The 57,938-nt window shown below is 42.3% G+C and overlaps 4 protein-coding genes and 2 long non-coding RNA genes across 7 annotated transcripts in view; 5 read left to right on the top strand and 1 right to left on the bottom strand.

Annotated features, from left to right (window-relative positions):
- Positions 1-13,514, bottom strand: part of LOC147200950 (tubby-related protein 3-like) — a 17,140-nt gene extending 3,626 nt beyond the window's left edge. Inside the window, exons 1-9 of one of the 2 annotated variants that reach the window (XM_086118356.1) lie at positions 13,426-13,514; positions 9,963-10,011; positions 5,192-5,321; positions 4,981-5,094; positions 4,786-4,911; positions 3,054-3,170; positions 2,745-2,890; positions 2,595-2,672; positions 449-613 (exon numbers count right to left, since the gene is read on the bottom strand). In XM_086118356.1, coding sequence (XP_085974482.1) covers positions 449-613; positions 2,595-2,672; positions 2,745-2,890; positions 3,054-3,170; positions 4,786-4,911; positions 4,981-5,094; positions 5,192-5,321; positions 9,963-10,011; positions 13,426-13,514 — 1,014 coding nt within the window. Of the gene's footprint in view, positions 1-448; positions 614-2,594; positions 2,673-2,744; positions 2,891-3,053; positions 3,171-4,785; positions 4,912-4,980; positions 5,095-5,191; positions 5,322-8,629; positions 8,762-9,962; positions 10,012-13,425 lie in introns of those variants that run through there. The other variant, XM_086118357.1, reaches the window with a different exon arrangement.
- Positions 13,515-22,821: 9,307 nt separating this feature from the next.
- Positions 22,822-32,589, top strand: LOC147200949 (uncharacterized). Its single transcript, XR_015101613.1, has 4 exons — positions 22,822-23,061; positions 23,189-23,412; positions 30,180-30,383; positions 31,587-32,589. It is a non-coding gene; the product is annotated as an uncharacterized LOC147200949 (long non-coding RNA).
- Positions 32,590-34,677: 2,088 nt separating this feature from the next.
- On the top strand, positions 34,678-39,339 carry adora3a.2 (adenosine A3 receptor a.2). Its single transcript, XM_086117910.1, has 2 exons — positions 34,678-35,081; positions 38,562-39,339. The coding sequence occupies exons 1-2, from the start codon at positions 34,702-34,704 to the stop codon at positions 39,220-39,222; spliced, it is 1,041 nt and encodes a 346-aa protein (XP_085974036.1). The 5' UTR covers positions 34,678-34,701; the 3' UTR covers positions 39,223-39,339.
- Positions 39,340-41,660: 2,321 nt separating this feature from the next.
- Positions 41,661-46,006, top strand: LOC147200947 (adenosine receptor A1). The gene is made up of 2 exons (XM_086118257.1): positions 41,661-42,016; positions 45,334-46,006. Exons 1-2 carry the CDS (start codon positions 41,661-41,663, stop codon positions 46,004-46,006), a joined length of 1,029 nt encoding a protein of 342 aa, XP_085974383.1.
- A 2,373-nt stretch (positions 46,007-48,379) lies between these two features.
- Positions 48,380-49,122, top strand: LOC147200946 (uncharacterized). The gene is made up of 2 exons (XR_015101656.1): positions 48,380-48,505; positions 48,578-49,122. It is a non-coding gene; the product is annotated as an uncharacterized LOC147200946 (long non-coding RNA).
- A 2,667-nt stretch (positions 49,123-51,789) lies between these two features.
- On the top strand, positions 51,790-54,434 carry rplp2a (ribosomal protein, large P2a). The gene is made up of 5 exons (XM_086118258.1): positions 51,790-51,900; positions 53,486-53,609; positions 53,974-54,022; positions 54,127-54,222; positions 54,313-54,434. The coding sequence occupies exons 2-5, from the start codon at positions 53,487-53,489 to the stop codon at positions 54,387-54,389; spliced, it is 345 nt and encodes a 114-aa protein (XP_085974384.1). The 5' UTR covers positions 51,790-51,900; position 53,486; the 3' UTR covers positions 54,390-54,434.
- Positions 54,435-57,938: the final 3,504 nt, after the last annotated feature.

The raw sequence follows: 57,938 nt of genomic DNA, 5'->3' as shown, positions 1-57,938 counted from the left end.
AAACATTCATGTGTTTACCATTTCAAAAACATCCATACCATTTTCAAACGTTTTAGGTCCAGAGACCCCTTACAGAAGAGACATTCCTTCAACGACCCCCCTCATAATTTAAACATTTCAATGATGTGTAGTGCAAAAGGCATAAAAATAAGTTATTTAAGAGAAAAAAGGCAAAATGTTACACATTCTAATCATTATTAATATTATTTTTTTTGCAAATAAATAGTCATACTAAGAAACGTGTATGTTGAAGTGAGTTGAAGAAGTCAGTGATTTGTCGTCATCTTGTGGCATCTATTTTTAGAGCATGGTATAGGGGTGTTAAGAGCCGTGGATACCATTCAGGTGGACGCCCAGGGCCGTGTTGACCCCGACTTTGTACGCCACTGGTGGTGGTAGACATGTTCTCTCATATCGTTTTAAGAAAGGAATCAAAACTCCAACAGACCTTCTTCTCGTTGTCAAGATGAAGGAAGTAAAGAGGATACATGCTCTTATCCATCCCTCGCTGGTCTCGAGTCACTCTGCATTTGACGGTCGCGCCTTGAGGCGCCGGCTCCATCACAAACTTTTCCAAGTTGTCAAATTCGATCTCAGGTGATGGTGCTCTCTCCTGCCCACAAAGGATTCATTATTGTGGGCTACAGGCCGAAGGGAAAAAAAACATTCAAGGCTCCCTGAGGATGTGTTCACACTTGTCACGAGTGCTTCCACGACACGAAATTTGGAGGGCATGTCTATTATCACAAGACGAGTGAAAAAGTGTCAAAGATCCATGCCAAAAATTAACCAGACAGTCATTCATTTGGGTTTCAGGTGGTTATTTGGGGTAAATCCTCTCAGCTGTGCCCCACAGAAAGTTAGATTAGTTTTTTTCCACTAATCTACTCATATTGGGTAGACGTGTCTATTATAACATGGAGGCGTGACAAATTCTTGAGGACCCATGCCCGCAATTGAATTGAAGGATTGGAAGCGGGTCTCGTGGTCATTTGGATGTCAAAGTGCTAACCAGGAAATTCATCCTAAGTGGCTACTTCCAACCAAAATGCCTGACCTCCAATCCTTCAATTCAATTGCGGGCATGGGTCCTCAAGAATTTGTCAAGCCTCCATGTTATAATAGACACGTCTACCCAATATGAGCAAAAGGCAGAGCTTTTTTGCTAAGCGTGATGTCAAAGAATGCTGATAATTTGGAGGGTTCACTATTCAAAAGGAGATCTGTCCATCACCGCTAACTGCTTTATATTTGATGATATTGAACTTATTTGAAAATCTTGGTATTTGAGTGCAGACCTCAGATTTATAGAAATGTTTTCTTTATAACGCAGCCTTTGGCTCAATAACAAAAATGTTATATGATAAAGCCGGACCCAACAGTGCAAACTGGCTGAGTCATTTTTCTTTCAGTGTCAAATTAAAGTCTCGTCACGCATCATTAGAAACGAGGAACGACTGTTAGCTCCTGGCTGATTGAAAGACCGTCAGATGAATTTCCGGCTTGTCAGAAATGTGATCCCATTCAGTTTAAGATGAGTTACCGCAAGGACTTTTTCTATCTTGCGACAGTGGGCGAAAACCCTGCAATGAGGGGAGTTTCTTTTGAGTTTTTGGAGCAGAGAAAAACATTGTTTTAATCTTGGCATCCTGAGCCAACAGAAGGCAGAAAGATTTTCTTTTGCTCAGTTTGTTTTGACAGTTGGAAACAGTTTGACAACACAAGTGACATGCCACTCTAGTGGAAAGACAACAATACAGTCTCCCTTTATAATTGGGTCCCAACCAGAATATCAAACCCCAAGTCTGAACACAATCGTAAGTGGAAAACACTCAGACAAAATGTGATTTTTTTTTCCCCTCCTTCCCTTCGACTGTCACACGCCTTGAAAAGATTATCCTGTGCAGTGTGGTGTCTTAAGTATCTTTCCTCTCGAATCTGCTCAGGGCTGATGATCGTAAATGTTAAACATGTTAACACAGTGGTTCTTAACCTTGTTGGAGGTACCGAACTCAACCAGTTCATATGCACATTCACCAAACCCTTCATTAGTGAAACATAAAAATCTGATTCAAGAAGCGTTCCTTCAGTTTTGCCGGTGCGAGACTAGAGTTGCTAAACTTGGCAAAACAAATCATGCAGATATGACGCTGAGTCCAATCACGTTCCGTGATGCATGTGAATCCATGTTGTACATATTCGTCTGAAAACTTTCTTTTTTTCTTTTTTTTTTGCTAGACATAGTTAGCATGTATTAAAAAAAAAATCACATGACGTACTATCACGACAGTCACACGGGGACGACTGAGCGAACTAAATTTCCCGCAGCACTGACTGGACAAGTGATGTAATATGATCATCTGCAGCGGGCGGGTCACAACTCATTGACATGTTGAGTCGGGTGTGTCTTAACCTCCAAGGCAGAGGCTCCGTCGAACCCCTGAGACCGATTCACCGAACCCCTAGGGTTTGATCGAACCCAGGTTAAGAACCACTGGGTTAAAATGATTCCATAATTGTGACATTAAAAAAAAAAATCAATAAACAGCTGAAAATCTGCATGTGTGGAGCCCACTTTAGCATCTTGTTGATACCTTCTTCTTTTTTCCTTTGCCCTTCTTCTTTTTGGATTTTTCTTCTTTTTCTGACTCTGAATCATCGCTCTCTTCTGCCTTTGCTGAAACAAAAAACACATTTTTGAATTAGTGCTGGTATTTGAAAAGGTGGAGCACGCAAGAGGTAACCTTGCCTTTCTTCTTTGTCTTCTTTTCTTTGTCTTTGTCTCCTGACGTTTGGAACAAAGACGACGTGGAGCTTGCGGCAGACTTCTTTTTGGACTTTGTCGACTTGGCCTCCTCCTCGCTGTCGTCACTTTCCGATTTGGCGGCTGCTTTGGTGGGGTGTAATTAAGAACAGAAATTAGGGTAATTGACTCCTTAATGCGTGTTGACTTCACCTCTATTCCAGCAAACTGAACAGCTGCGATGATGAAAGTTGAGCTGTCAGTCGCAGGAAAACACCGGGCGTGTTTTTGAAATCACTCTTTTAATCACCTTTCTTCTTGCTCTTAGAATCTTTGTCGTTTATCTGGAACAGGGACGCTGCTTCCTTCTTTTTGTCTTTCTCTTTAGACTTTGACTTCTTCTCCTTTCCATCGGAATCCTTGTCCTCTGAGGAAACAAAGAAAAAGAATGATCAGGAGATGTTTTCATTAACCAGTGTGACCAAATTGCTCATGTACATTTTTTTTTCTTCAAGCTTTTATTTTGACTTGGCATGAATGAAAAAAAAAACAATAGACAAATAATTCCTTCTCTCATGACAATTATTTCTCTTCAAGTCACACTGGGCTCTAAATCACATTGTGACACAATCCAAGAATTTTTATTCTAAAGGCACGCTTGCTGATTTACTTTAAAATTCATTTTTTCCCAAAATGTAGAAAATGGTAAGAATAGATGTAGTTGGTTGTAAAAAGGCAGTGTTGATATAAATGTACCGTTTCAACCGATTTATGCTTTATTCTGATGTCTGTTTGGTTTTTTTTAGGGGCGTTCTAAATGCTGACATAGGGTTTTCAAATCCTATATGATTCTTAACAGTATCGGTTAAAAAAGATGAGGACAAATTTGGAGCACGAATAACAGTCGAGCATGTGATCCTGCTTTCTTTCCAGGTGTTTTTCTTCTTTTTTTTTTGTAAGAGCGTTTCAGCAGTCGTCAAACACATCTGTCAAACGAGTTAACGTCCTTCCCATCTCCAGCTAAAACGTTTAAGAGGCCAAGGCAGAAAAAAAAAAAGCTGACGAAGTGCTTTGTCAACATCTGAGATGACTTGCAGATATTCGCTGGCGGCGAGCAGATGTTCACAGAGTAAAGCAGCATGACACGTTTCACTTTTTGGACTCGTGAATGAACGCCACCGTGAGGTATGAGCACAAGATGGGGGGAAAAGTGTTGACAGAGGAATGCAGCAAGATGTAATTACCATGATGGTCTACAGACAAAAAAATATTCTAACTTGCTTGCTATTCTGTTTTCAGAGGCAAGGCTACACCTTCGTCCTACACAAATGAAAGATGCGATGTAAAAACATATCTTAGTAGTAAACCTGTATTGCAGTGAACATGGCCAACAAATCCAATTACAAACTGTTACTTGGTCAATTGTCAAAAGCCAAAATTTTGGGTGCAAGATTAAGAAATGACATTGCGCAAGTGTAGAGGAAAAACTGGAGAAACTAAAGAAAGTAGTGCAATGCCCTTGCTTGTGGACAAGGAAAGACACAGTCACGATGCACTTTCCAGCCATTTATTGAATGCTGGGGGAACAGCAAACACATAAACATATTGAACACGCACATAGAAGCTGCTGTCAGCCACTGCTGACGCCCAGGCACTCACACACTTTTTGTGTGCAAATATGTTTTAAAAATGTGCTTTAAAAAGTTTCAATATGTTTAAAGTTGGTTGCCAAATTCTAATGTGTGCAGATTTTGTTTTTAATTGGATGTGGACCAGCATCCCAGACTAAAATATTGCAAAGTCTCTATGGTGATTTTCAGCTGTAGATTTTCTACAGAATTACACAGATTCCTATCGTGACTTGTCTGTAAAAATATTTTCAAACCATTCTCCACAGCCGGGCCATGTCAGCGTGGTATTCGTGTTTCCTCGTCAGTGACTTCCCATCTTATACACGCCGTTACACAATCAAATCGTGCACGGCAATCCTCTCAACAACATGTTAGCTGTGAAATCACGTGAAAAAGTCTTTCCATGGGTACCTTTTGATTTGGATTTCTTTTCTTTGGTGACACTGGGGTACGGCGAGCTGTCTTTGGTTGTCTTCTTCTTGGTTTTCTTTTTAGCAGTGTCTTCCTCTTCTTCGTCGTCGTCTGTAACTGACTCTGCTGATTTTGATCAGAGAAATAATCAGTTTGTTGAGCTGCAAAGCACATTCAAAGCTACGACTACCTCACCTTTCTTCTTTTTGGGAACACTTTTCGTTTTCTTTTTTGTCTCTTTGTCTTTTTCCTTTTCTTTGCCCAGTTCCTTCGTCTTGTCCAGTTTCTTTTTCTTCACCTTTTTGTCATCTGCAATGATATCAGAAATGACAAGATTCAGACTGATTAAAAGGTGTCACCGTTGCACCCACCACGCCTGCCACACCAAAAAAGATTGTTCCTTTACTTTGCAAGACAGGACTCTCCTCAGAAGCTTCCTCATTCTTTTTGATTTTGATTTTTTTTATCTTGGTCTCGCTGCCATTCAGCTTGGACTCGCTTGTGCTGTTAGCCTCCTCCTTCTTCTTCTTGGGCTTCTTTTTATTGGATTTGTCTGTCAGACATTTACAAAACAATACAGTCAAACAAAAGAGATCCTAGATAACAAGGCCACCCCGAAAAAAAATCTCCCCATACAAAACAATTAGTAAAAATAGGAACTTGTAAAAAGTAATAATGAAAAACTATAAAAATTAGAAACAAACAAAAAAATCAATCTAAATAAATCCACACATATTGTATATACTACAGTACTGCAACTAATGACAGAGTGTTAATTGTATTTCCCTTCTAGGATTAAAATGTGTATAGTAAAATAAATAAATACAACTAAAATTCCTTTATTATAAATAATTGCACAAAAAAACAAGCATAAACAAACATTAGTTTCTGAGCAAAATAATGTGACTGATATGAGCAAATAGTACTACTACTACTATGACAACGACTACTACCACTACTACTACTACAACAACAACAACAACAACTAATAATAATAATAATAATAATAATAATACAATACAATACATGCTGATTTGTATAGCGCTTTCACAACAGCAGCAGCTGTAACAAAGCGCTTAACAAAACAGTTAACATAAAGTAAAATAATAAACACAACACATAATAATAAAAATAACACATAAAGTTAAATGCTTCTTCTGGGATTAAAATGTCCATAACATTTAATTAAAGGGAAGAACATTTTCTTTACAACAGTGTTTTCTATGAGCCCCCACTAACCACGGTATTCCGATTAATGGTGGAGTTGTCAAACATATAATATTATATATTATATATTTATAATATTATACAGTATATAATATTATAAACATATAATAATAACATATACCTATTATATAACTATAATATTATCATTATTAGTAATAATATTAACAATTCATTATATTTAATTGAATTGACAATGTGCATAGTAAATTATTTTTTAAATGCATACACAAAATAATAACCGTTCTAATGATGAAAAATAAACAAAAGTAGCACATATCCATCCGTCTGTGTGACATTAACTCACCAATAAAACAACCAGATAGTGAATGCAAGAGGAAAAAAAAACAAAGTTACATTATCAGCATCCCAAGTCATATGATTGTGATAATACAGTCAAACACCAAATGGCGGGAGAAGCAGTGTTTATATCCTTACGCTGTTCTCAAATATAACCGTGGAAAGGGAATCATGCAGTCATGATTTAAATTAGTTTTACGCTCAATCACAATGCCAGGAAATCATTGGCCGCTTCACCCGGTACACACGGCACTACATTGTGTGAGTTTGTCCCAAATGTGAAGGAATGAAAACGATGAGGCGCGGATCTTCACAGTGAAAAACGACGTGTCGCGAGAAAGGAGGTCAGTGGAGACAGAGGACGTAATCCTGTTAGATTATCAGACATCCTGCATAGACACGCCAGATTTATGCAAGGCCTCGCGCGCTCCAACACTATTATGACAGAGGAGCTGACCAGGTGTCACGATGTGTTTTTTTTTTTCTTGATGTAACAACACTGAAAGGTAAAAACGCCAGTTCCTTCATCACTAAATGAAAACATCATGGAAAACTGACTGTATTTTCATTAGTGCGATTCAAAGCGTATAAAAAGGGTTCAAATGCCAGGCTTTTATGCGGGCAGTAAGTAAAAATAAACAACTGAGATTGTGGTTGCACAAGTATGCACCCCCCATCTTATGACTGGGGATGTGGCTGTGTTCAGAATCAACCAGTCACATTCAAATTCAAGTTAAATGGGAGGTAGTACACCTGCCACACATTGGAGTGCCTCTGATTAACCTCAAATAAAGTTATGCTGTACATGTTACTTGTCATGACATTTTCTTTTTTGTTTTACTTCCTGCCAGATGCCTGAATAATTTGTGCCGACACTGACTGCCACTTGTAACTACAGTATTCTGAATTCCCCTCCACTTTGACAAAGTTGTTTATTTTCCTTCCTTTCTCGAGAAGTTTTCATTTTTTTTCCCAATTGGTTTATACAGGTCAGTCACATTAATGCTGGGATAAGTTTTAAAATGATTTATTTTGGTCTCATTTCTCAAAAACCTGGCCTTTGACCGGCAGTCATTCATCCATCCATCCATCCCCCATCCCAGCCGTCTTCGGGCAGTAGGCGGGGGACACCCTGAACTGGTTGCCAGCCAATCGCAGGGCACACAGAGACAAACAACCATCCACGCTCACAGTCACACCTGGGAACAATTTTGAGTGTTCCATTAGCCTGCCATGCACGTTTTTGGAATGTGGGAGGCAACCGGAGTACCCAGAGAAACCCCACGCAGGGACGGGGAGAACATGCAAACTCAACACAGGAAGGCCGGAGCCGGAATTGAATCCTGCACCTCTGCCCTGTGAGGCGGACGTGCTAACCAGTCGACAACCGTGCCGCCGCCAGCGGGGTTTTGACTTTTTATTCAATATACTAGGTGCCCATAAAGTCACCGGACTACATCAAAACAAGTATTACAAAAGCAAATAATGTATGTTAATCAGATTTGTTCTATGTACTCAGTGGTTACTGATGTTTTTAATCACGTTGCATAAGTGAATATTTCAGTTAGCCTGTTTACGAAATTGATTCTGTTTATGTTAGATTGCAGTCAGTGTGTCAACTCAGACCTCATGGCATTCTTGCATTATGAAGACTCACAATGCAGATATTTCATGTTTCTTTTTTTCAACATACTGTAATTTTGATTTTCACAGCTTACAGTACACGAAAGCCAATGAAAACTCTCACATCACAGCCAATTAGAATAATACACGAGAAGTTGTATTCTAATTTTTAAATTAGGTAGCGATTGGCCTAGAAGTATTTTCCTTCGTTTAATGAATCCGTATCACATGACTTTAACTTTTTGAATTGAGCTTATAATAAACTTTCTACCATATCTTAATTTACTGAGGTCAAAGCACTTTTAATAGTTGCCACTTTTGAAATACATATTTAAATCACATCAAGTGGTGAAGTCACAATGTGCTCCACAGCCGTATTCAGCCTTATTTTTTGAAAAGTTCTAATCTCCTGAATAGAAGGTTGTCAAGGCTTGGAAATGAATTATTCAGGAATTATTCTGTTTTTGAACAATTTCTGATTGAAAAGCACTCCAAATCCATGAAAAGGGAAACATAAAAATACACACAAATATGATCTTAGCTATACTGTAGCCGGACACCAAATCCAGTCCAATGGAGTACTTCCCATCTAGGTACCTCACATGTATGTAGGGAGGTTAGCGTTGTTAATCATAATCTCAATTTTCTATGGATGGAAACAGAAACTGTTGATTTGCAATCTTAAACACGCCTTTACCTTTTCTGCAGACATGTTGTGATGACGTCTTGGTAGATGTTAGAAAATAATGCAAAACAGGCTCCTCAGACGAGACAATGAAAGAGCGAGAAAGCGCTGTGTGTTCAGCGCGTCTCCATAGGCAGAAAGTTGTTAATAGGATTTATGTGTAAAGCCATCTGCTGTGTAGAAACACGTCAACGGGTAAGACCAAGCAGTGGGGAGGATGGTGAGATGGAGGGGACCGATTTGTTTATCGCTAGGGGAATGGTGACCTAGAGGTTGGTATGTCTACAATACACAGTTCAGAGATTTTGGCTTCCGATCTGAGTTCTACGGCTTCCACCCACACTCCAAAAAAACACGCATGACGACTCAGAATCGTCCATATGTTTAAATATGACAGTTTGAATTAATCACTACGGTGGCCAACATGTCATTGAAGGGGGTGGCTGTAAACGCATGCACGCACACATACATTCGCTTGGTAGTAACCTCCTCTGTAACTGAGAAGCCGCTGTTTGTCATAACGTCCACAGTCAGGGTTTCATGAAATAAAATGCACACATATCCAGAATCCTGCTCAACACGCTCATAACACAAGCAGTATCAGGACAAATTTAAAAAAGCAACATTTTGCTGATCCTAATCTACTCGACAATGCCATTTTCTTTGTCGTTGCTTTGTTTTTATCTAACATCTCATAGACTACTTCAAATTCATGTACTGATTTGCTAGCTGGCGGCCCGGTAGTCCAGTGGTTAGCACGTCGGCTTCACAGTGCAGAGGTACCCGGTTCAATTCCAGCTCCGGCCTCCCTGTGTGGAGTTTGCATGTTCTCCCCGGGCCTGCGTGGGTTTTCTCCGGGTGCTCCGGTTTCCTCCCACATTCCAAAAACATGCATGGCAGGCTGATTGGACGCTCTAAATTGTCCCTAGGTGTGAGTGTGGGCGTGAATGGTTGTTCGTCTCTGTGTGCCCTGCGATTGGCTGGCAACTGTTTCAGGGTGTCCCCGCCTACTGCCCGAAGACGGCTGGGATAGGCTCCAGCACCCCCCGCGACCCTAGTGAGGATCAAGCGGTTCGGAAAATGGATGGATGGATTTGCTAGCTAACAGGCTACAGCCAATTAGTCACCAACATCCTATTGCATTTTATAATCTGCGATCAATTACTTTTATTCAAATCCTCTCTGAAAAGCACGAAAAACAACTAATATTGATCACAATTGGCAACATTGTTTTTTTTTTTTTTAAACGGATGGACGTGTGGTTGTTTGTCTATACATGTGCAATGATTGGCTGGTGAACGACTCAGTAACGCGCAGTGAAAATTTTGCGAAAATTGATATTTACCTTCGTAGACACTTGTGGGGATGACACACAATTTTCCTCCTCCAGATCGCTGTTGTGTGGATGGATTACAAAAAGGTTAGTGAAAAAAACAAGGGGTCTGTCTTCTTTTTATCAATTAAAACCCTGCAGAACCCACGGGGGCAAATTTGACCCCTATAAATTCTGCTACTCAAATGCTACCCTTAAATCCCAAAGGGTCAAATTTGGCCCCAATCCTAAATTAGGATTAAAGCATTAAATATTTGAAAAATCATATATTTTGGTGTTCAGTGAACATATAGCAGGCATTTAATGTAAAATTCATCATTTTCCAAAGAAGAAAACGGTTCTTGGGTTCTCCAGGGTTAATCCAACTAAAAAAGAATGTTACATAAATCATTTATTACATTTCCCATTACTGTAGTTAAATTGTGAAATACAATCTTGCATAATTATATTGGGACTTTATATATATACTGTATATTATTTTTTTTACAGCTGAGTTTATGTATTTAATTTTTTTGACATCTGTCTATTTAATAGCCTTTTCATCAATTATTATAGAAATTGTGAAACATAACCTTAAATAATGATTTATTAAACTTATTTAGTACGTAGATTCTTACTATGACCGCTTGACATGCATATTTCATGAAATTTTTAATTGTCTTGTTTGATTTTTGGTTATCTAATGACATGATTTCCAATTAAATTGCATTTTTAACTATTCAGTGACAGAGTTATTTATCAAATTACAGTGGACCCAAGCATACTCACGGTTTGGCTTCCACATATTTGCTTATTTGGATTTATTATTATTTTTAAATGATTTGTTTTCTTCCGTTCATTTCCCCCATTTTTTATGGAAAACACACATTGAATATTTGAATATTTTATTTGCGTTTTTGTCAAACTTTTGGGCCACTTTATCCTCACAAGGGTCCATCAACCTGCCATGCATGTTTTTGGAACGTGGGAGGAAACCCACAGGAGAGCCGGAGCCCGGAAGCGAACCTTGGACCTCTGTACGTGCTAATCAGTTGTTCACTGTGCCGCCAAAAAGCAAATCAATTATATGAATATTTTTTGCCATTCGCGAGCTAGACCAGGCGAATAGTGTGGCTTTTATTTGATGACAATGCAGTGAAAAGCGACACTGCAGTGAAAAGTGACGTGAAAACAGCTGTGAAAATGAAAATATCAAATGAATCTGTCTATTTCACTTGTCAAGAAGGTAAAGTAATCAATAAGTTTTGGCTTGGCCCCTGCACCAACTAGCTGTCTCCGACTATTTCCTCTTTCACTATAGGGGTGTTCACACGGCACACATTTGCTCCGGCGCAGCACCGATGTATTTTGTTGCGATATATTTTGCACCGCAGCAAATTGTGTGGAGCGTTCACACGTACAAAGCCGCTGAGCGTGTCTGCACCGGCACAGCGTCGGTGCAGCCCCACTTGCGTTCACACGGCAGTTTCTGCAGCGTAGCAAAACGACAGAAAACAAATGAGCTGTCGTGTTGGTTCTTTTTAAAACGTATACACAACTCAAGCGACTACTGGACAGGCACGTCCTTCTCGGTCTCCGTGCCTTCTGCTCGAGAGTGACCGCCCCCGAAAACGTAAATCAACGATGACTTCAATGACACTCAGAAAAGCAAAAACGTAATGCGCCAAACAGAAAATCAAGAGAGGAAATCACAAAATAAATTATATGGGGGGGGGGGGGGGGGGGGGTTGTGGACACACAACAAAGGAACAAACTACACAAACAACTCTGAGACAGTCCAGTCTTCTACAAAAGGAAAGATGTTACCAGCCAAGTCTTGTGTCGTTATTAAACAAACACATGACGGAAGTCCGACAGAGCGCGAAAGCAACGCATTCTCGCCGTACGTAAACTCTTCACAAGCATTTGCTCTGGAGCAAATTTAACCCAGTTGCGTTCACACGTGCAAATTTACATCGGTGCTGCTTCGCTAACAAGCATTTGCTCTGGAGCAAATTTTTAAACCACCTCCCTGAGGTGGATCAAATTTGGTCCGGTGTAAGCTGTTTTCCGGGGCTACGCCGGAGCTAATTTGCACGTGTGAACGCTCTACTGGGGCAGCCCCGGCGTAGCACCGGACCAAATCTTGCCGTGTGAACACCCCTTATGTCAAGATAGTCTGTCTTCTGCTCTGAAGTCAGTGGGGATAGGCTCCAGCAACTCCCCGCGACCCTGTTCAGGATAAGCGGTGTTGAAAATGGATAGATTAGATTTTTTTAAGATCATTTTCGACACAAAAGTGTCTCGTGGTCTGTGGCCTCCCAATGACCAGGTCAGCGTGTGAAACTGGAGCAGGTTCTGTAAATCGGTTTGCGTGGCAACGACAGGAAGAGATTTGCCTCTGGTGTTTATTGGTTTAACACCACTTGGCGAGTTATTTTGGAAAGTGGTATGGTATCGTTAACATTGAGTGGGAATTTTCCAAAAAGCAGCATGCAGTGAGTTTGGCTGGACTCATAAATAAATGTACAATGTGGGAAATAATTATTTGATCCCATGCTGAAAATGCAACTTGGCAGTTCTTCTCTTCAGCCTGCTTCAGCCAGAGACCAACTGATGGTCGTTTTGTGTGGCTTCCACTTTGGAATACTGCCGCTAATAGTTTCAATTTCCCTCAAATTGTGTAGAGCACAGGTGTCCAAATTCGGTCCTCGGGGCCCGCTGTCCTGCCTGTTTTTCATCTCTTCTGGCTGCAACACACCTCGTGCTGCTTCAGAGTTGGCTGTGAGCTGATCATTTGAATCAGGTGTGTTGCAGCAAGAAGAAATGGAAAACAGGCAGGACAGAAGCTTTTGAGGACCGCAGTTGGGCATGCTGGTGTAGAGGTGGCTGATGGCGTAGTGGTACACTCGCCGGACTTGTGTTTGGGCAGCGTGAGATTGGGTCCCACTCAGTAGTGGTGTGCATGTGGGTGTGAATGGTTGTTTGTCTCTATATGTGCCCTGCGACGGACCGGCGACCAGTTTGGAGTGTAGTCTGCCTTCCGCTCGAAGTCAGCTGGGATAGGCCCCAGCGATTCCCTGCCACCCTGTTCAGGAAAACCGATCTTGAAAATTAATGGATGAATGTGCAGAGGTTGCAAAGTAGAAATTGATCCCGAAAAGAGGTGGGCTTAAATGCAAGTTGAGATCAAAACTATTGGTAATTGATTGTTGTGCATCATTGTGTGACACATGGGCACCAGCCAATCTGTGGGAGTCGAGGTGTAAGATACCAATGATTTCACTCAGTAAAATGCAGGAAATTAAGTAATTGTGTTTTTTAGGTCTGGATATTCTGTTTACATTCAATAAACGAAAATTGAAGACTTTTTATTTATTTGAGAGTGAAGAAACTTATAATCGTCAATTACAACAAATCATCAGGGGATCGGAAAACATTTCACCAACTGTCTACAAAGATATATGAGTACGGCTGTTATTTCATGTGAACATACCTGTCATGGGTCCAGGCCTCTCTCACAGTGTGACGCTGGACCGACATGGCCGATGTGCAAGGAGCCAAAATAGGTGCCACCGTAAACATTCACAGAGGGAGTCACATGACCTGGCCTTTAAGAGCATCATCTTCTGCCCTGCCTCCCACCCGCCATTTGATCCCCCCCAGCTCCTCAGTCTGGATTACGTTAATCAGCCACTCGCCATTTGAGAGCATTAGTAGTGTTTGCTAAATGGGAGGAGAACAAAATAAAATTGTCCTTCTTGAGAAGAGTTTGAGAGGCATGTAGTGGAGAGCAGTGGAGACAACAGGGAGCACTGTTGACACACTTAAACTTGGCACTGCCGCCCAATTATGAAAGAACGCGAGTAATTGATACCACAAATTATGATGCAAAAACTGTGTAATTATCTACTTAAACTTGTTTTACAAGAATACTTTTGCATATGGCTAAGGTGATTTGAGTTTGAAAAATCGCACCGGTAGGGTTCACGTGTACATGTACATATGGCGTAAAATCTCTGGAACAACCCAGGCTAAATTTGACCCTCCACCACAAAGTTTGTCTCTCATTCAATTTCAGTCACTGCAAGATACCAGCAAGATTTATTGTAATACTTTCCTATTTAGACAAGGCTTCACCAGTTGGCATTTTGGTAGGTTTTGAACAATATACATCCAACCATCCATTTTCCGAACCGCTTAATCCTCACTAGGGTCGCGGGGGGTGCTGGAGCCTATCCCAGCTGTCTTCGGGCAGTAGGCGGGGGACACCCTGAATCGGTTGCCAGCCAATCGCAGACAATATACAATATCATCTCTAATTTATTAAGATGAGTCTTTATGTACTGCATATATGCTGTATATATATATATATATATATATATACTGTATATATATATATATATATACTGTATATATTAGAGCTGTCAGTTTCGCACGTTATTATCGGCATTAATTTAAATGAATTTTAAATGGGATTAATATTTTTCTCGCGAGATTAACGTGGCACACGTCACAGCGGATGTTAAATTGCTCTCCAAGTAAACCAGAAACAAAAACAACAAGCGAGCTGCACAGTTCCACGCACGTTTGTTTTGCCAGCCACGGCAGTGCGAGACACCGAAAACGGATACTTAAAGAGTTTATGAATGGAAAGTTTACTTTTAAAAAGTTGCCAGATAGTTCCATTGACAACACCAAAGTTACCTGGATGTTTTGCAGTTGTAAACTGAGCACATCGAGTCTGAAATGCCACTTAATGGCCAAGCACACAGCTGATCTGAGTACTCCGCCCCCTCGTCTAAGACAGACAGCTATAGACCATTTCAAAGCGAAGAAAATAGATAACACGACGAAGAACAAATTTGCTGAAGCCATAGCTAAATGTATGGCTACTGCATGCAAGCCTGTCAACATTGTCCACAGCCAGACTCAAGCTGAAATCATTCACATTGCATCTAACGACTCCACTACAGATTGCCAGCGAGAGCCTCCATTACAAGCTGTGTACAGAGATTGTGCGTAGCGGAGAAGACACTGTTTCGGGAGAGAAATAAGAGACTAGGTTGATGAGCCTCTGGTGAATAAAGAGCAGGTAGCCTGTCGAATACGATGTATGCCACTGACGCGATTGTTACTTGTTTGGAACTATTTTGTGTGGAAGGTTACAGTGTTCCGTGGCCAAATAAATAAAGCGGGTGGAGCTTCTCTGTGTTCGTCTGACAGCGACGGTGCGCCGCTGAGGCACATCAAGAGTTCAGCAGTGCAGTGGTTTATTTTCAGCGACCAAGCTGAAAATAAAACGTCTCCAGTGTTGTCATCTAACCAAGTGTAGTCATCCGAAATGATGTCTACACAAAACCGTAGAGAGACTTCCGAGCAAGAAGGACCAATAATCAACATAGCCTGACTGCTGTGTTCAAAGCAAACTTGAGCAAAACGAAATATGCAACCATGGCTTAAATACACTATAAACTGAGTACTCGTTTACCTTAGATGTGCACTTTATAATGCAAGTAATCACAATTAATTTTTTTGTTCATTTGAGTTAATTATGACAGTTGCGTTTTTAATTAGATTAAATATTTTAATCGTTTGACAGCTCTAATATACATACATACACACACACACACGCACACACACACACACACACACACACACACACACACACACACACACACACACTTATTTGTGGAAGCATGTAAGCTCTGAATAAGCCCCAAGCGAGCTGGAAATAAAATAAACCTGAAAACGTACTGCATCTTTTCTCTTAAAGCGTAAAACAAACATGCCACTACTCTGATTTAGAGGGGGGGGAAAGTGTAATTGACGCTTTTGTCCCCTAGATGTTGCTGTAGCCCGCGAGCCAAGATTTTGAAACAAGAAGAAAAACAAGACAAAAAGTAGCGAAGACAAAATGAGGGTTTCATACAGGTACAATGCTGCTATTTCATGTTCTTACAGATTCAGTCATTTTTTTGGTGTAGAAATGGCTAGTTATCTGATGTGAACATATGTTACATATACCGTTTGTCACTATTTTATATATACTGTATATCCACCCATCCATTTTCTGATCCACTTTATCCTCACAAGGGTCGCGGGGCATGCTGGTGACTGTGAGCGCAGATGGTTATTTGTATCTGCGTGTCCTGCGATTGGCTGGCAACCGGTTCATGGTGTCCCCCGCCTATTGCCCAAAGACGGCTGGGATAGGCTCCAGTACCCCCGCGACCCTAGTGAGGATGAAGCCTTTCAAAAAATGGATGTATATGTATATATATATTTATATATACACACACCTCGTGTGGTGTCCGTCCCCCATTCAGCTTGGGTCCTCTACCAGAGGCCAGGAAGCTTGCTGCGCAGTATCCTTGCTGTTCCCAGCACTGCGCTTTTCTGGACTGAGATGTCTGATGTTGTTCCCGGGATCTGTTGCAACCATTTATCCAGTTTGGGGGTCACTCTCCCGAATGCTCCGACCACCACAGGCAGGACTGTAACGGTAGGGATCGCCCGCACTGCTGCATTCACAATCCATTCACATTCCATGAGACTTTCAGGTGGTACTTCACATAGCCGTTGTCATCGGTTTTGCCTTTGAGGTTGCCTAGCCAGCATTCATGCCAGGATCTTAGCTTTCAGGTCAGTTGCCACCTTGCTCAGCATTTCATTCATTGGGGCTAGCCTCCCAATCTCTGGTATGACCTCCTCCTCTGATCTGGCAGCTTGGGGCCCTTCACCATGGAACCTGCGTTGTACCTCATCAATCTCAAGTTGTGACAGCAGTTGCCATTTGTGGATGTTGGAACACTGAGCTACTAGTTGTTTCGTGGTCAACCATGACTGTGGGATTCAAAGTCACCATTCAGCCCACATTCTCTGCATGTAACCCCTCTGACTAGGCTTGCTTGAGTAGGAGCATTCTAACAGAGCCATGTTATCGCATCTCACCCATCTCGGCTTCGTTCCAGTAGCCCATTTTTCATCAAGGTGCTTTGGTCGGCCAGCACCTGACACAGACCTTGTTTGGCTGTGTGATGCCTGAGCCGGCATGTCATTCATTTTATTGTCTCTCCTCATGGTATGAGGTAGGTCTGTGTGTGTGTGTGTGTGTGTGTGTGTGTCATCATGTTATGAGGTAGGTGTGTGTGTGTGTGTGTATGTATGTGTATATATATATCCATCCATTTTCCAAACCGCTTGATCCTCACTAGGGTCGCGGGGGGGTGCTGGAGCCTATCCCAGCCGTCTGCGGGCAGTAGGCGGGGGACACCCTGAATCGGTTGCCAGCCAATCGCAGGGCACACAGAGACGAACAACCATCCACGCTCACATTCACACCTAGGGACAATTTAGAGCGTTCAATCAGCCTGCCATGCATGTTTTTGGAACGTGGGAGGAAACCCGAGTACCCGGAGAAAACCCACGCAGGCCCGGGGAGAACATGCAAACTCCACACAGGGAGGCCGGAGCTGGAATTGAACCCGGTACCTCTGCACTGTGAAGTCGACGTGCTAACCACTGGACTACCGGGCCGCCCATGTATATATATATATATATATATATATATATATATATATATATATATATATATATATATATATATATATATATATATATATACACAGGTATATCTGTGGGTGTGTTTGGTTTTGGGTTTGTGTCGAAACAAATCCAATATGGTTTGGCTGGCAATTGTACAAAAAACTAAACAAAAAACAAAACATACTTGACGGCAACCAAGAAGGCCAGGCCAGGCCCCCTAGATATAAGGGTCTGGTACCAGACATCAGCTGTGTTTTAGTCAGACATGAGCCCAGACGGCAGCGAAAAGGACTTAATTAGGTCACATAGTCAATCCTGTTGTGATATGAAGAGCGGCCCACCGGTACAAAGAATCACATTGGTGAGCGCACTTCCTGGCAAGCACTCTACTTTTGCAGTGAATCATCAACCCGCAGACAGTGAAGATAAACAATAAACATGCAAAAGGAAGTATCCATGTTTGCCGAACCTACAGTGTAGCCAAAGAAGAGGCTTGTTTGAATAGGAAACGTGCCCGGGCAGCAGGGAGGTGCGAGACAAGACTGGACAAGAAAATGCAACGTCTCCTGGCTGTGAAATGCCAGATAATATACTGTAATATATAATATATACTGTACAATATATTACAAACTTGCACGGCCCTAACAAAAGAATATCGGTATGATACATATTGTATTGTAGCATCTTTTCAATGAAGACAACAAACAATTAGTGTTGGCGGGACAAAACTAATTCCGCTCAAACAAACTTCTGATGAAAGGCAGTAAGTTGTTTTGTGTCTTGGTAGAAGTTCTGTCGATACACGCTCACTTGCTCCCCTCCCTACCCTCAACACGCCCATCCAATCACAAATGTAACAGTCATGTTGGATTTATGATGCTGTGGCTCCTTTGGCTCACAATAGCTTTGCCAAATTAGGGCTAAGCATGGCATCAAAGCCAGAGGAATCCAGATCAACAGCTCAGTGGAACAACTGATCTACGAGTGCCAGTTTGTGTTGGAACTGCATCGATCCAGCAGTTTAGAATGACAAAAAGGCCTAAAACAATGAAAAGAGACAGCAGAGTGCACATTGAATTGCCCATTGATGGATTATAATCAGAATACATTCTTCCTTTTTCCTCATTAGGGTTGCGGCTGGCTTTTGACAAGAGGAGGTCAGGTCACCAACCAATCATAGGGCATATATAGATAAGAAAGAAATCATTCACATTTAAACATACAATACAATACATCTATTTTCTGATTCGATTATCTTCACAAGTTATCTTCGGGCAGTAGGTGGAGAACACCCTGAACTGTTTGCCAGCCAATCGTAGGGCACGCATAGACGAATAATCATTCGTATTCACAATCACACCTAGGGACAATTCAAAGTAATCCATTAACCTGCCATGCATGTTTTTGGAATGTGGGAGTGGGAGGGAACAGGTATGGAGAGAACATGCAAACTCCACACAGGAAGGCCGGAGCCGAAATCGAACCCTGCACCTCTGCACTGTGAGGTGGACGCGCTAACCAGTCGACCACAGAGCCACCAAAATAATGTCTTTATTTATATAGCGCTTTTACAACAGCTGCAGCTGTAACAGCGATATGGACAATTTAGTCTTCAATCAAGCTAACATATGCATGTATTTGCAATGTAGAAAGAAGCCGGAGTACCACAAATCCAGCAACCTCTGTGACGCCGACGGGTTAATCAGCAAGCTCACAGTATTACATGTACGGTATTTACTGGATGTATATTTATGTAAATTAACACTTGGGGGCAGGAGTGGAGATTTCTTTGTGAGATATTTTTGTAGATGCATGCAGTTAGCCGTTGTGGACATGAAGACAGCCACCTTTTTTTCCCGGCCAATGGAAGTGGCTCCTCTCATTCCCTTTAAATTCAGTGCAGGAGAGGTACAGGGTCTACATAGCGGAAGCAGAACAGACTACTGTAGCTGGATTCTATGCAGGAGAGACCTGCGCAAAACACATTATTAACAAAGAACTGCAAGATCTCCACTTGCGAAAGTTGGCCATTGTGACGTGGATGCTTGGAAATTGCCTTGCACCCTCCATGATGCCCCCAATGACCTCCTTTCCTTAATTAGTTTGGCTTCCTCCCATATTCTGAAATCGTGAATGCTATGTCAAGGACTGAGAATTATCCCTCAAGGAATATGCGTGTCATGGATGGTTGCTTATCTACTGTATATTTGTCCAGCGATTGGCTGGCGACGACTCCAGAGTGTAAATTGCTTCTCGGCCCAAAATTAAATGGGATAGGCTCCAGCTAATCAAATAATCTAAAAGAAACACAGAACGCATCAATTTTTCTCTGTCCAATACATACAGGATGTATGTATTGGACAGAGATGTATGTATGTATTGACTCTCTAATAAAATCAAACCTCAACTACACCCTCATATATTCTCATTCAGCGAATTCCTGCTTCTGCACATACAAGATTGTGTTTGTGCGGCAATGGCAGATGTGCGCTCATGTTTCTGTTCGTCTCATCTGGTCTTCAGTGGACCATCAGTGTTGGCTTGGCAAACCAAAAAGTTCCCCTTTGAGGCTCCAGCGAAAACTGTGTGCCGAATGGAGAGAATAAGTTTCTGCCTGTTCGCGGCGGCTGTTTCTAGTTTTTGAAACAATGGCCATAGCGTTCCGTTCTGCAATCATAAAACTAATTACATGCTTCACTTGCCCTTATAGACATGTTTTTTTGCGAAGAACAAAAGATTTGGAACTCCTGTGACTGTGGCAGACTTAGATTCTAAACAGACTCCAGCGGCATCCGAATAGTTTTGTCCAGTGACTCAGTTTGTAAGAGATGCTTAAGGAGGCATGTAGCACTGTTGCTGGTTTTGTTTGGTCAGGTTGCTACTTCATGCTTTATTTTATGTATTGCTTTATTGTTGGGGGCAGAGCGCAGAGGTTTTAGTGTCTGCTTCACTAACTGACAAGAAGACTGCTGATACAGCTTTGTGGGAATCCACATCCAAAAATCTCAAACACATTTGCAATGTTGTTCTGTTGAAAAAACCTTTGTTGTACTAATTTGTTCAACAATTCCATCCATCCATTTTCCTGTTCTGGGTGGCGGCGAGCTGGAGCCTATCCTAGCTGATTTCATGTGGTCAGGCAGGCAGGTGCATCTGGATTGGACAACAATTCACACTCGCATTCGAACTGTCATTGAATAGGAACTGAACCCACATGGCCTACGAATTCTCATGTGGTGGTGACGGACACAAAATTGTGTTTGCCGATGCATTACATGCACGTGTCTGCTTTACCACTTGACAAATGGCTTGATGATGAAGTGGTGCCTCCATCAATGAAATACAGTCGATGCGTTTACTGTCATGGGGGCTCTCACACACTTGGCCAGTTCAGACTCACTTTTCTTCGACTCAACAAGGAGCTGCCCCGACTAGCGCCAACCGTAGTTGTCATGGTGACGGACAGCTGTATTCTGCAGCGAACCCGAAACACATGGAAAACAACAAATCTGCTTTAAATCCTGCTTTACGGCTGGCTGTTCACAGGACCCACTGTGCAACACCGTTCAAACTCCCAAACAACGATATTTTACTCTTAATATCAGCCGGGTTACAATGCCGATTGCAGATACATCAGGTCTGAATAAGCACAGATCAGCGGTCGTCTCACTTCACTTCGTGGTCCAAGTCTCACGAGATTTTAAAGTGACAGTACTGCATTTATTAAATGAGGCAGCATTCACAACAGCAGTCATCGTATTGTTCACCTGGTTACATATGCCAACAGAAAAAGTCCCGAACCTTTGTGAAACTTTGTTTCAGGTCTTGAAAGTTGACACGAAAGTGTGGATGATAGAAAGCCTAATGAAGGAATGATTGACTGAGTGTTTCATTTTAAAACAAAGCTTTACTCGACTGGGAACATTTTATTTATTTTTTTAAACCAGCCATGTGAGTGCTGGTTTACTGCCGTCGTGCTGCCGCGTTACAGGCACAAAAAAGTTAACATATGCTATGACACGTTGAAACCGCTTTCTGTGTACGGTCTTTCTTTGCAAATATCTCATGTCAAAATATGGGCACCTGCGGCTTATAGACAGGTGCGGCTTGTGTGTGTACAAAATGGGTTTTCATTTAAAAATGTAGTGGATGCGATTTATAATCAGGTGCGCTCTATAATCCGGAAATTACGGTCAGTGGGGGGATGGAGGGGGCGGTTGTTATGTAAATTAGTGAAATCAATGTCAAATGTTTGGGGTGAAGCAGGTGGAGTTCAGATGGGCTCGCTCACAGACATAATTTCAAAAATAGGCAGCTCACAATTTACTTGACTTCACTCGGTTGTTTAAGCTCACGATCCATGGGCGAGGAGGCATTCCAATAACAATTTCTATACACAAACTTCCAAAGTCAAATTTTCATAATGTGCCCCCTTTGATGCAAGATTTAAAGCATTTGTCCGAATCGATTCACCACTGTTTATTTTGTTTGTGTCATATTGTTTGGATGTTATATTTATTTATTTGTTGACTGATCAGATTTCAGCTTTTTTTGTGCTGCCATGTCAATGAAATCTGCTTTCAGAATCAGTTGTGCAGGCTAAGGGAACTTTAATTAGATTAGTATTGGGACTGTTTGTTGAACTGTGAGTTTCACAGGGCCAGCTCGCTGGCTGACGTCAGCATTTTTCTGTCCTTTGGTTGGTTAGAGGAAGCAATGGTTACCTGGCAAAACTCATCTGAAGCAATCTGCACATATAAAAATATTTAATATTCTGAATCCTGGGTATGTATGAGGTATTTTATTCATGTTGTTGTTGGTTGTTTGTTTTGTTATGTTTTCATCACATTATTAAAACAAAACTGAACTGCCCCAACTGATATACATGGCAGAGTTTGATGCTGTTGTATCGTGTTTTTGTACACTATTGATGGCTTTTTGATTGTGACTTGGCAGTGGTGGTATGTAGGGGTCGATCAGGTCGGCTGTGTCCCCAGGTACCACCTGCATGGCCCACGACTGCCGAATACCCTGCAGCTGTGGCTCAGTTGCAAAACGAAGGTCGGGCAGCCGGGAAACAAAGTCTGAGACGAGACGCAAAGCTGACGACCGCCAGGAAGCTGAGCTCCTAGTGCCCACTTCCTTTTACAGCCGACACTCCGTCACAAAGTCCCAGAGACTGAATAGTCACTTCCTGGCGTCCCCAAGAGAGAAAAAAAAGGAGGCCTGCAGCGCAAGCGAGAGAGCGGGCTGCCCCATCACCCCTGTTTTTCCTAAATAAGCAGTGATCTGTTGAACCGCTGCCAACGGAGGCTGGCCCAAACCCTTGCAGCGCAACTTTTACAAGCCGAGCCTTCGCCAGCAGGAAGGCAAAAAGACACAGAGCCTAGACTTGTGAGAGTAGGGATTCTGCTCCTCTACTTTCTTTCTTTTTGTGGTAAAAAAAAAAAAAAGCAAATTGTTTGATGACGAAGGGAGGATTTTTTTATGCTGACGTCACAGAGGCAAAGCTGTCTTGGATATCGCCTGAGGAAAGACGAGTGACACATGGTGGACACACTTTGAATACAAAGAGTCCTCAAAGGTTTGTATTTTTTTATGCTCCTGTTTGCATTACTCTTATTTCTTCGCTGTACGATCTTGGACACATTGTTGACTGGAAATGGGGGATTAAAATCTTCACCATTGTCCTCGACTGACTCTACTGGCAGGAAATCTCAGACAAAAAAAGCACCCAGGCAGGTGCAGGACGACTAAAAAGACGCGGAGCCAAGAATGGGTTCCGCCAGGCATGGACTACCTGGGAAGGATGCCAAGTGCTGACAAAAGGCTTAGCAAGGAACAAGTCGTTTGCAGCGAAACGCGTCGGGAAGCCATTTGGATGGCTTCATCCGGAACAGCGTCAAACCCCGCTGGCGTTGTTTCAAGCCTGCCTGTAAGTACTCACTTTGGATTCTTTTAAGATGTCTTTCCCCATCTTGCTCTACCCTGTAATCCCGCAAACAAATGAGATGACTTTGCGAGGACACCGCGGCTCTAAGGCGAGACCCCTTTTGAAGTCGCTCAGTCGCTCGGGGATAGCATCCGCTATGAGGGTACAACGCGAGTCGTTTTGTGATACTTTGTAACTTCTTCCCTCCTAGCAGAAGCGGACAGGAAGAAAAAAAAAAGAATTGCACGGCTTCCACCGCTCATCCTTTTTCAACATCTGAATAGCCGAAAAGCATAAAAGCATTCCATCTCGCCTGTTCTAAATTCTGCGACATTGTTGAAAATTTTTCCACCACGCTCACCTGCGAGTATTTCATATTTCAACTGCAAGTATTTCATATTTATGCTTTAATTTACATTTTGACATTTCTGTTGCCTTTTTTTTTTAATCGCCGTGCTCGCCCTCTCCATAGTAATGGCTACCCTCTCGTTTCCGACAAGCTGGGACTTTGTCCTGTGTGATGTTTTGAGAGGGGTGGGGGGTGGGGGGTGGGGGAGTTTAATTATTTGTAGATGGCCTACTCAGCTTTGGGAAACACACTAAGGCATGCGATCAGAAATGAAACAGTGTCTTAAATCGCATTACTTACATGAAAATTTGCCATTAATTTATTTTTTGGTTCCAAATAAGCCCATTAACCAGGTCTGTTGGCTTATGATGTTTTAAGCTGCATTTACCCAATTCATTGCTCAATTCATATATCTTGTCTAAGATAAGATAAGATAAGATAACCTTTATTTGTCCCAAAATGTAAAAAAAATGTATCGGCAAAATGTGTTACGTAGAGCTATTTAAATTGTTATTTTCTTGTTATTTCATAACTACTGTAGGTTTGTAATCTCTAGGTGTCACAAACGATACCATTACATCCATCCATCCATCCAGCCATCTATTTTCCGATCCGCTTATCCTCACAAGGGTCGCGGGGGGTCTTCGGGCAGTAGGCAGGGGACACCCTGAACCGGTTGCCAACCAATCGCAGGGCACATAGAGACGAACAACCATCTACGCTCACACTCACACCGAGGGACAATTTATTTTAGAGTGTTCAATCAGCCTAATACCATTAAATATCAGAAATAAAAATAATTATAGGTGACATTAAAGGACATGGCGGCCCGGTAGTCCAGTGGTTAGCACGTCGACTACACAGTGCAGAGGTACCGGGTTCAATTCCAGCTTCGGCCTCCCTGTGTGGAGTTTGCATGTTCTCCCCGGGCCTGCGTGGGTTTTCTCCGGGTACTCCGGTTTCCTCCCACATTCCAAAAAAAACATGCATGGCAGGCTGATTGGACGCTCTAAATTGTCCCTAGGTGTGAGTGTGGGCGTGGATGGTTGTTCGTCTCTGTGTGCCCTGCGATTGGCTGGCAACTGATTCAGGGTGTCCCCCGCCTACTGCCCGAAGACGGCTGGGATAGGCTCCAGCACCCCCCGCGACCCTAGTGAGGATAAAAGCGGTTCGGAAAATGGATGGATGGATTAAAGGACATATTGGCATTTGTCATACAAATATTGTCTATTGACGATAGCTATGGCAACCTAAAATTTGCTATTATTGTCGTATGCATTTTTAATGTTGTGTTGGGCTATTGAAATTGTTTACTTGTTGGTTCACTGCAAACTAGTATGTCCTGTGCGTATCTATGTATGTATGCAATGTATGCAATTTTTTTATGTATTTATGCATGTACAAAATATGTTTCTAATCTTAAGGTGTCACACACAATACTATGGAAATACAGTACACAATATACAGTACACTAGTGTATATACACTATGTACCAGAAATAAGTAATAATACAACGCTGAGCGGTTATTAAAATCTTAATTAATTTCATGTTAACTGTTTATAGCAGTGAAGAATCATACAGTGGTTGTGCTGCCAAACCTACATGAACCCGATGCAGATAGAGGCAGAAATCCTTGTTTGCTGCATGAAGGGGCTTGCAATGCAATGTAAGATTGTAGCAGCATGTGTGTGTCCAACCCCTCCCCACACACACACAAAAACACACAAAACAAGCGCATATGTGTGTGCGTTATTGGTTTTTGTTGTCAATGTGATGTGTCGGTACATTAAGAGTGGTCAATCTGGTTCTCTTGTCCTGCTGTGAACCCACCGCTTCGCACATGACTAAAGTTGAGGTCATTTGGATCAAAGTCTCCTTCTTTTTTTTTTTTTCCAGAAGACACTCACAATGCTATTCCGGTTTGTTAGCGCCATTGTGTTATGGCCTGTAAACAGCATTTGATCAGCCTGCTCAGAGATGAGCCACAGCCACTTTTAAAAGTTGCAGCAATGAGCAACCAAATCATCAAATGTAGAAAAAAAAGGGGGGGTGGGCAGTGATGACATTCTCACCGTGTGTGTGCGTGCGTGTGTGTGTGTGTGCGCGTGTGCGTGAGCTAGCCATGTGAAATCAATCTTGAGATTAAGATCTGGATGGTCCAGATGTGCCGTTAATGTCTGCACATTTGTTTTAACCTCAGCAGGTTTCCTGTGAGTCTAACCTCACAAGATCGTTGACTAAATTAAATACTAAAAACACATACACTTTTTGTTCAATTTTTCTGTGTATTCTGAATCTTTTGTGAAATACTTTCCCCTCCTTGTAGCAAGTTCTGTGGTCGGACAAGAATGAGGCAATAGAAGGCAAGGAACGGCTTGTCGACGAAAAATATAAAGATCTCTCCATAAATATAAGGAGGAAGGTTCACTCAGTAACACAACTCATAACGTTCATGGAAGACTGTAAGATGAAAGTGGCCATACCATTTAGAATTCTGGAATGGCAGGAACACAATATAAATGACTTGGATAAAAGTGTGAAAAATTGTTGAGCACTGTATTTTTGCATGTTTGTACGTCTGTTAGCTAGCAGAGTAAACTGCAAATAGGACCAGCATTGATACTTTTTTAAAATGAGGTGTCATCTGGATCGACCCTTATTGGTGTCTATGTGAACTTGAATCCATGACCTTATGTAATGATTGTAATTGACTGGTTAGAGTCGAAACACTTTCTTCAGCATCATTTTCCTCCTTGCTTGCAAGATGGACTCAAAGGTCCCTAAGGTCGGCAAAACGTTCACGATGGCATTTGATGAAATAAAAATTGCCTCATACCTCGGTTTCCATTTGAATTTTCTATTTTATATTGTTAAAGACAGACACGCCAGTAGTTGTATTTCGGTGGGACGTCATGTCACATGGGCGACACAGCCAATCGGGTTGGTTCATTCATGGTATTTAACATGTGGTTAAAGTAGGTGTAGGCAGCTCAAGTGACACACTCCACGTGACTTTTTATGGACGAGCGAGTAGTCAGTCTAATGAGTGTCATTTGTCGGTTCACAAACTAATATGCCTATTCAACAAATTGTAACATGTAAATGAGATGATATGAAAAAACAAGTGTCCTGGAAACAATTTGATTGGATTTAAGTGTGCATTTGAAAACGTCAATGTCCGCAATATCTAGGTACGTGGAATTGTCACACTCTTTCCCAATCTGTAAGACAAGGCCTCACCAATTTATGTGAGCACTGAGTTGCGAAAAAAGGGGTTTTCTCATTTGGCTATGTAGGCCGACAGAAAATGGACTTGAGTGTGTCATGTTAATTGTTTTGTGTCCATATTCTTCTGTCTGTTTTATTGCAATGCCATTTTGAAAGTGGCCCTCGGACTTTGCAAGACCACTCAACATCTGAACAGCCATCAGGTGATGAATGTATATCCATGATGAAACATTTGGTGAACCAGCCAGTTGTCAAAGTGCCAAAATGAAGGCAACATTCATGCAAAGAGAGATGCGACACTGTCCAGACCAGGTATAAGGTGCTTGTCAAATATGTCATATTTTGTGTTGCCACCTCCTGACTGAAAAACTAAGGAACTGAATGGCAGACTGAAATGTTTGTTTGGAGGGCTACTGAAAATCCCCTATTTTCTGGAAAATCGAAATCTTCATGACAATGAGATAGTTGTTTTGACCACAAATGTTATTACTCTGGGTTTTGATGGTTTCCCTGAATGATTGCCATTTAGAATTGAGGAGGATTTGTTCACTGGTCATAGTGTGTCTGACCTGATGTTATTATTTGTGTAATAAGAGGTTTTCGCATGAAAATGAAAAGAGAACATACATCATGCCCTACTGCTTTTTTATGTGAAATAAATTTAATAAAGAATGTTTGAATTGGAATTGTGTAATGTGTTTTATTTAAGATAGTGTGGCATGGAGTATTTTTCACCACACTGTATAGTGTTGGCATGAACAATCGTCAGTGTTCTAAACACTCAATAGTGTCATCATTGTTCCAATGTCAACACTACATTTTGTTGCTTTAACACACTATTGGGTGTTGATCAGTTCACGTTTAACTAAATGTTACTTTTACATCAGCTAGTGTGGATGCATTTAGATGCCTTGCTGGTGTTAAAATTAACACTCTCGTTGTTGAATTAACACCAGGAAATTTTCAGTGTAGTTTCTGTTTTACAGAGGACTATACTAGACCATTCCGCATTATTGTAAGGAAAATTTATCTCATTGAAGTAATGAAAGTTGTTGGTTTTTTTTTTTTTTAGTTTGCAATCAGGCTAATTTCAACTTCATGGAAAATGACTTCCTACATTTGGAAGGACAGTCACTAGATGCCAACATTTACATTCTGGGATGGGAGGAACTGTTCCATCATAAAGTACATTTCTCTCTCAACAGGCTACTTCCTGGTTCATGGATAATGCCATGAAAACACAAGTGATTAATTAAATGGACTGGAATGTACCATTTGCATTCTGGGGTCGAGCCTGGAGGAAAGGGGGAAGCAGTGTTTTTTTTGGTTCTCTTGAGGTCTTTTGGTTCCAAGAAACCAGGACATTGTCACCATGCCAAGCTGCATGTCAATGAGGCAAAATAAAGGCCTGGAAAAAAAGGATACAAGGGAAATGGGGGCGCACAATAAGGCTGCCAGATGCTCCCTCATAATGTCTGAAGCTTGTTGGAAAGTCCATACAATGGACAGTCGTCATCTGGTCGGCAGGAGTTTATGTCCATCCAAGAAAAAGAAAACTAGACTTTTTCAAAGTGATGGGAGTGCACACAGGAGCAACTGATGCCTTGCTCAAAACTACTGCAGTAGTCCTTTGCAAGCCATCCAACATTTTCTCAGCAACCAGTCCAGCCTCCGCACACCTTAGTCCGTTTAACACATTATTGTGTTCAAAGACAATAAGAGCACCGAACCAAACCAAAGAGGCTTTCTTCTTTGTCTCGAAAAAAAAGGTGGTTTCCAGCTTTTCTATTTCTTTTGTAATAATTGTCTCTCATTCACCCTAATGAGGACAAGTGCAAAAGGAAACAGATTAAGAGATGAATATTTTTCGATATGTGCCCTGCAATTGACTGCAGACCAGTCCAGGGTGTTTAGCCCAAAGTCAGCTGTGAGAGGCTCCAGCTCACCTGCCACCTTACAGCTATCACCGGGCAAGCAACTTCATTTATTTGTAAAGTCAATCATCCAGCTTTAGTTTTGAGCTTCTAATTAATTGAACATCTTATTTGTGGCGTCATGACCTTGTGCCATTCTCCATGCCATGCTCCGACTTCCTCCCCACCACACCCTCTGGCCCCTTGGTCATATCCTGCTGCCGCCAAAACATTTCAATCACTGTCGCTACAAATTGGGCCAAAGAGGAATCGGAGGACGCTTTTCAGCCACTGCTGAGCACATGGTAATTTATGCAAAGCCCAAAGCCCTTTGCGCTGGGACCTCACAGCCCAACTGTATCCACATCTAGACAGTCAACAACAACAAAGTTAGAGCCAAAATATAGAAAAACAAAACCCACTGTAAATGTACATTACTAGTATCATTCTGTATTTGTCTTCAATTGCACTCATCAATTTTTATAGTTAGTATTTATATAAGTTCCAGAGGTGCTGCTATCAGTGGAAGCTACCACTTGCATCTTGTGTCATCTTGCCGCTAAGGCATTTTGTTGAAGTGAGTTGAGGAGCTTCTTTTTAACCAAAGTATTGTTTTGTCCCCTTCTTGTTGCCAAGAAACTATGTTGAAATGACGAGATTTATTTCGGCAAAATGAGTGCTTTTCTACCATCTTGCTTCAAGAAACTATGTTGAAGTGACTTGAAGAACATCATTTACACAAAGGTAGTGCTTTCCCACCATCTTTTGGCATCTACAGGTGATTATAAACAAAGCGTTTAGTATCACCTGGGGCACATTTCTAAGGGTCTACTACTTACAGATTTTTGCTATTCGTGCAGGGCCTCAGTTCTTGTCCTTTCATCTCAAACTGCTTCAAACAACAAAGCGTGTGACGGAAAAGTGGTTAGGACTGCACGACTGTCCGTGTTTTATGTTATGTGTTGTGTTTATTTATTTTACTTTATGTTAACTGTTTTGTTTAGCGCTTTGTTACAGCTGCTGCTGTTGTGAAAGCGCGAAATAAATCAGCATGTATTGTATTGTATATATTTTGTCATTTTAATTCAATTTTCAATACAGTTATTTGCTTTAGTAAAAATGCACAATTTGCGGAAATTGTGCATTTATTATTGACACTTAATCTCCTGCAATATCCAGCAGGGTGCAACCTGGTTAATGGATATACTGTATTTGTTCGCATTATTTCACTGCCACACACCATCAAACTAATTAACTTTACTATTTTCTTGTGTCATAGATGAACAGATGACATGTGATCTTCTGCCTTCCCTTTCTTCTGTCATTTCGGCTGAGGTAGTAGATTGAATAGTTGTGGGGTTTGTGCGCCCTCTGAGATAACTATACAATCTACTGTCTTTGCCCGTGAGACAGCTCGCTCACTGACAAGGTGGACAAAAATACCGCAAACTCAGCCCATCCTCTCTTTGCACTAAACATAATGGTGAGTGGAGCCTAGTGAGGTGAAGTTGTCGGTTGTATAGTTTGTGGAATGCCGCCAGTCCCCCCCAAGAAGTGCCAACTATACAGTCTATACTGTATTACATTCCTTGAGGGGCACAAAGTGAAGCTCGTTGCACGCTACCATCATTGGGAACACAAAGTGTTTTACGTTGGGTTTTCATGATCATCATCTGCTTAAATTTGATGCTCAACCTTGTGAGGCCGGCATTTTTAATAGAGACAAAGAACAGTTGGCTATCAGGTTTCAATAGGGCATTTTACTTTAAAAACATGGTTTTTAATTGTTTTATCAGTATGTGTGTCTTAAAAATTTGAGAGACATCTTGCCAGCAAAAATGCTCACACGCAATAAAGACACAAAATCAACTTTGCTTCTTCCCCTTTGCGCATAGCATTGTGACTGTTACGAACAAAACAACATCACTTAACCAAAATCGTTTTTTTCATGTTTTCGTAATGATTAACGTCTGCGCTATTGAACCAAAATGATATTTTCAAATCGAAGATAGCCTTATGAATTTTCGAATGTACATTAAAAAAAGAAAAAGGAAAAAAATAGTTCTGCACATAGTTTATGGATTAATATCAAAAAATTGCTTTTGTGATCAAATTTGAATGAAGAAAAATCAGTCTACAATTTCTTCCTCTTGTTTAAATGGTCAAACGGCACTGAAATCGAACGAGTCCAATATAAAGCTCTGTAGCATTGCTCTCCAATTGGCTGGCGACCAGTCCTGTAACCGCTATCTTTAAAAGCCAAAGACCAACTCCAAAACCTCGCTGATAAATTTGGATCTGACTGTCAAGAGTCATAGCAAGGCAATCACTGAAAGAGCCTTCTGCCAACTGAAAAAAATGCAGAGTGAAGGGCTGCATGCTCCACGCAGGGAGTAGCGTATCCATGCTTTTATCATCTGTAGACTTGATTAGTACAACGATCTTCTGACTTGACTCACTCAAAAGAGCATCAAATAGCTGCAGAACGCTGCAGGTTGGGTTCTGAAAAGACAACACAGAGATCAGAACATATTACTCCTCTCCTAAATGCTTCACACTGGCTCCCAGTGAGCTACAGTGTCGACTTAAAAGCAACAAACGACTCAAAATTCATTTTCCTTCATTCCATTAGGCAGTGTGTATGAACCTCCATCCATCCATTCTCAATATCGTTTATCCCGAACAGGGTCACGGGGAGTTGCTGGAGCCTCTCCCAGCTGACTTCGGGCAGAAGGCGGACTACACCCTGAAGTGGTCGTCAGTCAGTCACGGGGCACATATATAGAGGCAAACAATCAAGCACACCCACGTGCATACCATCACTGAGTGGGAACGGAACCCACGCTGCCCGCACACAAGTCAGGCGAGTGTACCACTACACTATCACCGACTTATAGGAACGTTAAAAATGCAAATATCAATAGTAGCTGAGTCCCTGAAAAAAAGGATAAGTATTGAAATAATGACATCTTTTGTACGCTGCCATACTGGACATGTTTGACTGGTTTACATAATCACTGTGGCGTGTTCCATGCTTTAACACACTACTGTTCAATATTGTACTTGTTTTCTAGTCTGTTGCGCTCTAAAAATGGCATATGGTGTCGTCAAGTATTGCCATAATTTAGATGGCACACCTCACCTCAGGTTTCACATTCTTCCATCGAGAGTTACGGGCTAGCCACTAACCATTGTACTGTGCTGCAGTGTGCAACCAGTCCATTGGCATAAGTTCAAAATGAACAGGAGCGTGTTACAGCACAGAGGACTTTACAGTGATTATGTAACCCGTTCAAAAAAGATGGAAGCAGACATACATAGGATTAAGGTCTTTTAAAGTAGTTTTAAAATATGTTTTTTCAAAAATCTTCATTGTCCCCGTGAATGTTCTTTTAGTCATTTTAGTCCTGGACTCACCCTCACTTACCCATTTTTAAAATGCGTATATTTATATACTTTTGTCTTTTATTTTCTCCCTTTCATAATGTTTCTGCTGTAAATCGGGAATTTCTCCATTGTGATACAAATAAAGGTTTTCTTATCTTTGTAACTTACTTTTTTCTTTTAAATGTCTAACTCTTTCTTTGTTAATGCTTTTAAACGTTGTACCCTTAAGAATGTGAAGTTACCTTGTGGATGAAATGCACCATATACAGTTAATAAAGCTGCCTTGCCTTTCCTGTCTTAAACTGCAAGTTCCATTTTGTCCTCCTCAATATTACCCTTTAAAAAAAGTTTACATACGAACTTTTGATGTCACATTCGTTTGTTTGCAGTGAGCGATACATTTCAGGCAAAAAAGACTGTGTAAGTAAAAGTGACAGTAATTCCAGAGGTGTTCAATGCGCGCTGTTGAGAAGTGTAACCGGAAGAGAAACCATCATGAGATGTGAAAGTTGGCACTTGAAAACATAGAAGTTGAGGTCTTTATTTTTGCGTGTGTTTGCAAAATGGTCCCAGACACACGAGAGACACATATGTGGGTTTTCTTCAAATGAGATCACATGAGACAATCACCACTGGTACTTTATGCCTTGTGTGGACAAAAGTGTTTAGACACACCAACAGTCCATCTACAGAAGTGGAAAAAAACCTTAATCTCTTGTGGAAGGACTTTATGCAATGTCCTTTGGTCATGCTAAAGAAAAAGTGGCTTCCTACCAAGTTGGAAGCATACACTTGGCCAAAATGCCAGGAAATGTGTGTTCAATATTGAGTTCAGCCTTCCACTGACACCACAATAAAAATTGTCACCCGTGTAAAAAATGATTTCTTATGAAATTGCTGTGAGAATAATTGTCTGCTAAATTTCATACACCACAGAGAAAAATGTTAACAACCTTGCTGAATGTGCGAGATTAAAATAAAAAACCCCACTAATCCAGCCCTTTTCACTGCTCTAATGCCGTGGGCGTGTCCGAATGGATGCTAACTCGTGTAGCATCTTATGCCTACACATCCCGACATCCCACGTTTTAGATGCAAAAACACATCCAATTAAAGCCTCCAGCTGCTGGAATAGATCCCACAAGGTCGTCGAGGTGCTTTACACGGCACGAGGAGAGGTGGCTAACCGCCAGCTAGCTTGCAAGTTGGCAGGCTTGTGCTTGGTAATAATAACTCAGGAACATAACTGCGCTGGATGATGACGGGTGCAAAGGAAACTGTTCCAGTTCTCATAGGGGAGGGTAACTCAAGCCCAATGCTGAAGTGCGTCACTGGGCAACATACAGTGAAACTCCATAACAACGAAACCAAAATGGGCGAAAATACCCCCTAGTGTGAAACAATCTTCATGCATTAACACCATTCCCACTCCCCCCCCCCCCCCCATACAACCAAAAAAAAACCTTTGGCGTTATACGAAATCTTTTTCTCTTATCTTGCCTCGCGACGAATTTCACTACAACGAAGTCTAATCCAACAGCGACCTCTACTGCTTCGTTCGGAAACGGCAACAGCAACCACCACACTGGTTTACACATGCGCAGTAGTCCAGTAAGTATTTGATATTGTTCGTTTCAGACACAACAAAAACGTTGCATTGCTAAAATGGCTACAAAACGGACCTTTGGATGTCAAGCAGCTAAGACAAGAAGAGAGGGTAAAAATGATCAAAATGAAAAACGGAGGAAGCAAAATAAAAGACATTATCCAAGAAATTGATGTCAGTGAAAGTGAATGTTGATCGCAAATTTTGCAATTTCTTTCCCTTTTTTTCTTTCTACACTGACAATATGAAGTGTCAAATAGGTGTATGCTCATACTTATGCACTATTGCAATAAAAATAAAGAGTACACATACGTTTGTGTGTGCGTGTACACATACGTGTGTGTGTGTGTGTGTTTACATCTGAGATCAAATTTGCTACAGTGCAAACCCCCTGTTGTGAAAAATTTCTTGCTGCAAAGATGATTTCGTTGTAGAGGAGTTTCACTGTATTAGCAATTGAGACGCTTTGGGGGGGAGCAAATCTAGGGCGGCAAAACGTCTCAGTCTTTGCAAGTATCTTCAAACAGAAGGGACAACGGAACAAATGTCTGAAACTGATCTTACGGTGTGGTTAACTGTGTTAATGATTATTTATGGTGTGATTTGTCTCCATTTCCCTTGGTTATGGCTTGAATTTACCTTAGTGGTGACTCATTCGCTCATACACAGCACTTAAAGCAAAGAAACCAACAAAAGTAGGGGCCTCTTCCTGACACAGCACAATCACATTCATCAGGGTTAAAGTGTGTCAGCCTTAACAGAAATAGGAAGAAGCACGTTTGACTTCCTCAAACCATTCAAGCCCGAGATGAAGATCGAAGTGTCACCATACCGCATGGTGAACCACAGAGGAGACGTGATGCATGCAGGCGAGATGGTCTATGCCTCGTTGGAGGTACTCATCGCCGTCTGCTGCGTCCTCGGAAACACTCTGGTCATCGCTGCCGTACAGACGACCAAAAGCATCGGGCAGCCCACCTTCTGTTTAATCGTGTCGCTGGCGGTAGCTGACTGCGCAGTGGGCTTGGTAGCCGTCCCGCTGGCCGTGCTGGTGGACGGCAGGGTGAACACATCCTTTCGCACCTGCCTCTTCATCAGCTGCGTGGTCATCCTGTTGACCCTGGTTTCCATTCTATCACTCATGGCCATCTCGCTGGACCGCTTTCTCCGTGTGTACGTCCCACTCAGGTAAAATAATTATTTAATGTGTTTTCGCAGGACTTCTGAACAATTGTTGAATGTCAGTAAAGTTCAAAGAATGATAACTCAGAAGCTACAAGTACAAATCCAAATTACTACCTCGATCTGTTGAGGAGATATTATTTTAACAATAGTGAGTGTTTAGTATTGTGCTAGTTCTTTGCCTTGGTGAACAATCGTACTGTATCATACAAACAGCTGTATATAATACTTTGGTTACTTCATTTAGCCAAATTACATGGAAACAAAAAACACATCAAAAATAAAGCCAAAAAAAAACGGTAGCCCTTTAGGAACGGTAATTCTTTAGGAACCATTTTTATAACTTAAAGAGGGTGGTCAAAATGAATCTTGCTGAGGCAGATTTGTTGTTGTTGTTGTTATTGGCATAAAAAAAAACATAATTCAAACTTACAAAATAATAATCATCATCTTCATCATCAAAAAATTGCCTGACAACCAGGGTGTACACCGCTTACGGCCCAAAGACAGCTGAGATGGGCTCCAGCACGCCAGTGAGGCTCGTGAGGATAAATGGGTTGGAAAATGGATGGACGGATGATATAAGGATGAAAAATATCAGGGGAAAAAAAGCATGTTAATGTACCACAATGACTTGAATTTTAATATGCTACTCATCCAGGACGATGATGTATATCGAGAAAATTGTCTTTTTTTTTTGTTTTTTGCATTACAATCCACTTGCATTGGGGCTAAGTGGACCCACCAGAACCAGCAAAATTCACAAGCACACCAAATTAACTGTTTTTGATGATTTATGGTGATACTTGTCCCTAATCCCATGGTTATGGTTTTGCTACACCATAGCATGCATTTTCACACTCAAAATTCCAGTTCTGACACTACATGTTCACTAGTCAAGTCAAGTCAAGTCAACAGTATTTATAGAGCACTTTCAAACAGCCATCGCTGCATACAAAGTGCTGTACATGGAGCAATTTAACATGCACAATAAACAGTAAGACAAATCGGTAATAAAGGCGGTAGAAAGCACCAAACAGTAAAACCAAGAACAAATCTAAGTCATGCTGAGTCGAATGCCAAAGAATACAAGTGAGTTTTGAGGAGGGTTTTGAAGATGGTTAGCGAGGAGGCTTGCCGAATGTTCAGTGGGATGTCATTCCAGAGAGAGGGACCAGCAACAGAAAAGGCTCGATCCCCTCTGAGCCTGAGTTTAGTTCTTGGTACTTCTAATAAGGTCTGGTCCACAGACCTGAGGCGCCGGGCAGGTGTGTAGGGGCGGATGAGCTCAGAGAGGTAAGGTGGCGCGAGATTATTCAGAGATTTGAAAACAAATAAGAGGATCTTGAAAATAACTCTAAAATGAATGGGGAGCCAGTGAAGGGATGCCAGAGTAGGAGTTATGTGCTCCCTCTTACGAGTACCAGTCAAGAGCCGAGCAGCGGCATTCTGGACCAGCTGAAGGCGCTTAATGGAGGACTGGCGGACTCCAAAGTAAAGGGCATTGCAGTTATCGAGCCGGGATGTGACAAAGGGTAGAAGGAGACAGACACATCAATCGTAGGTGGTTTTGCCCTCCCATTTTAGGTGGCGATTTCGAAAGATAAATATTTAAATTATTTTAGTTTATCAAAGTAGCTATTTTTGACTTGCGAAATACTAATGTTGAATTGTTTATCTCTAAGTCAATAAAAACAAAGAAACGGCGATGTGATTTTGCTTGATTAAGGATAAACTGTTCAGAAAATGGACGGATGGATGATGGCCAGGGCGGCCCAGTGGGCAGTGGTTAGCACGTCGACCTCACAGTACAGAGGTACCAGGTTTGATTCCAGCTCTGGCCTTCCTGTGTGGTGTTTGCATGTTTTCCCCAGGCCTGCGTGGGTTTTCTCTGGGAACTCCGGTTTCCTCCCACATTCCAAAAACATGCATGACAGGTGAATGGAACACTCTTAATTGTCCCTAGGTGTGAGTGTGGGCGCGGATGGTTGTTTGTCTCTGTGTGCCCTGCGATTGGCTGGCAACTGGCTCAGGGTGTCCCCCGTCTACTGCCCAAAGACGGCTGTGATAGGCTTCAGCACGTGTGAGTATAAAGCAGATCAGAAAATGGATGGATGGATGGATGATGGCCAGTCCTATCTGCAAACAGCCATTTATGGCCTTACTGAAAATAATTACCGATAGGTCCACAGGCTTATATGCAACAAATACGTTTTTGTAATTAAGAGCCAAGGACAGTGCAGAATCACCTTTCAAGTACCTGTAGCTACAACTGAAACTCAACATAAGCGTAAAACAAAAGCTTACGTCGTTTAATATGTCAAATTGCAATCATTTCCCACTAAAATGTATGTCTTCGGCCGACAACAACCTCTAAAAACATCATTTCACATCAATTGGGTTGATCCATATTCCATTTTTTCTTTCTGAGATATATCAGCACATCCACTAGGGATTGGATTTGACCATTGTATCAGCCATAAAATGGGCAAAAAACATTTGTAAAATTGAGTTAGAATGACATAATACGTTGTTCAATCAAAAGCAATGGTTTGGTATTCATCCAGTGAGTTCGAGCTTGATGATGCGTCTCAAAGGAGCAAGTGAACGAGATATACTCATAATAGCTTGACTTTGCCTTATTCACTGCAGCTGTCGTGTCTATCTAAATGTACTGTAAATATTGTCTAATATTTGTGAGTGGTTGTCGAAAAAGTCGCCATTCGAGACTAGACTGGAAGCAGCAGCGCTATACAAATAAATCCAAATATATTGATCAGTGGAAGGGAACTCAGATTCCTCGAGAGCCATATCTTGCCTGTTTTGGATCTCTCCCTACTCCCACACATCTGATTCAATTGGTAATGATCATTTCAGGCTTCGACAGAGCTCTAAAACAGGCAGGACATGACTCTTGAGGAACCGGAGTTCCCTACCCCTGATATAGAGCAAAGTAAGTGCTGTCTATAAGGTGTGAATAATATTTGGGCTCCCCCATGCACTTCATGTTTCATGCATTGGATGGAGAAAACTTTTTTTTAAACGCACAGTTTACTGTGCCAAGTGGGAGCGCTGGCAAGATGATGAACCTATTTGTCGACTAGTCCAAGATTTGATTTTACTATTCTGCGTAAACATCTAACACTTCAGGGTGACTGATCACTAATCACATGTTTTTGGAATCTGTTTTTTCAATTGGCCAATGTACCAAGTAAATGTGACTTGCCTGTCTGCTGCCCACACCATGCAATAGCACAATGTGTAACAGTGAAATGTCAGGCCGCTGACACAGTCTTCGTATATCTGTGTGGGTCTTAGAAAATGAAATTAAGATGATGGTGATGGAAATTGTGCTTAGTCTCGCTAGCTTTGGCTATTGCAATTGCCACTACTCTAAGTTATTTGCGACAACACACATCAATATTAAATATTGCTTTACGATCCTGAAAACAGGCTAATGAAACATCCATACTGTCTTGTTTGCAGGTACAAACGGACGGTAACACAAAGACATTCATGGTCTGTGGTTGCTGCATGTTGGCTTGTCGCTCTGCCTCTGAGTTTCGCGCCCATGCTGGGCTGGCAAAACGAAGACACCACCTCCCCAGAGTCTCCCAACTCCTTGTTCATTTGCCAGTTCATCGCCGTGATCCCGATGTCCTATCTGGTCTACTTCAACTTCTTCCTCTGCAGCCTGACACCACTACTAGTCATGTCGGCACTGTATGGCTACATTTTCTGCATCATTCGTGGCAACCTCAAAGAAAAGCCGGGCAACGGGGCCCAGGCAAGATCTCACATCTACCTGAAGAAAGAGAGGCAGCTAGCAGGCTCTCTTGCCCTGGTCTTGACCCTCTTCGCCCTCTCCTGGATCCCGCTGCACGTGCTGAACTGCGTTGCCTACTTTGAATTGGCCGCAGTGCCGGCGAGCGCTTTTCATGTGGGCATTCTGTTGTCTCATGCCAACTCTGCTGTGAATCCAGTGGTGTATGCCTTTAAGATACACAAGATCAGGACGGCATACCTGAAGATCTGGCGGAGGTGCCTCACATGCGGGGATGAGCTCCAAGGCTCTCAGTCTAGCCAGACTATGGACAACAACCAAAGTAGCAACAGTATGAACAACAATGTGCCGTTACGTGCTTAACGTGGTCATATTATGGAAAATGTACTCCTTAAATGCATGTGCGTATACAGTCTGTGGTTTCCTAGAGTGCCTGTATACCGATCAAGTGTAAATTAAAAATCTTTTGTTGTCTCCCTTTTTCTGAAAATTTGTCTGAGCGTGCCAGGGAAGCGGGGGACATTGAGTCTGAGTGGACCATGTTCCGTGCCTCTGTTGTTGAGGCGACCAATCGGAATTGTGGCCAAAAAGTGGTTTGTGTCTGTCGTGGTAGCAACTCCTCCACATTGAGACGAGCCAGATAAGGCGGCTCGGGCATCTGATTTGGATGCCTCCTGGACATCTCCCTGGAGATGTGTGCCAGGCATGTCACACTGGCAGGAGGCCACGAGGACGACCCAGGACACACTGGATAGGCTATGTCTCCCACCTGGCCTGGGAACGCCGTGGGATGAGTTGGAAGACGCGGCTGGGGAGAAGGAAGTCTGGGCTTCACTGCAGAAGCTACTGTCTCTGCGACCCGACCCCAGATAGGCAATAGAAAATGGATGGATGGATGTCTAAGCGGGTTGATCTACATTTTGTCCCCATTGATCGGTCACAGTGTGGTGAATTTACATACACTTGCACAAGCACCGTTCATTTGGAGTGTGGGCGCAGAAGAGTGAAATACCGCAGGACTACAGTTTCTCAAATATCATGCGGAGTCACCCACATCCCCCACCGATGTGACACTTCTGCTTGCATTGTCAAAACATAAGGCAGAGCTGCATTCAGTTTCGTTGGATGGACAGAACATTGTTAGCTTTTCATAAGTGGCACTAGCCGTGGGATGGTATTCATTTTGTGTCTCTGCAGGCTTGCACCATATACAAACAGTGGAGTACATGAACCGCTGAGGAGTTAAAATGGTTCAACTAATGCTGATAAGCGGCATTTACTTGACTGTTTTAGTGATTTCAAGTACTCTGTGCTCTGTGTTGTATTTTTATTCGTGGAAAACACTTTGTTTCAGCTGCAGTTTTGTTTGAGTGCTCTATAAATAAAACTGACTTGCACTGAAAGGCGACCCAATGGTCCAGTGGTTAGCGCGTCGACCTCACAGTGCAGAGGTACTGGGTTCGATTCCAGCTTCGGCCTCTCTGTGTGGAGTTTGCATGTTCTCCCCCTGCCTGCGTGGGTTTTCTCCGGGTACTCCGGTTTCCTCCCACATTCCAAAAACATGCATGATAGGCTGTTTGAAAACTTTAAATTGTCCCTAGGTGTGCGTGTGAGCACGGATGGTTGTTCATCTCTGTGTGCCATTAGATTGGCTGCCAACCAGATCATGGTGTCCCCCGCCTACTGCACGAAGACAGCTGGGATAGGCTTTAGCACGCCCTACGACCCTTGTGAGGATAAAGTGGATCAAAAAATGGATGGATGGATGGGTGGATGGAGTTGCTCTGAGCATGGCTCAATGGTCGAGAGAGGTATCACAACCCAGAGATTGGGGATTTGGGGGCTGGTCAAATATGACCAAGTCAAAGTGTTCTTGAGCAAGGAACTGGACCCCAAATTTCTCCTGATGCTGCTCCATCAGTAGGTAAATCAGTTAACAGTGTTAAGCGCTTCGAGTTTGTAAGGTAGAAAAGCGCTGAACAAGAATAGTCAAGGGATCAAGAATGCTGTGTTCATTGGGGATGTTGTAACGTAAATCAACAGCTCTACCACCTCCTGGTGGTTGTTTTCGGAATGGCAAAATAAAATATGTTAGAAGACATTTTTGTTGATATGAGCTTATAAAGCAGGAATGGACTATACTCTCTGTTCTGTAAATTGACTGACCCAACATTTGGTTTATCAAGAGTCCTGTAACATTAGCTGCTTTAATTTTGCTGGGGGGTTTTTTGGTCCCAAAATTGGTTAATTGAATGTGTTTCTTCATTTTTGTATTGAAATGTTTTTTTCAGTGAATAAGGTAATAAAATATATGAACTATACATACAGTATCTATCTATCTATCTATCTATCTATCTATCTGTATATACATATATATATATACAGTATATACTTTCTCGACATAGCCTCACTTGCTTATCGTTATGTGTCTGCGCGTAGCAATCAACGCTAATGCATCCATCACCAATTATAAGTTATATCCAAAAAGCCTTGCCAAAAAGCATCCTCCCTGTAATTACTCTGAGACCACATCCTCCGAGAACACACCCACACCCACCCACACCCACACACACACACACACACACACACACACACACACACACACAATTCTAACTACTACTGCAGAAAATAGCGTCCCTCCCCTCAGTCACTGGCCTGCATTAACAGTATTGAGAGAGCGACAGAGATAACGCTGCAGAATCTGTGCAGCCTGCTTTCGGCATCTCCAACATAAGAACATGATGGACACGAGAAAAGTGGAAGCCAGAAGTTTAGCCCATTCGCATCCATAGGGGTGAACCATGGCCTCCTTTCCTGAGGTGAAGGTCCGGGAGCATGCGGACACAGTGTACGTCTCGGTGGAGGTGGCCATCGCCCTGGCATCGGTGGTGGGCAACGTGCTGGTGGTGCTAGTGGTCTGCATGAACCGGGACCTGCGGAACACCACCTTCTGTTTTATCGTATCCCTGGCGGCGGCCGATATTGCGGTGGGCATCCTGGTCATCCCGCTGGCCGTCACCATCAGCCTGGGTATCAGTACGCGGTTCTACACTTGCCTGTTCCTGTCCTGCCTGCTGGTGATCATCACTCAGGTTTCCATCTTGTCGCTGCTGGCCATCGCCATCGACCGCTACTTGAGAGTCAAGATACCCATCAGGTGACGGGAAAAAAAAAAGCTGCCCGCATGTTTGCTCCTCTCACCATGATTTGGGTTTTCTATTATGTTTCCTGGCATCCTGCAAGTTTTCCAATTACTTGTGAAGCGATGTTGTACTGATTGGAATGTTCTGAACTTAATATTATAATTTGGAACCCTAATCCTGTCTTGAAACCATAACATTAATTCCCAATCCAAATTTGGAAACCATACTCTAGTTTGAAACCCTAATTTGGCATCAATACCCTCGTGTGAAACTCGCAGGCTCAAAAACTGTCTGACACCCTAATTTAAAACCCAATTTCCAGTTTAAAATTTGAATTTGATACAGAATCCTCAGTTTGAAATCGCAATTAAAATCCTAGCCCTGGATTCAAACACTAATTTCAAACCCAAATCTTGACTTTAAACTCTTAATTGAAACTTCAATGATGGCTTTAAACATACATTTCAAACGCTAACCTTTGTTTTAAACACTAATTCCGTCTTGAAAACATAATTTTAAACTGACCCAGTCTTGAAAGTCTCATTTGAAACCTTAATCCTATTTTAAGCCCCTAACCTTGATTTCTGATTCTAATTAGAAAACCTAACCCTTATATGAAACCCTAAAACAAGGTTGAAGCCCTAAATTGAAAACAGAACCTTGGCTTCCAAACCTAATTTTGAAGCTGTAATTGTTACTGTATGTCCTAATTTCAAAACCCTGTCTTGAAACCCTAGCCCTGAAACTCTGGGAAAAAAAAACTTTGAAAAGCCTAATTTGAAACTTCAACTTGAAACCCTTGCTCATTCTTGAAACCCTAATTTGCAACCTTATCCTTTTTTAATACAGCAACATGAAGCACTCACAGGCTGGAAAGCCCAACTCAAAACCCCAACCATGGCTTGGAGTGCTTGCTGTTTCATTCTCGTCAGTGGTTATCCAGTTGCTCGTTTTCATTCACAATCATTTCATTTGCTTTGACTGATCATTTGATCATTTATTTCTAAAGTCCCAGAAAGATTTGTCACCATTTGTTCGGATAGTTTGATTTGAGCCCTCCGAAAAGGCTCACCAGAAAGCACACACTGTTACAACTCATGTTTGTCTTTGCTTTTGTTTATTAAACAAATGACCACACGTCATAAACCAATGGGCTGTGTGCTCCTGTTTGATGGATCAGGTGAAATGACAGATGACAAATGGCAGTGAGCTGTGATATGTAACCTTACACAAATGACAGTCAGCTGTGATATGTAACCTAACACCATATATGCGTACACATCACCACAAGCTTTCACAGAGCCATAAAATATGTATGAAAAAAACTAATAATATGATGTGTAAATGTATTAAATCTTAAAGAAACCATTGCTCCATGTTTTAACTCAATATGATAAAACAAAATATTGACCAAGAGCTACATCAATATGTCCATGAATTCAAAATGTCTTAACACCATTCAACTCCACTGTCATTACGCACAGCAGCCTTTACAAGCCGTTTCAGTCCGTTTTTTTTGTTTACAGCATTTCAACAGCCCTATTAAAAATTATTTCTGATCTCTTCGTTACAGATCAATTTAATTTTCCATCCTCCTTGATCTGAGTGTGGTCTTTATCACCGTCTCACACACCATCCTCTTCAATAGACTCTCTTCCATCGTCATTGTCCACCCCGCTCTCAACTGGTTCCACTTATACCCCCAAGACCGCATTCAGTTCCAGCTAAAGCTCTTTTCATACGACCCCCATCCAGTTACTTCAGATGTGCCCTTGGGCTCTGTCCTGGGCCCCCTCATGTTCATAATCTATTTCATCCCTCGTGGCACCATTTTCCATAAATTTAATATGCTTTTACACCCAGCTTTACACTGCGTGGGTTTTCTCCGGGTAGTCCGGTTTACTCCCACATTCCAAAAACATGCATGGCAGGCAGATTGAAAACTCTAAATTGTCCCTAGGTGTGAGTGTGGGCGTGGATGGTTGTTCGTCTCTGTGTGCCCTGCGATTGGTTGGCAACCGATTCAGGGTGTTCCCCGCCTACTGCCTGATGACAGCTGGGATAGGCTCCAGCACCCTAGTGAGGATAAAGCGGTTCGGAAAATGACTGATGACCCAGCTTTACCTCTCCTTGAATATTACTTCCTTCCTCCTCCATGACCTACTGTTTATTAGAAATCAACACATGGTTCACCTCTTACTTCATGAAGCTTAACAGTGACAAAACAGAAATTTTTCTGTTTGATACAACATGTATACAACATTTTCCTAAGTTGGCAGTTTCTCCATCTCAGTTGTCAAACTACCTAGTTTCCCCTTTCCCTGAGGTTAAGAATCTGGGTGTCACCCCTGACAGCGTGATATAATTCTACAACCATACCAATAACATGACCCGTTCACCCGACTTCCACCTACCAACCGACTCTGGCTTTCCCTCACCCCCAATAACCCCAACTGCGTCAATCCTTGTCCACAGTCTTTTCACCTCACTGGCTCCTGGACAATTGAGAATTGAATTTTAGCTGCACCTTCATACCTTCAAGGCCATTCACAATTTGTCCCTTCATACCTGTCTAATCTTTGCATCCCCATTCCAGTGTGTGTCCTCAGATAAAATAAGATATCCTTTATTTGTCCCACACTGGGGAAATTTACAGCCTCCAGCAGCAAGAATGTAGGCAGAAAGAAGAAAGAAGAAAAAACAAACAAACACCGTTCAATAAAGTGCAATATAAATACAAAATGGATAAATCGCAGATAGACCTCCTCCATTTATGCACTTGACCGCTCCATCTGCCAGACTCAATGCCATGGGGAGCAGGGCCTTCAGCGGCTCTGCTCCTCTGCTCGGGAATTATTTGCCACCTGACCACTAAATTCAGTCTCTTACCGCTTTTAAATTCACAAAACACACTTTTAAGATCACTTCCTCACTGTAACTGCACTGCGCTTTAATTGTTTTTTCTGCATAATTCTGCTTTTAACTGTTGTTTAATTCATGTACGGTGTCCTTGAGAGTCTCAAAAGACGTGTCAAGATCTTTTTTTTTTTAATTGTTATTATTATTAACATCATCAGAAAAGCAAACATCAGCTCATTCTACCCATATGATCAATCGAGAGGCAGTCAACTCCTCTTGTTTACGCCTTCCAGAGCACCATATATCCTTTGAACGATCAATGCACTGTGCATCGTAGGCTTTCAGCAAAATTAAAATGTCTGCCCAAATAAGTGACATTGGCAGGAGTCTGTTAAATGGCAGCAGCTGTCTTTTTACATTCCCCCATATCTCACTTGATGGTTTTATTGGTTTCGGACTGTGATTTCAAAAGGTATAGCACCATCGTGACTCAGAGGCGCGCATACATGGCCGTGTGCCTTTGCTGGCTGGTCTCCTTCCTCGCAGGCCTGGTGCCCATGGTGGGCTGGAACAACCGGCACGTCCTTGGCAACCTGAGTGGCTCGGACTACATGGTGTGCGAGTTCACCGCTGTCATGCGGATGGACTACATGGTCTACTTCAACTTCTTCGGCTGGGTGGTGGTGCCACTGGCCGTCATGATGGTACTGTATGCCGAGATATTCCGCGTCATCCGCCAGCGGCTCAACCGGCGGGCCGAAGCTACATCGGACGGTGAGCGCTACTACCGGAAGGAGCTGAAGCTAGCCAAATCACTGGCGTTGGTGGTGTTGCTCTTTGCCGCGTGCTGGCTGCCACTTCACATCGTCAACTGCCTCGACTTCTTCCACCCGGGCCTCGCCACGCCCAAGATGGCCGTGTACACGGGCATCTTTATGTCACACATCAACTCAGCACTCAACCCTCTGGTGTATGCCTTCCGGATCAAACGCTTCCGGGACACGCTGTTTGAAGTGGCGCGTGGCTGCATGGTGTGCCGTGGTGGCGCAAGGGCAAGCCCATATCCAGGCAGCACACCGGCACTCACCGAGAAAGTGGATGCGGGCTTGCCGCAAGGTCTGCAGCGTGAAGCGGATGCTCAATGAGGCGCTCTTAGCTTTGAACGCGGGTCCGTTCAGTGATACATTAAAGCAGCGGCTCTCAAATTGTGGTTCTTGGACTTCCATTAGCTGTTATTTGATAGTATTGAGAAACAATTAATTCAATGCAAATCAACATTACAATGTAGCTGAATCCAATTTTTAAATTGCAAAGGCTGCAATTTGGAAATAAATAAAAAATAAATAAACACCTCTTTGTTTTGGTCAGTCAGCAGGCTTTATTTCTTATATATTTGTGTGATGTATTTATTTATATGGTGTCTTGATAAATTCAGTGCTGAAGAAGTGCAGTCAACATGTTTACATATCATGGATTCATGGCACATGAAATGTTGAAGTGATAAGATTTGTTTTGCATTATTAATGTAATCTGATTCATGATTTACTGACTAAGAATGCCACAACTTGTTTGATAGAAGGTTGTGAAGCTGTCATAAGACTCCAAGTCCAAAAGTTAACTAATTGAAGTAGATAAACAGTTTTTCATACCAATTCATAGCTCCTTTACTTTTGTTTTAGTGAAAGGCTAACCTGTAAGACCAAAACATTTATGTGTAATAAATTTGACACTGTTCATTTCAATACAGATTCATTGATTGTTTGTTTTATTGAAATACACACACAATAAATCCCAGTCAGAATGCTGAAAGAAAAAAAATCGTAAGGCGTGTTCACCTGCTGTCCACTGTTTCCATCATCTGTCTGGCAATTATTTTGAAACGATTGAATGCCGATTCATATTGAATTATAATATAGAACCAAACCAAAATACAGCTCAGATGCAGGTGTGCCGAATGAAGTGTCCAGTAAATGTACACGGGCTGACAAAAGTTTACCAGAATAAAGAAAACATTGCTATTTATCCTTGTGTAAACACAAACATTAAATGTCAATTCCTTCGTTACAAACATAGGTTTGAACCCGAATTTCAAAGCCCAGCGCTTATTTGAAGAACTAAAGTTGTCTTGAAATCCTGTTTTGAAATTGCAAGAGTGTCATTGATGACATCATTTTGGCATGAAGTCTATTAGCAGCAATTCAGTTGATTACAGGATGCAGCAACTGGATCACGTCCTTCGACTGAAGGTCGGCGACTGAAAAGGCTCGGACGCATTTGAATGAAGCCACAGCAGCGTCACGTTGCGGTGATTCATACTCTTCTGCGCTGTCGAGCTGCGTCAGCTCAGCTTGGCTTGGCTTTGACGTGGGCTCCGGGTTCAGCAGCACAAAACTTGTTTGATGAGCTGACGCACTAACCGCAACATTTGGTACACCCCTGATGGAAGCCATCCAGGAACTAACACCGATGCTGGCTTGGAACGCTATTTTAAAAGCCAAATCGAAGACCTAATTTTTGCTTAACACTCTCATTTGAATCCTTAATCCCTTGTTTGAAGTTCCAACCCTGGCTCAAAACCCTATTTTAAAACCATAGCCCTGGCCAAAAGCCCAATTTTTCTAGCCCTAATCCCAGGTAGAAACCATCCATCCATCCATTTTCCGATCCACTTATCCTCACAAGGGTCACGGGGGGTGCTGGAGCCTATCCCAGCTGTCTTTGGGCAGTAGGTGGGGGACACCCTGGGGCACATACAGATGAACAACCATCCACGCTCGCACTCACACCTAGGGACAATTTTGAGTGTTCAATCAGCCTGCCATGCATGTTTTTGGAATGTGAGAGGAAACAGGAGTACCCGGAGAAAACCCACGCAGACTTTGGAAACTCTGACCCCTGTCTGAATCCCAAATCCTACTTTGAAACCCTAATATTTGCTTCAAACTCAAATTTTAAAGCATAACCCTAATTTGAACACTGGCTAGAAACACGAACCTGTTCGAAACCCAATCCTAATTCAAACCTGAGTTTGAAATCCCAACTCTCGTTTGAAACCTTGACCATGTCTAAACCCTAAACCAGGCTTCAAACTGTAATTTGCATTCAAACACTGATTAGGCTCAAAAATGTCATTTAAAATGCTTATATTTACCACAAACCATAATTTAAAACCCTCACCCAGACTTAAAATCCAGAGACTTCGAACCAGAGTTTGAACCCCAAAATTAAACCCTGATCCAAACTTCAACTCAAATGTAGGTTTGTAAACAGAGTTTGAAACCTCAACCCTTATTTCAAAACCCTACTCCTTGTTTGAAGCCCAACCTTGATTCACGAGCATGTCTAATTTGAAACCAAAACCCAAATGTTTTGGACAGAGATCTTGCCAACCCTTTTCATACGACTGAACATTACCCTCACAATGACACGGCTCTCTTTTACAGTATCACCATCTGCCAGCTTCATCCTCGATGAGGGATTTCAAAAGTGCTGAGTGTGTTCTAATCCTCAGCCTTCATCTTAGAGAGGCCAGGAGCCTTACATTTAGTACTTCTTCAACGCGCTTCTCACACCACTCAATACAAAAGTGGCCTCAACTCAGGTTCATCTTTTCTTCCTTACTTCTTCCGGGATAATCTTATTAGGTAGGATCATCCTGAGTATGAATGAGACTTTTTTTTTTTTTAATTCTAACAAGCTTTCATTGTGGTAAACAGACAAGAAGTTCATCATTCAAAGTCTGCGCAATGGCGGACACGCACAGAGCAGAGGGAGGCCAGGATGCGGAGGCTCTTGAAACGGACGTGGACGAAGCTGAGGCGGCCTTGTTGCACTTCAGCAAATACCACGAAGTCCGGCGGGCGCGTCCGTGGGAGCAGTGGAGCTCCAGAGAGAAGGCCAACTATTACATCGACCGTTTCTTCTTCGGATTCCTGGTCGTCTTCCTGCTCGTGCTATTGGCCGAGTGCGCGTACAAAATTTGGTATGTGACCAATGTGAGGATGATTGCGAAGTTTATGTCCGACGCCATGGTCTTCCTCTTTGACCGACTCCTCGCTGAGGAGGGAGGCGAGGAGCTGGCTGAACTCTGAATTAATTACTTAATTAATTAATTACTACTCGGTTATTTTGCAAGAGTGTTTTAGGTGTATACAAAATCAAGTAAACTGCTAAATAACTTTCTCCCACAAAAATGTGATGTAAATATAACTTTTACGTCTGCTTGTTATTACAGGGAAATAAATATGTCCTCCACACTGGGTCAATTTGCACTTTCATAACTTTGTCGCAAACTATTACGGTTAAGCGTATCTGTTTCTTACTTAAGCACTTTTTTTTCTGATGACTATTTAATTTTACTATTTAATTTTGCTCCCTACATTTGAATACATTTCGACTTTCTCCTCCTTTGGAAAAATAGACTGGTTTTATTTATCTGTTGGTTTAAAACAGGGGCGTCAAACTCATATTTGTCACGGGCCACATCATAGCTATGGTTTCCTACAGAGGGCCGTTAGAACGATGAACCCACATTCATGTAGAGCTGTCTCATATTACATGTAGGCGGCATGACAAATTGGTTTTGAAAACCAGAGGCCAATAAAAACATTTTTTTTCAAATATTATTACATTTATTTTAAAAAGGGGGGTGGGAACAAAAATGCTTGCAATATCTCAACATTTTGAAAAGTGACGACAGTTTGCAATTTTGGTATTTCAGCAAGAAACATGAAGTGGATGCACATAATTTGCTTTGGCGGGCTACATAAAAGGATGTGGCGGGCCAGATCTGGCCGTCTGGCCCTGAGTTTGACACCTGTGGTTTAAAACAACAAAGTCAACGGGATTTTTTTTCTTCCTCTCAGTTCGAGCTCGATTTAAAAGGAGGAAACTATGTTTGTGTGAAGATGTTTTTGTCTTGTTGTGTCAAATGCCAAATTATTAAAATGGGTATTGTATATACTGTAGTTGACAGTTTAAAAAAAATCCCACATTCTTTTTTTCAATGTCTGTACTTTTGGAGGTGAATCAGTAGCCAAAACATCAACTTTCATCGTCAAATTTAAACTTCTACACACAATGACAAATGGCACTGAGTCATGATTTTAGGAGACCTAAAGAACAAGAAAATATTAAACATCAAAAACTTTAATACATTACAATCATTACAAATTACAACATGAGGAAGCGCTGCCAGAGTGTCAAGCTCCTAACTTGTCTTTGCCGGTGCTTTAACAAGAGGTCCATTCTCGTAATTTGTCAGCAGACATGCCACAGTGTATATTTGATTCATGCTGACATCAAGCCATCGCGGAATCTGAGATTCAAATGATGTGTGCTCCTTTACCCGTCGAATGCAACGGTCCACAGGCACCCTGAGATGTGCTATTGCCGAGGGCTCCTCAACATCACCTGCTGGCGTAATGATCAACGCCCAGAAGCGCGTCAGTAGATCACCTGAGGCGACCTAAGCAAAGAAAGGAGATATTAAATACCTTGATAAAAAAATTTATAAATTATTGTGTCAATATTAGACTCAGCAGGTGTGCCACAAAATTGAAAAGTTTGACCTCAATGTGGAATGATATTCTCATACAGGGGTTACCAACCTTCTAGACACTAAGTGCTAATTCAAAACTACTGATGAATGCAAAAGGGTAAGAGTTTGACAAGTGCTTGGGAAATAAATTTCCACAAGGGAAATAAATTTCAACAAGTTACATTTAATTGTCAATGATCCATGATATTTATATTTGTGTATTTTAAGACACCGATCATGTTCATTTTGCACGATGACACTAAAAACGTTTTAAGTTAACTTGGCTTACCTGGTGAAGAAATCTCATGTCTTTATCTGAATGCCGAACCTTGGATTTAAAGTCTGATTCTCCACCTGTTGTCTCCTAAAATGACCAATTTCCTCTCGCAGAGTTATGTTTTGCTCGAGTGCTGTGTGATGAGGATGCATGTAGTAGTCATGGTCGGTCAGGACGTTGTCTTGGTCAGCTGTGGCAACGCCACTGACTGTCTCTTCCTCGCGTGGTCTTGGTTTTCTCTCTCAAACACTTGGTCTTGATGGGGCGAGAGAGTAATTGTTCCATTCAAGCAAAACAGAGACAGGTTATCTCTTTAACAAATGCCGTCTTGTCTTTGATGCTGGCTCCCGTACGTCCTCTTTTAAAAAATCCTGGCTACACACATACACCAGTGTCATGTGCAATGTCATCGTTGTCCCTGCAGATGGCGACCTATCAACCACGTTGACTCTCCTCATTTGAAGGAAATCCGGAAAACGGAATACTGTACAGGACTGTACTTCAGGGTGGAATGGATCACCAAATCCGCAGTTCGGCTCTCGGTTTTGTGCACACAGTTTTCGATTCAGTACCATTATGCGTTGACTCTGAAAAATCAATCACCGCACGTCTTGTAGTTCAAAGTGAAAGTCTATATTCACAGCGTTATTTTTAATTACTGCTATTATTATTGCATTTTTTAAAGACTCTTATTGTTGTTTTTCTATCTATGCCAGTGTCATAAAGAGGCAGGCATAACAACTCCTCTTCATTTGTTGCCACTCATACAGCAGACTAAGTCATGGTTCCCTGCAAATACTGTATATTTTATGATAAATTAGATTAAACATTGCAAATACTGTATATTTTATGATAAATTAGATTTAAAATTTCTCTTCTTCTCCTGTCCTTGTTTCGTTCTTTTGCATCTTGCTGCTGTTGTGTCCTGCCTCTTCATTCCCCATGTTAACTGTTGCCACCCAATAAAGTCGGGATCTTTTTTTGCGACTTCACAATTCGGATCTCCCAGTTCAAAGTTTTCCCGGTCGGAAGTCGGGAAACATCCGTTTTCCTATGTTCGGCGAGTGCAGCATAACACAGAAATCATGACGCATTTACTGACGTCTAAAAGGACCAATTGGATTGCAGATTCTCAATCTTACATTTTGAGGAACACCCTCTCCTTCCCCCTCTCTTTCGGATTTCCGAGCGTGACCGACGTTTCGTGTCTGTTCAGACTTAAAGTAAGTGAAAACCACTATTATTTGTTTTGTGTACGCTGCTGTAGGCAAACGTTAAAATTATTAAGGAAATGTATCATCCATACCTCCTTATCGTGGTCGATAAACAAGGTTTTAGCTGGGGCGTAATGCCGACTTGTTTTGTGTCAGCAATGGAGGACGCGGAAGACAGTCCACTGCCATGCTGCCATTCTTACCGCTTGAATATTCTTCTATTACGCTCGTTTCTACAAAGATGTTGATGGTGTATACTCCATACACTCAACAAGGTCTACTCACATTGTCTTCCTTTTAATGATGCTTACAAATGTTAGTCGGCGGTGACACCTAGCATTAGTCAGGCCAGGCTAGTATGGAAGGTCCATGGGCGTGCATACTTCGAACAACTGCTCCTCTCAGGATGGGGGGGGGGGATAGATTCAAAAGATCTTTGTAACCTACGTCATTCAGACATCAGTTTTTCATAATATTTCCTTCAATTTTCACATTTATTTAAGTTCATACAAAAAAATCTACACCTTTGGGAAGTGTCTATACAAAGATGGGGCATGTCAGTTTGCCCGAGTTGTCTGTGTAGATTCTCAGTTACCGAGATCATGGTTATTTCCCTACAATGCCCCAAATTCTGGAGAGGCAAGGTGCCTGGTTTGAAAGATGTAAAAGAGGCCATCTATGTTTAACTCGAAAAGTCCTTTAAACACAGGAGGAGGTTGAACACAACTCATCGTCTGCTTCATTCCACAAGAAGAGTGAGTGGCCAAATGGCCGCTTCACCAAACCACGCTGGGCAAAAACACCTTATTTTTGACAACCACTCAGCGAGCATACCTACCGGGGCATAAATAGAGTGACTGACTGTACACCAGAAATTTAGAACTGAAGAAGCCTTTTGGATTAAAGGTGAAATGTCTTAAACAAGATGAGTCCAGTTTGCAGTTTCCTGCGTCCTGAGTTATTCAACCATGTCATCTTAGCTTGAGGTCATCACGTCGCAGAAAGGAGGAGGTCAGAAGACACTCATTAATGGCTTCCTGGACACACAGAAGTTTGTGTAGCGCTGTAGTGCCAAGCATTATGCTCCTCTGAAGACAACCAAGGACCTCAGTGACCAGAGGCTTGTTGATGATCACTGCCACTTACAGACAGTGTGGGATGTGAAGTAGAGATGGTTCAACAATCTACGAAGAGGAAAGCCTCAACCACCAATGTCTTCATTGTAAGAATTTGACAGATGTGCAGTAATTACCAAACCACACCTGGTTGGCCATAAAAAGCATTTCATATCTCAATGCAAAGAGGCCAAAACAAATGTAGATGTTCATCCCTTCGTCACATTGATTCATGATGTTAATATTAAAAATACACTGGAATAAGATGTGGAATTACGACAAGATGTTTATACTGAGAAAATAGCAAGAAGGCAATTTAGCGAATTGGTGAGGGTTTACTCTTTCTGAAAATTGGTCAAAATAAGTAACTATGATTCCCAGGATATGATTTCTGATTGATATACAAACTATTGTGTTGAATATTTATCGGTGGGAGGAAGATGTCAGCTAAACTGGATCATGTGTGTTGTTGTTGACAGAATGCGTTACGTGGCCGCTTACCTATTGGCTGTGCTCGGTGGGAACACCAGCCCCTCGGCCAAGGACATCAAGGCCATTTTGAGCAGTGTAGGGATCGAGGCTGATGATGAACGCTTAAACAAGGTATGCAGTTAATTTTGCAATATTCACAACCACTACAAACTTTAGGATATACAAAGTTATCCTCTTCCACCACGGGGGGTTATCTTCCAGACTCCACAGTGAAAATCTGTCAATAAAGTTTAAATACCCTCTTCAAGTATTCCCCAAGGCAAGTTTTTCAAGCATTTATGGCACTTGGATTTTTTTCAGGTATATAAACAGACTCTGAAAAACAAAATAAAATTGGGGTGTTCCGAAGTTGTAGTACATTTTTGATTTATTCCTGAATAGCCCAAGTTAACATTTTTACCGGTAAGTAGTAATGACCGTAAACACCTTATTTAAGAAACTTTGTTTTTTTAATCTCAGGTGTATTTCTGTGCAGGTCATTAGTGAGCTGCAAGGGAAAAACATCAATGAAGTCATGAATTCAGGTAAATGTCTCTCATATATATATTTACTGTATATACATACAGTATATATTAATTTGAAGATGCTGTATCGGGAAATGCCAAAAAAAAAAACCTTTCCCTTGCAGGCCTCTCTAAGTTAGCCTCCGTACCAGCGGGTGGCGCTGTGGCTGCTCCTGCTGCTGCAGGTGGGGCCGCTAGCGCTGGGGCTGCACCTGCTGCTGGTATGTATATATAACTGGTTATCTTGTGTATGTATTATTCTGGGGAACACACAGATATAAACCGTGTTCATTGCAACAATTTTTTCTCAGTGGAAGAGAAAAAGGAAGAGAAGAAGGAAGAATCGGAAGAGTCAGATGAAGACATGGGCTTTGGACTCTTTGATTAATCTGCCTTTATTTCTAAAAGCAATAAAGTAAAAGGTTTACACAGAGTGAAGTGTTTTAGCCCCCCTTTTTTTACATGTACAGGTATTTTATTTAATTTTTTTACTCACTCCTCCCATATAATTTTAAGACTTTTCCAGAGGCTCTCTATTAGTCCTGACACATGAACATGACAAACTCCTTTTACACCCTAAAACGTAACTTGAGACTAAAGTGGGGAATGCACATCCTGTTTTTTATCTTAATGGATGTGTGTGTGTGTTAGAGACCCCACACATGACAGGGAAATAAAATCACGCAGTCCATTGGTTGGCTGAACTTTTGATGGCACATAATGGCACCATTATAAATACTGAACCGGTTTAACATTTATGAGTGGCCGCGTCTGTTTTCTACGGATATACTGTATGTGGAACTGCCAATGTGGAGTAAACCTTTTTAACTGGGCCACGTTGTTCGAACTACAAAGTCGCTGGAAGGACAACCCACTCTAAAATGTTTTGGGTTTTTTTCACGTATGGAGTTTGCACACTTTCGTAGTTTTCTGAGCAAATCGGTGAGGGAAAAACAAATGTTAAAGATGCATACTGCCCAAAGACAGATGCAATAGGCGCCAATACGCTCGTGACCCTCGTCAGGATAAGCGGTTTGGATGATGGATGGTTATACAGTAAATAAAACATAATGCTGGTTATACAGACGATGATGACCCAGCAGCGCACCCCACCAAAAGATGTCTTCTGTAGTACCGATATTGACCTGGTGGGTGCAGTAAAGGGCCACTTGAGATACAGAGAAAGTTTGACATTTGTTCAGAACGCAGATCAGTAGTATTTTTTTTTCTACGTCATTTTCATGTCTGGACCCAAATTTGGTTCAGGACCTGATCACGCAAGAATACATCAAGTATTGCCATAACATCGACCTGTGTTTTACTTCAACTAATGAGAAGAACATATCAGATGATAAAAGACTATCTATAAACCTCAGGAGAAGATTTAATTGTGAGTATTTCAAAGATCTAGAAATCTGTGTGTCAAGGTTGACAACAGAAAAACAAGTGCTTTAGATAATAGAAAATAATGTTTCAGTAGCTGATGTCAAATCAAAATGTCTTCCATGCAGTTAACAATTAATATAATTAACGATAATATACCATTTGGTTGGTAAGCCTTTTTTCCCCACAGGAAGTTATGTCATGATACATATCACCAACCACACACTGTGATGTAACAGCGGTGTCAGAGCTGCTATTTCTCCCCTTCATTGTTCCTTCAAGCTGTCACAAGAAACCGATTGCTGGAATTGTAACAGCGTAGAATACATATTTCCATTTAAGACGTCACTGTCAACCTGAGACTGCGTGAGCACACTTTGTAGTTTGTTTGCTTGTGCGGTGTGGTGGTGGCTGCTCAGAACTTCACGGATTACAATGTGCATTGCACGCTAATACATGACAAAGCAACAACAACAAGAAAACATGTTTGTATTTTCCCTACGTTTCGTCACTGTCCCCCCACCCCCCAAAAAAGCACGTATTGCAAAATTTGGCCAGGAATAAATCACACATACACACACATGAGGGGTATCTTATGTCAGATTAATCCAGCTCACTTGTTCACAAATCAATCACGTAAATATTTCTTAACATTGGTACTTAATAGAGTCAGGTAACAAATACAAAGATCGTTTACTGATGATGAACAACAACAAATATCAATCATGCAATAGATTAGCCCCCCGCCCAACACACACACACACACGCACACTAGTAAAAGTTTGAGGAAATAGTTGCCGCCGTGGTCATTGAGTTTGGATCTGGGCCTTCAGTGGATACTTAATAAGTGACCTAATCCACCTCTTAATAACACCATCACTTCCACAGAATTAGGTACAAAAAATGGAGCTGCCGAGCGACGGCAAGTCGGCGGGGATAGCACCAGCTAACGAGCTGCCGAGCGACGGCGACTGACGAGGGAGAGCACCAGCTGGCGAGCTACCGGGCGACGGCGAGTCGGCGAGTCGGCGAGGAAGAGCACCAGCTAGCGAGCTACCGAGTGACGGCGAACGGCGAGAGAGAGCACGAACCAACTCGCTCAGCGGTGGAAGCCAAACGACCTGCTGCAGGCAGAACCTGCTGCTGGCCAGGCCGCCCGCTGCTGGCCAGGCCCCCCCACCCGCTGCTAGCCAAACCACCCGCTGCTAACCAGACCACCCACTGCTAGCTAAACCACCTGCTGCTAGCCAAAACACCAGTCGACCGACACCATACTCTACACATGCCTCCTCTTGCCTCTCCGTCCGGCTGCAGCAGCTGCATCCGCCTTGCTGAGAAGATTGCTGAACTGGAGCAGAGAATCTCCACACTTTACCTTATTCCAGATGCTGAGCTGCAGATGGACACAATCATCTTCGGTCCTGGACAACCAGAGTCTCCATCTTTCACCGACACAGCTGCTGCCGCCAAACCTGCTTCTCCCGCAGTTGACAAGGCCACCACTCCCGATCCCGCACCTGAAGACTCCCTGCTACTCGCCGATCCAGATGACACCTGGGCACGACTGGGTGCCAAGCCCAAGCCCAGGTCCATGTCCAGCTCCACCCCCCACGAGCCTGTGTCAGAAAATCCTGTCCACCCCTTCTCCTCCAGCGCACTTCCCCCTCCACTTCACCGCCACTGACTGAACCTGCGCCAGGATCCACTCTCCCTTCACCCACCCCTGCCTGTCCACTTCGCCCCCTTTTACCTCCGACCACCCTGATTGTTGGTGACTCCATAACCCGAAACCTCCGATTCTTCAACGCAACAACACACTGCTTCCCCGGAGCCACTGTTCCCATCATCCTCGCAAAACTCCCCAGCCCACTCCCACCATCTGTCCATAGAATTATTGTACGATGCGTTGATGCATCCCACCGGCAGTCAGAAATCACCAAAGGTCACTTCAACAAACTTCTTCAGTTCCTTAACTCGACCGGGAAATCAATTTTCATTAGCGGCCCACTCTCTCCGCACCGTGGCATAGGCATTTTCAGACACATTCTTAGCCTCCACACCTGGCTGCTAACTGCCTGCAGGACACACAATGTGGGCTTCATTGACAATTTTAATATATTTTGGCGCCGTCCATCCCTTTTAAAGGCGGATGGTTTTCACCCCAACAAACTAGACAGCAGAATACTGGCAGCAAATGTCCAGCATGCTGTCCACCAGTCCATAAGCTGACTAGTCACAAATCACACACCTGCACCTTCCCCTTCCTCCACTTTACCAACACACGGCACTTCAGCTTGCCATAGTCCCCCCTACAGGCCCCAGTTGTCACTGTCTCATCCTGCTGCCATCTACCCCATTCAATCCATCATCACAGCCAGACACCCTCACTACTATAATAACAAGAGAAAATATTTTAAGATGTCAAATACCAATCTCCGCCCACTCCCCAATCCTCACTGTCACCCACACACCACAAAATCCTCAAACTGGCTCTATTTAACACCCGCTCACTCAACAACAAAGCACTCGTCTTACACGAATTCATAACTGACAA

Source organism: Hippocampus guttulatus, chromosome 8 (assembly GCF_054856545.1).
Source record: "Hippocampus guttulatus isolate MCC_2025c chromosome 8, RoL_Hgut_1.0, whole genome shotgun sequence".
In the NCBI taxonomy this organism is placed as follows: Eukaryota; Metazoa; Chordata; class Actinopteri; order Syngnathiformes; family Syngnathidae; genus Hippocampus; species Hippocampus guttulatus.
Note: the sequence above shows the minus strand (reverse complement) of the source record. Positions and strands in the feature narration are given on the sequence as shown.

Excerpts from the sequence above, each read along its gene's own strand:
- adora3a.2 (XM_086117910.1), top strand. The coding sequence starts at position 34,702 with ATGAAGATCGAAGTGTCACCATACCGCATGGTGAACCACAGAGGAGAC. Across the intron at positions 35,082-38,561 it reads CGTGTGTACGTCCCACTCAG|GTACAAACGGACGGTAACAC; the intron begins GTAAAATAATTA and ends TCTTGTTTGCAG.
- LOC147200947 (XM_086118257.1), top strand. The coding sequence starts at position 41,661 with ATGGCCTCCTTTCCTGAGGTGAAGGTCCGGGAGCATGCGGACACAGTG. Across the intron at positions 42,017-45,333 it reads AGAGTCAAGATACCCATCAG|GTATAGCACCATCGTGACTC; the intron begins GTGACGGGAAAA and ends TGATTTCAAAAG.
- rplp2a (XM_086118258.1), top strand. The coding sequence starts at position 53,487 with ATGCGTTACGTGGCCGCTTACCTATTGGCTGTGCTCGGTGGGAACACC. Across the intron at positions 53,610-53,973 it reads ATGATGAACGCTTAAACAAG|GTCATTAGTGAGCTGCAAGG; the intron begins GTATGCAGTTAA and ends ATTTCTGTGCAG. Across the intron at positions 54,023-54,126 it reads CAATGAAGTCATGAATTCAG|GCCTCTCTAAGTTAGCCTCC; the intron begins GTAAATGTCTCT and ends TTTCCCTTGCAG.